Consider the following 54,391-nt stretch of genomic DNA (forward strand, 5'->3'; position numbering starts at 1 on the left):
AGAGGATGGACGATCTGATTAAGAGACTGTATATGAATTAGGTAGAGGGCAGGGAAGAAAGATGAGACAGAGGATGAGATGGAGGAAACAGAGGAGTGTTATATACGTACCAGCTTGCATCGACGATATCTGTGTCATTTCCAAACCACCCAGGAGGTAGACACAGCGGTTCGTTTTTTTTTATAGTGGTATCCCCAGTAGGCCTAATCCACTGCGTCCATTCTTTCTTCACAGTTCGTTTTTTAAATCACACTATCGTCATTTACGTTAGGTATATTTTTCGTATGCACGCAAAAATAGGAAAAGCTATATTAGTTACTATCTATCTATCTATATACCTAGGCTGCTTCCCCCAAGGAAAAATTCAAAAAATCTCTTTGAAGATACATTATATTCTCTAATTACATCAAGAAGGCAGCTTTACACTTGACGGCCACTTTATCGCAATTATCAAAGGGGAAAAATTAAGCACTACTTTCATCGTCTTCATGGCTGACTTCCTTAGGCTTGGAGGTGTAGGTGGTCCGATCCCTTTGTAACTCACCTGAGGGAGAAACACTGGCAGGATCAAATGAAAAACACAAGGGTCCCTATCATCGTCTGTAGGTAGGTAGGCAGGTAGGTAGGTAGGTAGGTAGATAGGGAGGTAGGTAGGTAGATAGGGAGGTAGGTAGGTAGGTAGGTAGGTAGATAGGGTGGTAGGTAGATAGATAGGGTGGTAGGTAGGTAGACAGGTAGGGTGGTAGGTAGGTAGGTAAATAGGGAGGTAGGTAGGGAGGTAGGTAGGTAGATAGGTAGGTAGTAAGATAGGTAGGTAGGGAGGGAGGGAGGTAGGTGGAGATGTAAGGGGTGAGGAGGTGAGGGAGAAAGGAATGAGGGGGTGTGGCAAAAGCAGGAGGTGTGGCAAAAGCAGGTGTGGCAAAAGCAGGTGTGGCAAAAGCAGGTGTGACAAAAGCAGAAGGTGTGGCAAAAGCAGAAGGTGTGGCAAAAGCAGGAGGTGTGGCAAAAGCAGGTGTGGCAAAAGCAGGTGTGACAAAAGCAGAAGGTGTGGCAAAAGCAGGAGGTGTGGCAAAAGCAGGTGTGGCAAAAGCAGGAGGTGTGGCAAAAGCAGGTGTGGCAAAAGCAGAAGGTGTGGCAAAAGCAGAAGGTGTGGCAAAAGCAGGTGTGGCAAAAGCAGAAGGTGTGGCAAAAGCAGGTGTGGCAAAAGCAGAAGGTGTGGCAAAAGCAGAAGGTGTGGCAAAAGCAGGTGTGGCAAAAGCAGGTGTGGCAAAAGCAGGTGTGGCAAAAGCAGAAGGTGTGGCAAAAGCAGGTGTGGCAAAAGCAGGTGTGGCAAAAGCAGGTGTGGCAAAAGCAGAAGGTGTGGCAAAAGCAGGTGTGGCAAAAGCAGGTGTGGCAAAAGCAGAAGGTGTGGCAAAAGCAGGGGGTGTGGCAAAAGCAGAAGGTGTGGCAAAAGCAGGGGGTGTGGCAAAAGCAGGAGGTGTGGCAAAAGCAGAAGGTGTGGCAAAAGCAGAAGGTGTGGCAAAAGCAGGGGGTGTGGCAAAGCAGGAGGTGTGGCAAAAGCAGGAGGTGTGGCAAAAGCAGGTGTGGCAAAAGCAGGTGTGGCAAAAGCAGGAGGTGTGACAAAAGCAGGTGTGGCAAAAGCAGGAGCTGTGGCAAAAGCAGGTGTAGCAAAAGCAGGAGCTGTGGCAAAAGCAGAAGGAGTGGCAAAAGCAGGAGCTGTGGCAAAAGCAGAAGGAGTGGCAAAAGCAGGTGTAGCAAAAGCAGGTGTGGCAAAAGCAGATGTGGCAAAAGCAGGAGGTGTGGCAAAAGCAGGTGTGGCAAAAGCAGGAGGTGTGGCAAAAGCAGGTGTGGCAAAAGCAGGTGTGGCAAAAGCAGGGGGTGTGGCAAAAGGAGGTGTGGCAAAAGCAGAAGGTGTGGCAAAAGAAGGGGGTGTGGGAGCAGCGTGAGGTGTGGCAGCAGTAGGGGGTGTGACAGCAGTAGGGGGTGTGGCTGCAGGATGGGGTGTGGCAGCAGTAGGGGGTGTGGCAGCAGTAGGGGGTGTGGCAGCAGTAGGGGGTGTGGCTGCAGGATGGGGTGTGGCAGCAGTAGGGGGTGTGGCTGCAGGATGGGGTGTGGCAGCAGTAGGGGGTGTGGCTGCAGGATGGGGTGTGGCAGCAGTAGGGGGTGTGGCAGCAGTAGGGGGTGTGACAGCAGTAGGGGGTGTGGCTGCAGGATGGGGTGTGGCAGCAGTAGGGGGTGTGGCAGCAGGATGGGGTGTGACAGCAGTAGGGGGTGTGGCAGCAGTAGGGGGTGTGGCTGCAGGATGGGGTGAGGCAGCAGTAGGGGGTGTGACAGCAGTAGGGGGTGTGGCAGCAGTAGGGGGTGTGGCAGCAGTAGGGGGTGTGGCTGCAGGATGGGGTGTGGCAGCAGGATGGGGTGTGGCAGCAGGATGGGGTGTGGCAGCAGTAGAGGATGTGGCAGCAGTAGGGGTGTGGCTGCAGGATGGGGTATGGCAGCAGGATGGGGTATGGCAGCAGGATGGGGTATGGCAGCAGGATGGGGTATGGCAGCAGGATGGGGTATGGCAGCAGGATGGGGTGTGGCTGCAGTAGGGGGTGTGGCTGCAGGATGGGGTATGGCAGCAGTAAGGGGTGTGGCAGCAGTAGGGGGTGTGGCTGCAGGATGGGGTGTGGCTGCAGTAGGGGGTGTGGCTGCAGTAGGGGGTGTGGCTGCAGTAGGGGGTGTGGCAGCAGTAAGGGGTATGGCAGCAGTAGGGGGTGTGGCTGCAGGATGGGGTGTGGCTGCAGTAGGGGGTGTGGCTGCAGGATGGGGTATGGCAGCAGTAGGGGGTGTGGCTGCAGTAGGGGGTGTGGCTGCAGGATGGGGTATGGCAGCAGTAGGGGGTGTGGCTGCAGTAGGGGGTGTGGCTGCAGTAGGGGGTGTGGCTGCAGTAGGGGGTGTGGCTGCAGTAGGGGGTGTGGCAGCAGTAGGGGGTGAGGGAGCAGGGGGTGAAGGGGTACGTGGCAGGAAGGAGGGGAGGTACTGTGGCAGGGGGGACTGGTTGCAGGGCTGGGGGGGTACGGGGACAGGGGGGAGGGGGGACAGGGGCCGGGTGGAGGGGGAGGGTGGTGCGGAGGTCAGGGGGGTTGGGGTGGGGGGGTACGGGGACCGGGGGGAGGGGGGACAGGGGCCGGGTGGAGGGGGAGGGTGGTGCGGGGGTCAGGGGGGTTGGGGTGGGGGGGGTGCGGGGACTGGAGGGAGTAGTAGTAGTAGTAGTAGTAGTAGTAGTAGTAGCAGTAGTAGCAGCAAAAAAAAAAAGGACTAGAAATACGAATAATATAAACTAACAATAAAAAAAAAAATAGATAAACAAGAACGCCATCCCAACCCATCCCACAGGCACGAATCCCCATCCATCCCCAAACAATATTGTCTATCTATCCCACCCAAACCCCACTGGGACAAGGGGGGCAAAAAAAAAATATATATATGCCAGCAGATATGTTAAAAAAAGAAAGAAAAAAAAAATACTATTGGCACGGTAGGAAAAAAAAAATAGTAAGGGTAATAATTAAAAAATAATAATAAATTATTTTATTAAACACTGGCAGATAAAAAAAGAAAGAGAGGAAAGTGGAGGGACCTAAAGAACTAGCTAAGGCATACACGAACAAACTAAAAAAGATTAACTGGATACGCGGGTGAAAGAGGGAGGTATGGATGATGGAGGGAGGTATGGATGAAAGAGGGAGGTATGGATGAAAGAGGGAGGTGTGGATGAAAGAGGGAGGTATGGATGAAAGAGGGAGGTGTGGATGAAAGAGGGAGGTATGGATGAAAGAGGGAGGTATGGATGAAAGAGGGAGGTATGGATGAAAGAGGGAGGTGTGGATGAAAGAGGGAGGTGTGGATGAAAGAGGGAGGTATGGATGAAAGAGGGAGGTATGGATGAAAGAGGGAGACAGGAGAGGTAGAATGCTAAAAATACAGGAAGGTAGCTTAAAATGAGAAGCAGGTAGATCAATAGGAGAAGACTGTAGATTAGGAAGAGAGAAAAGTAGATTAAGAACAGAGGAAGGTCAAGAGAAGAGATGAATGGGAAAAGGTAAAAAACAGATTAAGGTGTGGGATGGGCGAGACGAGGGAGAAGGATCAGTAAGGATGACAGGTTGTGGACAGGCGGAAAACGCAGGCTGAGATGCTCAACTGGGGGGAGCGCTTGTAGATGGAAGGGACTGGCCGACGAATCAGCCACCTGTTTTGGTCAAGACACAACGGAATGGACAACTGATGGGTCGACGCCACCTGATCGACGGACACTTCACCACGACACAGAGGTGCTGGACCAAGAGCTCCAGTCAATCGTGCAACAGACTGTACCGGTTTCGGTTCCAGTCAGTCACACGACCGACTCAAAGGGTCTGATCGCCTGAAGTGTCCGCCGTCAACTGGAGCCGATAACCGCGGCAGTACGCCCAGCGAAGGTCAAGCCAAAATTTCGGTGCCCAACCAGCTAAACTTGGCATTCCGAAGTCCCAGGACTCTCATTTCTGGCCGCTGCAGTGCACTGCCGTCAAAATCAGAGACAGAGGTGGTGCATACTTTGATTGGATGCGCTTGAGCCAACAAGACACGATTCAATCACTGATGCACCGCACTGCGTCCAGGGTTGGCGCTTGGGTATTGGGTGTGGGTAAGACTGTAGGATGACAGGTAGGCATTGGTGGGGAGAGAGAAAGAGAGACTGACAAATTGAGAGAGAGTGAGAATGAGTAAGTGTGTGAGTGAGTGACTGAGGGTGAGGGATAAAAGGGAGAGGAAGGATTGGTACGTTGGTAGGAAAGAGGGATGAGTGGTAGGTTAGTGGGTGGGAAGGTGTGGTGAGAAGGTGGGAGGGAGAGCTGTGGATGGGAGAGGGAGAGCTGTGGATGGGAGAGGGAAAGCTGCCAATGGGAGAGGGAAAGCTGCGGATGGGATAGGGAAAGCTGCGGATGGGATAGGGAGAGCAGCCGATGGGATAGGGAGAGCAGCCGATGGGATAGGGAGAGCAGCCGATGGGATAGGGAGAGCAGCCGATGGGATAGGGAGAGGTGCCGATGGGATAGGGAGAGCAGCCGATGGGATAGGGAGAGCAGCCGATGGGATAGGGAGAGCTGCCGGTGGGATAGGGAGAGCAGCCGATGGGAGAGGGAGAGCAGCCGATGGGATAGGGAGAGCAGCCGATGGGATAGGGAGAGCTGCCGATGGGATAGGGAGAGCTGCCAATGGGATAGGGAGAGCAGCCGATGGGATAGGGAGAGCAGCCGATGGGATAGGGAGAGCTGCCGATGGGAAAGGGAGAGCTGCCGATGGGAGAGGGAGAGCTGCCGATGGGAGAGGGAGAGCAGCGGATGAGGAGAAAGTGAAGTAGATCAAGAACTGAGGATGATAGATTAAGAATAAAGGAAGGTAAACAGAAGAAATGAATGGGAAAAGGTAAAAAACAGATTAAGGTGTGGGATGGGCGAGACGAGGCAGAAGGATCAGTAAGGATGACAGGTTGTGGACAGGCGGAAAACGCAGGCTGAGATGCTCAACTGGGGGGAGCGCTTGTAGATGGAAGGGACTGGCCGACGAATCAGCCACCTGTTTTGGTCAAGACACAACGGAATGGACAACTGATGGGTCGACGCCACCTGATCGACGGACACTTCACCACGACACAGAGGTGCTGGACCAAGAGCTCTAGTCAATCGTGCAACAGACTGTACCGGTTTCGGTTCCAGTCAGTCACACGACCGACTCAAAGGGTCTGATCGCCTGAAGTGTCCGCCGTCAACTGGAGCCGATAACCGCGGCAGTACGCCCAGCGAAGGTCAAGCCAAAATTTCGGTGCCCAACCAGCTAAACTTGGCATTCCGAAGTCCCAGGACTCTCATTTCTGGCCGCTGCAGTGCACTGCCGTCAAAATCAGAGACAGAGGTGGTGCATACTTTGATTGGATGCGCTTGAGCCAACAAGACACGATTCAATCACTGATGCACCGCACTGCGTCCAGGGTTGGCGCTTGGGTATTGGGTGTGGGTAAGACTGTAGGATGACAGGTAGGCATTGGTGGGGAGAGAGAAAGAGAGACTGACAAATTGAGAGAGAGTGAGAATGAGTAAGTGTGTGAGTGAGTGACTGAGGGTGAGGGATAAAAGGGAGAGGAAGGATTGGTACGTTGGTAGGAAAGAGGGATGAGTGGTAGGTTAGTGGGTGGGAAGGTGTGGTGAGAAGGTGGGAGGGAGAGCTGTGGATGGGAGAGGGAGAGCTGTGGATGGGAGAGGGAAAGCTGCCAATGGGAGAGGGAAAGCTGCCGATGGGATAGGGAGAGCAGCCGATGGGATAGGGAGACCAGCCAATGGGATAGGGAGAGCTGCCGATGGGATAGGGAGAGCTGCCGATGGGATAGGGAGAGCTGCCGATGGGATAGGGAGAGCAGCCGATGGGATAGGAAGAGCAGCCGATGGGATAGGGAGAGCAGCCGATGGGATAGGGAGAGCAGCCGATGGGATAGGGAGAGCAGCCGATGGGATAGGGAGAGCTGCCGATGGGATAGGGAGAGCAGCCAATGGGAGAGGGAGAGCTGCCGATGGGAGAGGGAGAGCTGCCGATGGGAGAGGGAGAGCAGCCGATGGGATAGGGAGAGCAGCCGATGGGATAGGGAGAGCTGCCGATGGGATAGGGAGAGCTGCCGATGGGATAGGGAGAGCTGCCGATGGGAGAGGGAGAGCAGCGGATGAGGAGAAAGTGAAGTAGATCAAGAACTGAGGATGATAGATTAAGAATAAAGGAAGGTAAAGAGAAGAAATGAATGGGAAAAGGTAAAAAACAGATTAAGGTGTGGGATGGGCGAGACGAGGCAGAAGGATCAGTAAGGATGACAGGTTGTGGACAGGCGGAAAACGCAGGCTGAGATGCTCTACTGGGGGGAGCGCTTGTAGATGGAAGGGACTGGCCGACGAATCAGCCACCTGTTTTGGTCAAGACACAACGGAATGGACAACTGATGGGTCGACGCCACCTGATCGACGGACACTTCACCACGACACAGAGGTGCTGGACCGAGGGCTCCAGTCAATCGTGCAACAGACTGTACCGGTTTCGGTTCCAGTCAGTCACACGACCGACTCAAAGGGTCTGATCGCCTGAAGTGTCCGCCGTCAACTGGAGCCGATGACCTCGGCAGTACGCCCAGCGAAGGTCAAGCCAAAATTTCGGTGCCCAACCAGCTAAACTTGGCATTCCGAAGTCCCAGGACTCTCATTTCTGGCCGCTGCAGTGCACTGCCATCAAAATGAGAGACAGAGGTGGTGCATACTTTGATTGGATGCGCTTGAGCCAACAAGACACGATTTAATCACTGATGCACCGCACTGCGTCCGGGGTTGGCGCTTGGGTATTGGGTGTGGGTAAGACTGTAGGACGACAGGTAGGCATTGGTGGGGAGAGAGAAAGAGAGACTGACAAATTGAGAGAGAGTGAGAATGAGTAAGTGTGTGAGTGAGTGACTGAGGGTGAGGGATAAAAGGGAGAGGAAGGATTGGTACGTTGGTAGGAAAGAGGGATGAGTGGTAGGTTAGTGGGTGGGAGGGTGTGGTGAGTAGGTGGAAGGGAGAGCTGTGGATGGGAGAGGAAGAGCAGCCGATGGGAGAGGGAAAGCTGCCAATGGGAGAGGGAAAGCTGCCGATGGGATAGGGAGAGCTGCCGATGGGATAGGGAGAGCTGCCAGTGGGATAGGGAGAGCTGCTGATGGGATAGGGAGAGCAGCCGATGGGAGAGAGAGAGCAGCCGATAGGATAGGGAGAGCTGCCGATGGGAGAGGGAGAGCAGCCGATGGGAGAGGGAGAGCTGCTGATGGGATAGGGAGAGCAGCCGATGGGATAGGGAGAGCAGCCGATGGGATAGGGAGAGCTGCCGATGGGATAGGGAGAGCTGCCGATGGGATAGGGAGAGCTGCCGATGGGAGAGGGAGAGCAGCGGATGAGGAGAAAGTGAAGTAGATCAAGAACTGAGGATGATAGATTAAGAATAAAGGAAGGTAAACAGAAGAAATGAATGGGAAAAGGTAAAAAACAGATTAAGGTGTGGGATGGGCGAGACGAGGCAGAAGGATCAGTAAGGATGACAGGTTGTGGACAGGCGGAAAACGCAGGCTGAGATGCTCTACTGGGGGGAGCGCTTGTAGATGGAAGGGACTGGCCGACGAATCAGCCACCTGTTTTGGTCAAGACACAACGGAATGGACAACTGATGGGTCGACGCCACCTGATCGACGGACACTTCACCATGACACAAAGGTGCTGGACTGAGGGCTCCAGTCAATCGTGCAACAGACTGTACCGGTTTCGGTTCCAGTCAGTCACACGACCGACTCAAAGGGTCTGATCGCCTGAAGTGTCCGCCGTCAACTGGAGCCGATGACCGCGGCAGTACGCCCAGCGAAGGTCAAGCCAAAATTTCGGTGCCCAACCAGCTAAACTTGGCATTCCGAAGTCCCAGGACTCTCATTTCTGGCCGCTGCAGTGCACTGCCGTCAAAATCAGAGACAGAGGTGGTGCATACTTTGATTGGATGCGCTTGAGCCAACAAGACACGATTCAATCACTGATGCACCGCACTGCGTCCGGGGTTGGCGCTTGGGTATTGGGTGTGGGTAAGACTGTAGGATGACAGGTAGGCATTGGTGGGGAGAGAGAAAGAGAGACTGACAAATTGAGAGAGAGTGAGAATGAGTAAGTGTGTGAGTGAGTGACTGAGGGTGAGGGATAAAAGGGAGAGGAAGGATTGGTACGTTGGTAGGAAAGAGGGATGAGTGGTAGGTTAGTGGGTGGGAGGGTGTGGTGAGAAGGTGGGAGGGAGAGCTGTGGATGGGAGAGGGATAGCTGCGGATGGGAGAAGGAGAGCTGCGGATGGGAGAGGGAGAGCTGCGGATGGGAGAGGGAGAGCTGCGGATGGGAGAGGGAGAGCTGCGGATGGGAGAGGGAGAGCTGCGGATGGGAGAGGGATAGCTGCGGATGGGAGAGGGATAGCTGCGGATGGGAGAGGGATAGTTGCGGATGGGAGAGGGATAGTTGCGGATGGGAGAGGGATAGTTGCGGATGGGAGAGGGATAGTTGCGGATGGGAGAGGGATAGCTGCGGATGGGAGAGGGATAGTTGCGGATGGGAGAGGGATAGCTGCGGATGGGAGAGGGATAGTTGCGGATGGGCTAGGGATAGCTGCGGATGGGAGAGGGATAGTTGCGGATGGGAGAGGGATAGCTGCGGATGGGCTAGGGAGAGCTGCGGATGGGAGAGGGATAGTTGCGGATGGGCTAGAGATAGCTGCGGATGGGAGAGGGATAGTTGTGGATGGGCTAGGGATAGCTGCGGATGGGAGAGGGATAGTTGTGGATGGGAGAGGGATAGCTGCGGATGGGAGAGGGATAGTTGTGGATGGGAGAGGGATAGCTGTGGATGGGAGAGGGATAGTTGCAGATGGGAGAGGGATAGCTGTGGATGGGAGAGGGAGAGCTGCGGATGGGAGAGGGATAGCTGCAGATGGGAGAGGGATAGCTGTGGATGGGAGAGGGATAGCTGCGGATGGGAGAGGGATAGCTGCGGATGGGAGAGGGATAGCTGCGGATGGGAGAGGGATAGCTGTGGATGGGAGAGGGAGAGCTGCGGATGGGCTAGGGAGAGCTGTGGATGGGAGAGGGATAGTTGCGGATGGGCTAGAGATAGCTGCGGATGGGAGAGGGATAGTTGCGGATGGGCTAGGGATAGCTGCGGATGGGAGAGGGATAGTTGTGGATGGGAGAGGGATAGCTGCGGATGGGAGAGGGATAGTTGTGGATGGGAGAGGGATAGCTGCGGATGGGAGAGGGATAGTTGCGGATGGGAGAGGGATAGCTGCAGATGGGAGAGGGATAGCTGCAGATGGGAGAGGGATAGCTGTGGATGGAAGAGGGATAGCTGCGGATGGGAGAGGGAGAGCTGCGGATGGGAGAGGGAGAGCTGTGGATGGGAGAGGGATAGCTGTGGATGGGAGAGGGAGAGCTGCGGATGGGAGAGGGATAGCTGCGGATGGGAGAGGGATAGCTGTGGATGGGAGAGGGATAGCTGCGGATGGGAGAGGGAGAGCTGCGGATGGGAGAGGGATAGCTGCGGATGGGAGAGGGAGAGCTGCGGATGGGAGAGGGAGAGCTGCGGATGGGAGAGAGAGAGCTGCTGATGGGACAGGGAGAGCTGTCGCTGGAAGAGAGTGAATGGCAGTTGGGAGTGGGAGAGCTGTAGATGGGAGAGGGAAAGCTGCTGATGAGAGAGAGCTGTGGATGGGAGAGAGAATGCTGTGGATGGGAGAGGGAGAGCTGTGGTTTGAAGAGGAAGACATGTGGATGGGAAAGGGAGAGCTGTGGTTGGAAGAGGAAGAGCTGCAGATGGAAGAGAGAGAGAGCTGCGGATGGGAGAGAGAGAGCTGTGGATGCAAGAGGGAGACATGTGGATGGGAGAGGGAGAGCTGCAGATGGAAGAGAGAGAGCTGTGGATGGGAGAGAGAGCTGTGGATGGGAGAGGGAGAGCTGTGGATGGGAGGAAGGGAGAGAGGGAGGGAAGAAGGGAGGGAGAGTGGTGAGGGGAGGGAGGGAGTGTAGGAAATGGAGAAGTGGAGGGAGTGGAGGAAGTGGGGGAAGTGGAGGCAGGTAGGTAGGTAGGTAAGTAAGTGGGTGGGTGGGTGGGTAGGTAGGCATTAGGTGCTGTTAGTTGGAAGGTAGGTGAGCGGGTAGGTAAGAGGGTGGGTAGGTAGGTATGCAGGTAAGTGAGGTGAGAAGTAGCTAGATATGTTTTTAAAGCAAGCAAACTTTCTTTAACATCAACTTTCTATATTGAACTTATTTGTAAATTTGTGAAAACGGGAAAGAACTTGGCTTTAGACTTGACAATTAAGCAACATGACTTTATTTTTGCATTATTTACTGAGAAATTGATAAATAAAGGAATGTTTCAAAAATCAGATTATACGAAAGACTTTAGTGTGCTGTGTACTTAAAACCTTCACGTTTACAGTACCCGATGACAGTAGCAAGGAAGAGGACACCAAAAACTGCATCTATGGACTGGACTGGTCTGGGCTGGGCTGGGCTGGGCTGGGCTGGGCTGGACTGGATTGGTCTGAGTAGGGCAGGGCACCTCATGGGTATCAAATTTGCTTAGTGTCTCCTTAGGTCTTAAAGGCTTGAAATGATGGCAAAATGTCTCAGATATTTTCAAAGTAATGGCCATACAATAATCAAGAAGTACACAGTTCCTCTCACTCACCATCTTCTCTCCTACTTTTCACCATCCTTTCCTCTTCCAGTCCTCCTCCGCGTCTTTCTTCTTCCTCCTTCCTCCTCAGCTTCTTGCTCCCGTGCGTGGGGGTCTGCCATTCTTCCTGCAAAATCAGTAATACTAAGCTCGTGTATTATGCGTCAGAATTACACTAAAATTTCTCTATAACGGACTAACAGGGAGGAAGCCTGATCTGTTGAAGGCGAAAATCCGTTATATCCACTCTCCCCTCCCAAGATAGAAGTTCAGCACTTGTTTGAAAATAATTGAGTACAACAGCTTATCCTAGTACCGAAAATAAAATAAGATGAGTACAACAGCATATTCTGGTACTAAAAATGAAATATAATAAATGAGTACAACAGCGTAGTACTAAAAATAAAAACGCGAGATACGAATAAATGCGCGCGTGTGTGTCGTCCTGTCTCAGCTGCCTTCCTTTCTTTGGGGGGAAGCAGCCTAGGTATATAGATAGATAGGAAAATAGTAGTTCTACCCATTTTACACAAACTTGGCCCATAATTTCCCCTCTTTGCAGTTTATATCACATCCTTGTCACCGTACTCCTTGATGAAACGCGCGTATTGTGTCCCACTGTTTCTCATTTGCAATAACGGACATTGTTTGCTTTGAAGATCTAAGTATGGTAGTTTTGTAGTGATCATTAAATTCAATATCCAGTGTATCGTTAAATCAAGTTTTTTTTGTACTGGTATTTTGTCCAATCCAAATCCTACCTTATTTCACCTCAGTCTGGCCAAATCCTACCTTATTTCACCTCAGTCTGGCCAAATCCTACCTTATTTCCCCTAAACCTGGCCAAATCCTACTTATTTCACCTCAGTCTGGCCAAATCCTACCTTATTTCCCCTAAACCTGGCCAAATCCTACTTATTTCACCTCAGTCTGGCCAAATCCTACCTTACTTCACCTCAGTCTGGCCAAATCCTACTTATTTCACCTCAGTCTGGCCAAATCCTACTTATTTCACCTCATTCTGGCCAAGTCCTACCTTATTTCACCTCATTCTGGCCAAATCCTACCTTATTTCACCTCAGTCTGGCCAAATCCTACTTATTTCACCTCATTCTGGCCAAATCCTACTTATTTCACCTCATTCTGGCCAAATCCTACTTATTTCGCCTCAGTCTGGCCAAATCCTACTTATTTCACCTCAGTCTGGCCAAATCCTACTTATTTCACCTCAGTCGGGCCAAATCCTACTTATTTCACCCCAGTCTGGCCAAATCCTACCTTATTTCCCTTCAGTCTGGCCAAATCCTACTTATTTCACCTCAGTCTGGCCAAATCCTACTTATTTCACCCCAGTCTGGCCAAATTCTACTTATTTCCCTTCAGTCTGGCCAAATCCTACCTTATTTCACCTCAGTCTGGCCAAATCCTACCTCATTTCACCTCAGTCTGGCCAAATCCTACTTATTTCACCTCAGCCTGGCCAAATCCTACTTATTTCACCTCAGTCTGGCCAAATCCTACCTTATTTCATCTCAGTCTGGCCAAATCCTACCTTATTTCACCCCAGCCTGGCCAAATCCTACCTTATTTCACCTCAGTCTGGCCAAATCCTACCTTATTTCCCCTGTGCCTGGCCAAATCCTACCTTATTTCCCTTCAGTCTGGCCAAATCCTACCTTATTTCCCCTAAACCTGGCCAAATCCTACTTATTTCACCTCAGACTGGTCAAATCCTACCTTATTTCCCCTGTGCCTGGCCAAATCCTACCTTATTTCACCCCAGCCTGGCCAAATCCCACATATTTCACCCCAGCCTGGCCAAATCCAACCTTATTTCCCTTCAGTCTGGCCAAATCCTACCTTATTTCACCTCAGCCTGGCCAAATCCTACTTATTTCACCTCAGTCTGGCCAAATCCTACCTTATTTCCCCTGTGCCTGGCCAAATCCTACCTTATTTCACCTCAGTCTGGCCAAATCCTACTTATTTCACCTCAGTCTGGCCAAATCCTACCTTATTTCACCTCAGTCTGGCCAAATCCTACTTATTTCACCTCAGTCTGTCCAAATCCTACCTTATTTCACCTCAGTCTGGCCAAATCCTACTTATTTCACCTCAGTCTGGCCAAATCCTACCTTACTTCACCTCAGTCTGGCCAAATCCTACTTATTTCACCTCAGTCTGGCCAAATCCTACCTTATTTCACCTCAGTCTGGCCAAATCCTACTTATTTCACCTCAGTCTGGCCAAATCCTACTTATTTCCCTTCAGTCTGGCCAAATCCTACCTTATTTCACCTCAGTCTGGCCAAATCCTACTTATTTCACCTCAGTCTGGCCAAATCCTACCTTATTTCACCTCAGTCTGGCCAAATCCTACTTATTCACCTCAGCCGGCCAAATCCCACCTTATTTCCCCTCTGCCTGGCCAAATCCTACTTATTTCACCTCAGTCTGGCCAAATCGTACCTTATTTCACCTCAGCCTGGCCAAATCCTACTTATTTTACCTCAGTCTGGCCAAATCCTACCTTATTTCACCTCAGTCTGGCCAAATCCTACTTATTTCACCTCAGTCTGGCCACATCCTACCTTATTTCACCTCAGTCTGGCCAAATCCTACTTATTTCACCTCAGTCTGGCCAAATCCTACTTATTTCACCCCAGTCTGGCCAAATCCTACTTATTTCCCTTTAGTCTGGCCAAATCCTACCTTATTTCACCTCAGTCTGGCCAAATCCTACCTCATTTCACCTCAGTCTGGCCAAATCCTACTTATTTCACCTCAGTCTGGCCAAATCCTACTTATTTCACCCCAGTCTGGCCAAATCCTACTTATTTCCCTTTAGTCTGGCCAAATCCTACCTTATTTCACCTCAGTCTGGCCAAATCCTACCTCATTTCACCTCAGTCTGGCCAAATCCTACTTATTTCACCTCAGTCTGGCCAAATCCTACCTTATTTCATCTCAGTCTGGCCAAATCCTACCTTATTTCACCCCAGCCTGGCCAAATCCTACCTTATTTCACCTCAGTCTGGCCAAATCCTACCTTATTTCCCCTGTGCCTGGCCAAATCCTACCTTATTTCCCTTCAGTCTGGCCAAATCCTACCTTATTTCCCCTAAACCTGGCCAAATCCTACTTATTTCACCTCAGTCTGGTCAAATCCTACCTTATTTCCCCTGTGCCTGGCCAAATCCTACCTTATTTCACCCCAGCCTGGCCAAATCCCACATATTTCACCCCAGCCTGGCCAAATCCAACCTTATTTCCCTTCAGTCTGGCCAAATCCTACCTTATTTCACCTCAGCCTGGCCAAATCCTACTTATTTCACCTCAGTCTGGCCAAATTCTACCTTATTTCCCCTGTGCCTGGCCAAATCCTACCTTATTTCACCTCAGTCTGGCCAAATCCTACTTATTTCACCTCAGTCTGGCCAAATCCTACCTTATTTCACCTCAGTCTGGCCAAATCCTACTTATTTCACCTCAGTCTGGCCAAATCCTACCTTATTTCACCTCAGTCTGGCCAAATCCTACTTATTTCACCTCAGTCTGGCCAAATCCTACCTTACTTCACCTCAGTCTGGCCAAATCCTACTTATTTCACCTCAGTCTGGCCAAATCCTACCTTATTTCACCTCAGTCTGGCCAAATCCTACTTATTTCACCTCAGTCTGGCCAAATCCTACTTATTTCCCTTCAGTCTGGCCAAATCCTACCTTATTTCACCTCGGTCTGGCCAAATCCTACTTATTTCACCTCAGTCTGGCCAAATCCTACCTTATTTCACCTCAGTCTGGCCAAATCCTACTTATTCACCTCAGCCGGCCAAATCCCACCTTATTTCCCCTCTGCCTGGCCAAATCCTACCTTATTTCACCTCAGTCTGGCCAAATCCTACATATTTCACCTCAGTCTGGCCAAATCGTACCTTATTTCACCTCAGCCTGGCCAAATCCTACTTATTTTACCTCAGTCTGGCCAAATCCTACCTTATTTCACCTCACTCTGGCCAAATCCTACTTATTTCACCTCAGTCTGGCCACATCCTACCTTATTTCACCTCAGTCTGGCCAAATCCTACCCATTTCAAATTTGACTCTGTGTTTTTTTTCTTTTGGCCAATATTTCACATAGCTCAATGGCGGAGTAACATGCACTGGCTTTACATTCTTGACACAGCACTTCTTAGTGACTAGCATCCTCCTCTAATGTATATCTGATAAAGCTGAACACTAAGAGAGAACGATGGCAATTTCGGGCCAACGCTGAGTGAAAGAAGTATTGCTTTATTTTTTTAAGAGAAAATGAACGAAGGAAAAACAAGGGAAATAATAATAATAATAATAATAATAATAATAATAATAATAATAATAAAAGAGCTTTATATTCTAGTGCTAATCCGGTGTTTAAAATAATCATTCAAGATGGATAGATGGCAATTTTGGATCAAGTTGAAGTGAAAAGCGTAATTATGTAGACCGAATGCGAGAACAGTGCACGAGACCAGAGTATTTCGATTTAAAAACTGCATTTCGTTTTAAAAATCTTTAGCGAGTGACTGACGGACACTAGAGACCCCTGGTAGATAAGGAAGGGTGAAACCAGGGATGAGAGGGAGGGATGGGGCGGTGTGACATTGCGGGAGTGTGGGTTGTAGAGTGGAGGAGAGGAAACATTGAGGATATTCGTTTATAGCCTCCCTCTTCAGGATTAAGGTGTCTGGCTATGAATGGACAGAGACAGAGACAGGGAGAGAGACAGACATGTACAGACAGAGACAGACAAAAAGACAGATAAATATATAGAAAGATAGACACAGAGAGACAGACATAGACATACAGAAAGAAAGACAGGGAGAGAGACAGACACAAACAGATAAGAAACAGACATAGAGACAGATAAACAAATTGAAAGTGTCAATATTTACCCGTTCACGCAGACGTTGGCATACTGCTCCGCTGATACTGCCTTGTGGCTTTCAGCCTCTCTCTGCATTCACGCCTTCTGTTTTTCTTCCACTTTGTCTTCTTTGCTTTCTAATTCCTCGCCATCGCTGTCTTCATCATCGTCCTCTTCGTCGTCATCCTCTTCATCTTCCTAATCGTCATCCTCTTCATCATCATCTTCTTAATCGTCATCATCTTCCTCGCCGTCATCTTCATCATCATCTCCCTCGTCGGTATCCTCTTCATCATCATCTTCTTCATCGTCGTCCTCTCCGTCGTCGTCGTCTTCTTCGTCGTCTATAGCCCAGCTTCCCAACCACAAAACAACCAACAGACGAACCAACCAGACGGGCCGAAGAGCCAACCACAACAACCAAACCAAGACGCAACCAACTACAACTACGGTAGCTAAACTCCCCCAGGTCCCTCCCTGTTCCTGTAATTCCTGAGCTGAACCCCGCCCACCCTTGATCCTACTCTATAACAGCCTATAAGAGCCTAAAACAGACTAGCCAACAACAGCGCTGGAGAGATGGAGGTTCAGCCACGCACACCTGGAAAGAAAAAAAAAAACTTGATTAGTACACACAGCACTGGGGAAAAGTACACACACACACACACACACACACACACACACACACACACACACACACACACACTCATGGAAAAACGACCTTTAGTACACAAATACATGAAAAATTAGCAGCATTCCACAAATATAAAAAAAACAATTGAAAATGCTATTATAAAATTTTTAAAAGGTATCCTCAAAAATAATAGAAATTGAAAAAAGAACCACAAATCATTATGTAAATGGGTATATAATATTTTGGCAGGGAAGGGCAGATGGTTATGGTGATGTGGGTGTGATGGTGACGTGGGTGGAATGTGGTGAATGTCGTGAGGGTGAATGGAAAGATTTTAGCAATGATAATATTGTTTGGTACACTCCTGATCTTCGTTATATCAGCGTATGCTCCACAGGCAGGCTTGGATGGTGGAGAGGACAGATGGTGGGATGAGGATAGGAATGGTTGATGGTATGGAGATAATGGGAGTTTAAATGGGAGGGGAGCTGAAATGGCCATGTGGGTGCAGCGGCTCACAGATAAGAATGGGTACATGGCAGATGCACATGTGGTACGAGGAATGTGTAAGGGGAAAGGATACTTGAATGTAGGGAGGCCATGACCATGATTGTGTGTGACTCGCATTTTAGGAAGAGAGAACTCATGATTGTGTGTGACTCGCATTTTAGGAAGAGAGAACAGGATAACTGCATAGGAATCTGGGATAAATAGTAGACAGATTTTAGGAAGAGAGAATAATGACTGCATAGGAGTCTGGAAGAAATAGTAGCCAGATTGCGTACTTCCTGATTAGATGGGCTGATAGGAGGTTGGGGAGGGGGTGAAGAGTGAGCACAGCGCCACAGATTACTGATACGTGACACGATGCTTCAGGAGCAAGTTGTGAAGAAGAGGATCTGTGCACCCTTCCCCTTGTACACATTTACAATCACACTCTTCAGCCAATCATCTGGGACAATACATTCATATACGATTGTATTTATCAAGTCAGTAACTATAACCCCGTTCCTATATCTACTGAGGCCTTCAGCATTTCAGCAGCCAACCTCCTGCCGCCATCCCCACCTGCATTCTGCCTATTGCCCTGCTCACAGTAGTAGCATCAATCAAAGGCCAAGGATCAAACATTGGATCTGCTGACTCCACACCCTCCCTATTCCAGTCAAACTCCTCATTCAGCAACCAGTTATAATGCTCTCTCCAGGCGTCTTTAATGTCCCCACTGTTTACCACCAAGTTTCCTTCATCACTCTTCACACACTGATCACCTAAGATATCCTTGTTCTCCCGCTTCATCTGATTTACTATCTCAAGTGTCATATTCTTCCCTTCCACATTATTTAGGTTATCAAGTAAAAGTTTGTGACTCAGACATCGCCCTGTAAACCTCTTTTCTATCCCTATGCTTGTCACCCAAGTATTCCTCTGTTACCACCCTTTCCCTATCCCGGAAAATCCTTCTTTTCTCCTTATCTGCAGCTTCTACAACCTCATCCCACCACCAAGTTACTTTATGTCTTGGTGGGCCTCTTGTCCATCCACACACTGAATCAGTAACTCTCAAGAATGTTGCTCTTGAGGGCTCTGTACTGTTCATTAACACTTCTGTCAACGTCACCCTGTTCAGCCACCACTCTACTCATTTCGCTATAGAAGGCATCCCTTACTGCTTGGTTCTTCAACTTCCATATTTTCCTCCTAGGTGCATAGGTCCTCCCTTTCATCACTTGTTCTTTAAGCACCATGTTACATATCAATAACTTGTGTTGCTGCACAAATTCCTCGCTCCCCATAACTTTAACATCCCCCACTAACCTCCCATCAGCCCTCCTAACCAGAAAATGAATTATCTGACCGCTATTTTCCCCAGACTCATATGTAATTAACCTACTCTCTCTTTTCCTAAAATGTGTGTTGCAAGAATCACGTTCATTGCCTCCCCAAACCCGAGTATCATTTCCCCTTCCTCATTTCTTGTACCATATGCACATCACCCATGTACTCCTTCATATCCTTGAGCTGCATCACCTACATGACCATTTAAGTCCTCTCCCAAAACTACAATCTCATCATCCCCCATACCACCTACTACACGTATTAAATCCCAGAATATATCTTTTTCTACCTCACCCAAGCCTGCCTGTGGGGCATACGCCGATATAGATGTAACAGTGGCCAGCCAAACATAATTATCACTACTGCTATTCCTTCCCTGACTCATTTCATTCCTGACCTATTCCATTCCACCCATTTCTCCACCACCATCACACCCACACCACCACATCCACCTGCCCCCGCCTGCCAAAATACCTTGAATGCTGGGGTGAACAGGTTAATGCTAGAATATGATGCTAGTCACGGGGAAGTGCTATAGAATGGATGCACACCCGTAGTATTCCGCCATTGAGGTATGTGATAAGCTGCTAAAGGATGAACATTTATGCCAAGTTAAAGTGAATGACGTGTAGGATTTTTTTTATGTTTTGTGCAATTGTGTGACGTGAACCAAAATAAAGAGTAACAGGGGGGGGGAGGACCGAGAGAGAGAGAGAGAGAGAGAGAGAGAGAGAGAGGGAGGGGGAGACAAAGACAGACAGAAGGAGACAGAGACAAGACAGAGGGAGACAGAGGAAGGAAAGAGAGGAAGACCAGAGAGAGAGGGAGACAAGAGAGACAGGGAGACAGAGAGAGACAAGACAGAGGAAGGCAAGAGAGAGAGAGAGAGAGAGAGAGAGAGAGAGAGAGAGATCGGTAGACAGAGCAGGTACAGGGTTAAAACGAACACATCATCTAACTTACCTTCGCCGGGGTTGTAGATTGGCGATGTGGTGGTGTAGATTGGCGATGTGGTGGTGTAGATTGGCGATGTGGTGGTGTAGATTGGCGATGTGGTGGTGTAGATTGGCGATGTGGTGGTGTAGATTGGCGATGTGGTGGTGTAGATTGGCGATGTGGTGGTGTAGATTGGCGATGTGGTGGTGTAGATTGGCGATGTGGTGGTGTAGATTGGCGATGTGGTGGCGTAGATTGGCGATGTGGTGGCGTAGATTGGCGATGTGGTGGCGTAGATTGGCGATGTGGTGGTGCAGATTGGCGATGTGGTGGTGTAGATTGGCGATGTGGTGGTGTAGATTGGCGATGTGGTGGTGTAGATTGGCGATGTGGAGGCGTAGATTGGCGATTTGGAGGCGTAAATTGAAGATTTGGCGGTGTAGATTGGCGATTTGGCGTTGTAGATTGGCGATTTGGCAGTGTAGCTTGAAGATTTGGCGGCGTGGAGTGGCGAAAAGGATTGGCGAATTGGCGAAGGGGGGCCTGATGCACCCCTGTTTCTCACCATCACTGTTCCCAAACCTGTCAACAAAGGTCAGGTCATTATTATTGAACGGCTTTGACCTTATTTCTCCTGTTTCAAGACAATTTCATTCAGTCTAACGAAGGGATTCTTGTACTGAAAGGGTTGATGGAAATTTATGTAATGTCTGAGGTTTAAAAATATTCTTCAAAGCCATCAATGAATAAAATAATAATAATAAAAAAAAAAAGGTGAGAGGAAGATTGGACTGATGAGGGTGATGAAGGCTGTAGGTACGTATGTGGGTAAGTAGGTAGGTACAGACAGGTGTGGGTAAGTACAGGCAGGTGTGGGTAGGTACAGACAGGTGTGGGTAGGTACAGCAGGTGTGGGTAAGTACAAGCAGGTATGGGTAGGTACAGGCAGGTATGGGTAAGTACAGACAGATGTGGGTATAGTACAGGCAGGTGTGGGTAAGTACAGGCAGGTGTGGATAGGTACAGGCAGGTATGGGTGGGTACAGACAGGTATGGGTGGGTACAGACAGGTATGGGTGGGTACAGACAGGTATGGGTGAGTACAGGCAGGTGTGGGTGGGTACAGACAGATATGGGTGGGTACAGACAGGTGTGGGTGGGTACAGGCAGATATGGGTGGGTACAGACAGGTATGGGTGGGTACAGGCAGGTGTGGGTATAGTACAGGCAGGTGTGGGTAGGTACAGACAGGTGTGGGTGGGTACAGACAGGTGTGGGTAGGTACAGACAGGTGTGGGTGGGTACAGACAGGTGTGGGTAGGTACAGACAGGTATGGGTGGGTACAGACAGGTGTGGGTGGGTACAGACAGGTGTGGGTGGGTACAGACAGGTATGGGTAGGTACAGACAGGTGAGGGCAGGTAAACAGGTGAGGGCAGGTAGGTAGGCAGGAAGGTGGGTAGATCTGGAGTGAGTTAGACAGCTTGTACGGCATAGCCTGGTGGTGGCCATTAGCAATTTCCCTTATAACATTTAATTCTATCTATCTATCTATTGCCAGACGCCTCAATCCCGTAAGAGGTGGCCACAAACAAATCGCCTCCATGTGGCCCTGTCCCTCGCCATTTCACTGCCCAGCTTCCAGCTCACACTCCTCTCCCATATACTCTCCACTCCATCCCACCATCTCATCCTTGGCCTCCCCTTCCCTCTCCCTCCCCTCCATTTCACTCACATACACACTCCTCGTCAGTCTCTCACTCTCCATCCTTTCCACATGGCTAAACCACCTCAGTGTGTTTCTCCTAATGCTTTCTATCACATCCATATACACACCACAACGCTCCTTCACTTCCTCATTTGTCAGTCTGTCTCTCCATGTGACTCCACATGCTCCTCTCAGATAACTCATTTCCACTGCTCTCACTCTTGACTTCTGTCCCCCCAACAAGGTCCAAGCTTCACTTCCATACGTTAGAGTTGGTATCATAATACTGTCATTTAGTAACTTTTTCACTTCCATGCTCACTTTCCTGTTTCTTATCACTGCTTTCAAGGAACCAGCAACCATTCTTCCCTGCTGTACCTTTTCAAGCACTTCATCCTCTAAACTTCCATCTTTACTCAACACACTACCCAAGTACTTAAACGCACTCACATTTTCCATTTCCTCCTCATCCAACCTCACTGTACATTCACTAACTTCATTTCTCTCGAAGACCATAACTTTATTTTTACCTACATTCACCTTTAGATTCCATTTCTTACACACTGTCCCAAACTCATCCAAGCCTTGCAGCTCCCCTTCGTCCTCACTTAACACAGTATCCTCTGCAAACAACAGTAAGGGAGTTTCCAAACACTGCCCTTTCTCATTAGGGCCACTCCAACATCCACTGCCCTAACTCGTATCTCTTTTATAACCCAATCCATATACAGACTGAACAACCATGGAGACATGACACATCCCTGTTTTAACTCAAATATTACAAATATTACAATCTTCCGGGACTCTACCTTCCTCCCAGGCCAATCTGCACATCTCCCACGTCCATTCTACTACTCTCTCTCTCCCATGCTTCAGCATTTCACCACACACTTCATCAATTCCTGGGGCTTTCCCCATTTTCACTTTCTTCAATGCGTCCACTACTTCCATCCTACTGATTTCTTCCTCTGTCCTCACATCCCTCCTTCTCCCAGCCATTCCCCAGCCACTTATACTTTCTATGTTCAATAGTTCCTTAAAGTGTTCTCTCCATCTGCTCACTTTTTCTTCCTTCTCAACTAGTAATCTACCATTTTTATCTTTCACTCCCCAACTAACTTCTTTGGCACCCTGTCAGACTCTCTTTACCTCTTTCCAAAACATTTTCTTACATTTCCCCCACGTTACACTCAGATTCCTTCCAAATTTCTCATCCACACTCTCCTTACTCTCTCTTACTAATCTTTTCACCTCTCTCTTCCTCTCTACATATAACTCTCTCTTCCGTCTCTCAACTTCTTCCATGCCCCTGTTTCTCGTCCACTAAATATATGCTTTCTTCTTTTGTGCCACAGCCTGCCTCACCTCTTCATTCCACCATGCTGTTCCTTGCATCCCCTTTCGTTTTCTCTTCGCCCCACACACCACCTCACATAATGCACAGATTTCCTCTGTGAATACGTTACACACCTTCCACGTCCCCCATCTGCTCCAGTTCATATTTACCCAATCGTTCTTTTACTTCTCTCCTATACTCTGCCTTTTTTCCATCCTCTTGTAACTTTTCACCCTCCTTGTATGAACCACATCCTCCTGTCCTTCCCTTCTTCTATTCCTCCATTTCATTTGGACCTTGATTCTCACCGCCACCAAATAGTGGTCAGAAAGGCCACTCCCCCAACCTCTATATACTCTTGCATCCATTACACACCTTCTCATTCTTTCATCCACACACACATAATCAACGATTGCCCTCCGTTCATTCAGTTCACCATCCATCCTTCTCATCACTCGCCACGTATTACCAGTCACAAATAATTAACATAAACAGGCTAATGTCCACATCAATTATGGGATGAAGCCTAAATAACACATACACATACCTATATACGATGGCGTAGGTAATTGGAAGTTGGGGGGTGGGGGGCAAGGTGACCCTATGGCCAACGTGAGGTCAAGCTTTGCTCTGAGGACGTCACTGTTACACCATGTTCACGTACCCAATTATATTTGTATTTTCACACAGGTAAATCAACTGGTGGTCAAGAGGCAGGTTGAAGGGAACTTAAACGCCCCGCATACCCACGTAACTAAAGATATAACTAACATTAAAAGGAAAATTACTCACGTATCAGCGGAGCCCTTCCGTGTCCTTGGCAAACGAGTGCGACAATGGCAGCAAACCGCGCAGTGTAGTCCCTAAACTGTGACATACTGCTTCGAAGAAAACTTGTCAGCGTCCATCACTCCGAACTCAACTGAAACTTTCTCGATAGGGACGCTGGAGAGTGTTAATTCATAAACTGTGAAAAGTTTATGGCAAGGGTTAATATTAATAGCAGCGTAGTTCACTTATAACACCCAAATAATGTGGAAATAACTAATGATATGAAGGTTAGGGCCAATGAAGAAAAGGTCCGATGACTTGGTCCCGCTCGGAACTACAGATTCGAGGCAAACAAATCTAGTTATCACCATATAGTGCATAGTTTAGGACAAAGGGTAGTTAAGGTTCTTCATAGTGTACTTTATTTAATTTCCAGATTTTGCGGAAATAGCTTATGCGATGGGGAATAAATTTTTTGGTACGGTATTTGAAATTAATATAAGTTATGTTGTTAAATAGCATAGAGGTATTCGCAAGGAGTATATATATATATATATATATATATATATATATATATAAAATCATCATCATCATCATCATCAGCCATTACAAGTCCACTGCTGAACAAAGGCCTCCCCCAACCTTCTCCACGAATTCCTTGACTGAGCCAATCTTTGCCACGTTTTCCCTGCAAATTTGTCTATCTCATTCCTCCACCTCCTGTCTGGTCTTTTTCTGCGACGCTTACAATCTCTTGGTGTCCAGTCAGTCAACCTTTTGATCCATCGATTATTCTTTATTCTTGCAACATGGCCTACCCACCTCCATTTCTGTTCTTTTATAACTTCTATAATATCTTTGACTTTAATCTGCTCTCTCACCCAAGGTGATCTTTTCCTGTCTCTTAAAGATAATCCCAACATTGACCTTTCCATTGCTCTCTGAGAACAAATTAATTTATTTTCCATCGATTTTGTCAGTTTCCAAGTCTCACAACCATACGTCATAGCTGGAATTATACATTCGTTATATACTTTTCGTTTCATACAAAACTGGCAAGCTACTTTTCATAATGTCTCTATGTTTACCGAAAGCTTTCCATCCAATTGTAATGCGTCTTTTTATTTCGCTATCATTATCTTTCGTTAATTTTAGTATTTGTCCCAGGTAATTGTACTCCTCTACTTCTTCAAGAATTTCTCCGCTTATTCTGATGACGCTCTGTGGTGTTTGAGGATTAAAGATTATTTTTACTCCGGTTCATCTTCAGCCCTACTTTGAGACTTTCTCTGTTCAGGTCATTTAACATTTCTTGCAACGTCTCTGCTGTTTCTGAGATTAGGACAATGTCATCTGCAAATCTTAAATGGTTTAGCTTTTCTCCATCAATGTTCACTCCTTTGTTTTCCCAGTCTAGCTCTCTGAAAATACTTTCTATGCATGCTGTAAATAACTTTGGTGAAATTGTATCTCCCTGACGCACGCCCTTCGCAATCTTAATTTTCTCAGAGTCCTTATGTAATTTAAATGTATCAGTTCCCTCTTTATCTATGTTTTCGAGCAGTTTTACGATGTTCTCATTCACTCCTTGTTCTCGCAATGAATTTATAATTGCTATGTGCTCCACTGAGTCGACAGCCTTTTCGTAATCAACAAAACCTAAGCACAGTGGTTTATTATATTCTGTAGTTTTCTCATTTAGCTGATTCATTGTGTGTAGATGACCAGTAGTCGAATACCCCCTTCGGAATCCTGCCTGTTCACGAGGTTGGTTTTCCTCCAAATTTGTAGTTATTCTGTTTGTAAGGACTTTAGTGAAGAGTTTGTAAATGACTGATAGCAAGCTAATGGGTCGATAGTTACTAAGGTCTTTTGAGGCACGTTTTTTGTAAAGTAAAATAATTATTGCATTACACCATGTTTTGGGAATTTTCTTCTTTTTTATACATTGAGTAAATAAGTGAGCAAGCCTATTCTGTATTTCTGCTCCTGCATCTAACAGTAAATCTGCTACTATTCCATCTTCTCCCGGAGCCTTCCCGCTTTTCATATTTTTGAGAGAAATATTTACTTCGTCTGGTGTTACCTCAGGTATTTCACTTGTGTCAACAGAAAAGTTAGCTGTTGGTACTACTGTCTTTGATGCAAACAGTTCTTTGTAAAATTCTTCAACTCTCTTCAGCATCATATCTCTGTATTTAATGGCTTCACTGTTTTTGTCTTTTAGTGATGTAATTTGTTGCTCTCCGAGTGCCATTTTACTTCGGACCTCTTTCAGACTCTTTCTTTTCTTTTTATGGTTTCTTTGATTTGATGCATGTTTCTCTTTCTTTTCTCTTCTCTTTGTCTTTTGTTGATAAGCTTATTTAATTCCGCTCGTTCTATTTCATCTTTGTTTTCACTTTCATTTCCTTTCTTTTTTTTCATAAGCCGAGTGTCTTTTCTGAATACTTCTTGGCTTTACTTGTATTAGGTTTTCCTACTACCTCCCGCTGATTCTCTTACCACTTTTGTTAGTCATTCAGTTCATCAGTGTCACATTCAGCATTACTGAGAGCTTGAAATCTGTTCTTTATTTCTAACTGAAAGGCTACTTTGTTTTCGTTTACTTTTATTGGCCATATTTTATTATCTTTAATCTTCTTTCTTTTATTTCTGAAACTGAATCTGGCTGTGCAACCCACGATTCTATGGTCACTACCGATATTTACTTTGTTGAGAACTGTGACATTTGTGATCGTGTTATTCTTATCTGCTATAATGAAGTCGATTTCGTTCTTTATTTCTCCATTTGGGCTTCTCCAGGTCCACTTTCTCCCTGTTCTTTTGTGGAAGAATGTGTTCATTATTCTCATGTTAAACATTTCTGCAAAGTTTACCAGCATGTCTCCTCTTTCGTTCCTTTCTCCCACTCCAAATTTTCCCATACATGCTTCTCCATTTTTGATTTTCCAACTTTTGCATTGAAGTCTCCCATGAGTATAGTATAGGTGATCTTTTCCTCCCATAATCTGGGAGATGTCATCATAGAATGTTTCAATTTCTTCATCTGAACTCTGAGAAGTTGGTGCATATACTTGTATTACTTTCAGGGTATATTTTTTGCACAGTCTGATTACAACCACTGCTGCTCTGTCAGATAAACTGCTGAATTTAACAATGTTGTCTGCAAGAATTTTGTTAATTAGAAATCCTACACCACTAACTCTTTCATTTTCCCTTCCTCTTTAGTAAAATAGGTGGCCACTCATCGAGCTGAATTACTTTTTCTTCTTTTCTGTGGGTCTCACTCAAACCCACAATATCCCAACTAGTGTTTTCCAGTTCAGCCATTAAGTTATCAAGCATGTAATCTTCAGCGAGGCTTCTTACAAAGTATGCATAGATCTTCATGGATTTCAGTTTGTTTGATATCCCAGTCTCTAATTTGCCAACACAGTTCCTACTCATTTTCGGTGGCACAGTGCCTATAAACACAGGAGGCAGTGCGGTTGGACCTTTAGTAGACGATGATATATATATGCCATTTATGCAGGAAATTTGTTCCGTTTCTATAATTTCCAAGACAATTCATACTATTTTCTTTTTTTTCCTATGGATGCCAAAACGTATGGCAACAAAGTGGACTATAAATTCCATAATAAGGGTTTATTGTCAGTGATGACGTACTCTAGTTGATGTACTGATACGCAGGTCCATAGAGTTTACTTTTGTTTTTCCACCCATGAGAAATAGGTATATGCATTTATTTACTAAGTCTACTTTATTTACAAACTGTCAAATCAGCAAAATGGAAGATTTACAGAGACCTTGTCCTTGGATACACAAATGCATGCCTCAGATAAAAGTTAACACTGCAATTTATTAAAACAGAAGAAGCAAAGACTCCAAATTTGGTAAAACGATATAAAAAATCTGATAATGTAAGACGGATTTAATAGGAGAGTCTGACGTAGAACGAGCCAGACAGTTGCAATATCGCCAATTTAGTATTATTTGTTCTGCTAGATCATGAACCATTCGTTCCCATTGATGACACTCTTCATCGTCTAGCAGCAAGAAATCAAACAACATTCTGGAGATTTTTGAAAAAGAATTAGGGATGGTCTAGTAATTATGGCACTTTTCTTGCCGTTTTTGGAGATAATTTGTATCTAGCACATTTCTAGCGGTTTATGATTAGGTTTAGCAGTACTAGTTTGGCAATTCTGGTCAGTCGATGTTTGGCGACAGTGAGAGGTGAATGTATTGTGCTCTTTCCTCCCGATGTGCTCATGTACACCCGTAAATATGTTCAGTATAAGAATACACGTCCACAAAATACTCTGCCTAGTCATGATCATATTATACATGGGAGAAATATCCTCGAGTCTACAGTTATCAGGGGAATGGCGGACAGATGACCAGTTCTTTCACTTCCTTACGAAATTCGGATTCCAAAAAACAACCCCCCATGAGAGGGAGCTAACAGAGGGATTTATCTTCGGGAATATCACCAGTGTGGGCAATAATTCCGGGGTCTACGGCACTCTGGCCCTCCTTCCTCGCCAGTTCTTCGTGGACTTGTACAGGAATCGCACCAAGGCGGCTGCAGACCCTGACCTTGCCTGTCACCTTATGTTCCAGGTCAGTGTGGCATCATTACGGTATTTATTAAGCTTTTCACCCCAGAGACGCAGTTTGAGCATCATTCTTTCCATGGAGAAAATCTTCAGATCAGATGACTGTCGTTGGTAATGCCTTTTCAACGGCATCTCCAGAACTCCTCGTTTTTCCTGCTTTCACTGTGTTGTACTTAGCTCCTTTAATTTCGTTTTTCGTAGTTCCCAGAGTTTATATAGGTTACTTTTTTTTGTTCAATGTTTGCATCACGAGATGGGAAATTTCCAGGTATTTTATTCAGTAAAGGGTTATTGTAGCTCCACAGTATTCATTGTTCATTGTACACTGTGTACGTGAGCATAAAATGTTCCAAATCTTTTTCTGCACCACGTAATCTGCACTCTATATTTCCATCTTCATGTCTCTCTCAGATAATGGCAGGCAGTTTGTTCTGTGGAGGATTGTTGAAGCTGGTCTGCTATCATATACGTACTCTTCTCTGATACCATATTCTTCCATTCTTTATATATCTTCAGCCTTGTTTTCCTAGATACCTCCTTCCATTTCTGTGTGTCCCAATTCATTATCTTCACTTTTAAACTGTCTTTCATTATAATCATTAATTCTCTGTCAGCTATTCCATTAATTTTTTGTACTCGTTTGTTTTCTTTCTCCAGTTCATATTTTGTATATCATTTCTAGTATACTTTTTAATAATTCATTTTTGCCTTGAAGGATACCCCTGGTGTACCATAATCTACTTGTGATTATTCTTCGTTGAACTAATGATGTGACGATCACTGCTCTAAGTGTACAGTTTGCCGCATACTTGAGTGCTCCTAATACTTGTCTGTATACCCCTTTGTAGCCTTTCATATTTGCCTGTATACCCCATTCTCTGTTCTTTGTAGCTTTTCAATTTCTGTTTCTGTGTAATTTATGACTATTTGGTCCATGAAGTATTGTAGGTACAGCTACGTTTTTCCAGTAGGTTTTACTTATCATGACTTTGTAACAGAGTCTTTGCCGTTACCAAGTGGCTTATGTAATATTTGCCATCTTTTGTGTTTTCTGTATCCAGAGTATCATACAGTATTTTTTTTTTTATCACAACCATACAGCATTACACTTCTGACACATGCTGCATAAAAGATCTTCGTATGCCGCATGTGTTGGGATTGTAATGCTGTATGGTAGTGAGACCTGGGCAGTAAAGGAAGAGAATATTTGCAGGCTCAAATGTACAGAAATGACAGTGATTACTGGTAGATGGATGTGCAGTGTGTCCTTCAATGCAAGGCCTGGGAGGGGCTAGGTTTGCAGTGGAAGAGTTGAGAGGTAGGATGAGACTGGGGTGTATTGTTGTTGTGATGAGGAGAGGTAGAGTGTGATGGTTTGGGTAAGTGGAGAGGATGGGGGATGACAATTGGGTGCAGAAAGTGAGAAGTGTTAATGTTAGGGGTGGGGTTGCAAGAGGTAGAGCAAAAAAAAACCTGGGACAAAGTCATTGAGTGTGACCACAGGAATAAGGGACTGCATAGGGAAGCTGCCAGGGATCGAGCAGCATGGAGAAGCGCCGTAAAGTGACCAAGGCTGACACACGCAAGCTTGTTGGAGCCTTTAAAAAATGAATGGAGGAATGATTATGTTATCGACTTTCGTGAAGTACGGTACCCGGTACTGGTATTTAATATGGTAAATAATCTAGGGTTTTCACGAAGTAGCTATTTAGGTTTTTTAAAGTGAAGTACCGGGTATCTAGGTTATTCATGGAGTACGGTATCCATGTTTTTTGTGAAGTACGGTATCTGTGTTTTTTGTGAAGTACCGTAAACTGGGGTGAATTCGGACGATTTTTTCATTTTTTTGTGCCATGTAATCTAGTTTTTAATTCAGTCCAAGATCTTAAGTACTGTATGTTGAGCTGGTCCACTAGGGTATCGAATCATAGCAGTACAAAATTTAAAATGTTTCATATATAATTATAGCAAATATAGTAATGGGTGTCCGAATTTGTACTCAAACTTTGGTGAATTCGGACACACTGTATAAATTCGTACATAAATAGAAAATGAATGCATATGACTACCCTGGGTTCCCAATTTATTCTCGGACCTATGTGGGGCCATTTCGGACGCTCTGGGGCTTTTAAAAAAATGTTCTTCCAGTACAAAAATAATGCCACTCCCTGACAAAATAAGCTAATGACCATAATGAGATATGAACACAACAGCAGTTTTATTTTTTTCCTTGGTTTAAATAAAACATATTAGAACACATGTACATAAGATAAATCTAGCTACAAACCTTAGTACTGTATATGGAACAATAATTTCTTGACTAATAATTTTGTTTTTGGAAGACTGATGGATTATAAGTTACAGGTGATATTTAACATGATTATTTGGCTTTACCAATTTTTTGCTTGCCTTTTTCACTACGATAAGGACCTTGATCTCCACCAGTTCTTTTCTTAAATGTTCGAGTCATTGGGTGACCTTGTTTAAACAGGTAGTACCATAAAAGCTCAAGAGTATACCTGTAAATGATACATATGAACCCAATTACACACAGTATCCACATCTGGCAAATTAATAAGCAATTGTACATTGTAAAAAGTGTTACTTTTTCGTTCATACTCCCCCTGTCCGAATTCACCTCATGTCCGAACTGACTCCAATTTGCATGAAAATTTTAAAAATTTCATTAAATGCCCAGTTAAGAGATTAATTGAGAAGATAACGCCAATTACTTACTTTGCACTTTCACACTACGCATGAAAGTACATCCGGGCACCGAAGATTTTCCTGCATCTATTCATTAACATTTCTGCCAAAGAAAGTTTGCCAATGTTACAAATTTTATTCTTTTTACATATGTTTGCTTTTTAGTATATACCTGGTATGTGTCACGTGATATATTAAGTATCTTTATACACGAAAGTACAGTAAAGAATTACAAACAATTGGGAGCAAACAGATTTCTAATATGTTTATTCATTAATTATTAATTAATTTAAACAACTTTTTATTGCAATATTATCCGAATTCGCCCCGAGTCCGAGTTCACCCCAGTTTACGGTATGGTACAGTATCCAGGTTATAGATTTGTGCTTGCTGTGGTGGTGTTAGTCATTTCCTTTATAGGCCACTTGCTTTGTGACCAAGAGATAACCATGCTGTGCAGAGCTTTGAAAAGAGAAATCATGATAATAATCATATCATCATTTTGTCTATATGTACAGTAGCCATTTTATTACCAAGAAATACCCCTGCAACATCATCATCACCACCACCACCACCCTGACTCATTTTTCATGTAAGGATGAAATAAGGTAGGGTCGTGAGTCAGGTTAAGAGACAGTACTTTACCATATTGGAATAAATATGGGAGAAATATCATTATTCCATTTCCCTTTTTACTCCCAAAAAATGGGGTGAGGTAATATCAAGTAAGCTAATAGGAAAAGAGGGAGGATGAACGTGGGCAAATAATCACCATCTTATCATTATCATCCCATGTATTTTTCACACTTACAGATGGGGTGAGTTAGGTGCCAAACCTCAAGGAAGATTACAAATATATGTAGTGTGGTAGAACTTAATAACAGCTTGCCCAGTGAAATAGGCCACAGACTTAGTCACCCACCATCAGAGCCCCTGGAATTCCGGCTCCACCTCACAGGCACTCTTTCATATTCACAGCTGTTACATTAAAAAAGGGATGCCAAGGCCCTGTTCTCCTCTACAGATACCCAACCAGCTCAATTCCTTATCATTCCCCTATCCTCCTCAGCCTCATTGTTATCTATTGACAGATAAACTGTTAACAGAATCAGTTAGGTAATAGTAGTAGTAGCTGTTATATTACCAGGTTCATGAGCATGTAAACCCAGTGGATTGCATGCTGAATTTGCCTCTCTCCTGCAGCCCACTTCTCTCCTTTCAGTATGATAGGGAGGGGGTTGAGAGATGTTTGTATGGCCATGCAGCTCCACCACTTGGCTACATTGGTGTCACCTTTAGAAGGCATCTTTCTTCAGCACCTGAATTTATGGTTGTTGTTGTTAAGTAGCTATTCCAAGTCTGTCTGGCAGAGTAGATGCATCTGTCTTCCAAACAGTTAACAAAATTTGTCGAGCGAGATGTACTATACACGTTGCAACAATGTGGGAGGAAGAAAAGTCAGAGAGAGAGAGACAGCAGGCTAGGCTGTTTTATTAGATATCATCCACTAATTTCTTTCTCATACACTTAAATAGGAGTTGTCAAGTGAGGCGTACGATGCACGTTGCAATGATGCAGGAGGGGAGGACTTCCTGCGCCGCGTACCATGTGCCCGAGGGAAACTGTGCCCTGATGAGGACAATCCCGATAATGTCATACCTGGAGCACAACTCACATATGCCATCCAGGACATTAACAATCCAAGGTAAGACAGGGTAGGGGACAGAAGATGAGCAGGATGGGCCAGAGTAAGGCAGGATAGGGAAGGACGAGGAAGGGTAGGGTAGGATAAGGAAGGCTGAGGCAGGGCAAAGTAGGGTAGAGTGAGGGCCAAGGTGGGATAAGATTGGTTAGGGAAAGGATAGTGTAGGGTAGAGCTGAGTATTACGTACAGTATTGGGTAAGATATGAGGGAATGGAGGGTTAGGGTAGAGATGGATGAAGTAGGGCATAGTAGAGTGGAGCAAGGACCAAGCTGAAGTAGGATAGGGTAGGGAATGATTGGTAGGGACAGGATAGGGTAGGGTAGAGCAGAGTATTACAGTATTATGTGTTTGGCCAGGGATGCTTTACCCCAGTGAGAACAGCCCCAATAATGTCACAATGGTGGCGCGGCTGATGTACCATACGCCATCGAGGACAACAATTTATGTTGCCGTAACAAAGTCACTCACACCTCTACCCATGCATGAACCAGTGGGTGTCAGTGGATTCCTTCTCCTGTTACAAAATGTGGTCCTCCTTTTCCATACATATCAATTAACACTGCTTAAATATGTAGACATTAATGCAACTGCCCACCCATATCAGGTTAGGTATAAGCCACATGATGAAGTGGATAGACCGACATAAATATGGGAGGCAGCCTAGAGTGAGGCAGAGTTGAGTAGGGTGGGAAAGGCAGGGTATGGCAAAGTGGAAAGGACAGGAGTGGGAGGGATAGGCAATGCACGGTAGGGACCAAGAATGTACAGTACAGGGCAAGTAGGAATTGATTTTAGGAAACAGGAGACATCTCAGCACCTTTCTTAAGTGATTTATTTTGCATATTACACTTTCATATTGTATTTTCTGTCATTACTTTATTTGCAGAATCGAAATCCAGTAGTTCACCTCAGTATTGATGAAGAGGAAAAAGTGTAAAGATTATTGTTTTATAGATGCAGTGTTGAAAAATTCACCTGGTGTGTGCGTGTGTGTGTGTGTGTGTGTGTTAGGTGTGGTATGGAAAATAGAAAATTAAATATGGAAAATGAATTGCTAAGGAAGAGTTGTTAGGATGCTTTACGCCACCAAGAATATGGCTAACAGTACAGCAGTGGTGACAGTGTAGGGTGTGGCATGTATTAATTAAGTAGAGTGGATGTGTGTGTGTGTGTGTGTGTGTGTGTGTGTGTGTGTGTGTGTGTGTGTGTGTGTGCGCAGTTCCATGATAGTTGAGATTTGGACACATGTTAATATAGAAATTAGTTCACAAAATTACCACATCAATTATTTCCTAAAGCTGTGCCTTTCCCCCAAGGACACTATATATATTTAGAGAGAATAAATTTGCTAGATTGAGAAAGAGAGAGAGAGAGAGAGGGAGAGGACAGTGTGTGCATGACGGAGTGAGACAGGAAATGTGTACACATACCTGTGTTGATATATTCAGTGTCATACTAGCATGAGAGAGGGAGAGAGAGAGAGAGAGAGAAACCTGTGTGTGGGAAGGAAAGAGAGAAAAATTAGAATGATTTTTAGTGTGTGCGTGTGTGTGTGAGAGAGAGAGAGATAAACCAGAGGGGACTGAAGTAACTGAGAGACAACTATTCAGATAACAGTTTGCTTTGAGACCTTCAGTGATGCACACACACACACACACACACACACACACACACACACACACACATGGCCTCTGCATGTTTATGGAAAAATTTATGTAGTATGTGGCCTTGATTTGATATTGTTTTTTTACTTTTACTGCTTTGTCATCTTTTCCTGCCATATATTTGGTGTGTGTGTGTGTGTGTGTGTGAGAGAGAGAGAGAGAGAGAGAGAGAGAGAGTCTAGGTATTTGTTGTGTACCGTATGTGTATTATTATTATTATTATTATTACTATGTCACTGTATTCCGTAACCATCCACTGTGTAATGCTTTTGTTGAGGTCTTTGCACAAGTACAGTGTTCGCAGAGACAGTACATCGTTTGCGGTCACACACACACACACACACACACACACAAACACCTATCTCATCTATCCATCTGTTTATATGTATCTGTATTTATTGTATTTGTCGCCCAGTGCCCCATTTCTTCGTATACAGTTGTTTCTCCACCATCTCTCTCTCTCTCCAGCGGTTACCAAAGAATGACTGGACAGAATATATTTTTTTCCCCACCCACTGTCGACTCGTTGCTTTTGTTATGGATTTTGGCGGATCCGTTTGAGCCGCCCGTGTTGTTTGTTATGGTTTTTACTGTATCCGTTTGAGCAGCCCCGTAGGTCAGTTTATTCAGTAGTATAAATGATGTGTATTTAATAATTTAATTGTTGACATCGTTTAACCCCATTTTAAAAATAGTTTGGCCTTGTGAATAGAAAATGAGATATTCTTCGGGAGTATTTGGGTGAGGTGGAAGTTTAGGTTAGAGATGATTAGTTAGGGTTGGAATACTAGTTACGCCAGGTTAGATAAGGTATAAGATTCGATGTTAGGTAGGCTGAATAGGGTGTTAGGTAAGTTGGGATGGGTTAGGTGGGTTAGGTAGGGCTGTGAGTGGTTCTTAGAATCACTTAGCGACACGGTTACCATCACTGATGATATTACCACGCACGCACCCTTACCTACACACACACATATACCAGTACATACGGTACAGACATACACATAGACGCAGCGCCGTGTGTGTGTGTGTGTGTGTGTGTGTGTGCAACCTCTGGCACTTCGCCCATATGACACTCATCAATGCCACACGACCATACATATGCATACATACGTACGTACATACACACGAATGCATATACCAATACTTATATTTATTAGCTGCATACGATACATATTTCGTTCATATATCACCACACATACATCGTATCATACTGTACATACACAAATGCACAACATGTCCGTTCACATGTGCACTTTTACTCATACACAAGCACACAAATAGTAGCGTTCATGTTAGTCTGATGAATGTAGCAGTGGATATGAGAGAGAGAGAGAGAGAGAGAGAGAGAGAGAGAGGGGCAAGCTCTTATATTGATAGGTGACCGAGAGAGAGAGAGAGAGAGAGAGATCTTTAAAGTGATGAAAAACTTATAAAGCTAGATAAAAACAAGTAACAGAGAGAGAGAGAGAGAGGGGGTGGGAGATAACCTTGTAGAGTAAATGTGAGCGTGTTCAGTCCAGTCATTCTATCTCTTCGTGAAATAAAAAGCGAGAGAGTTATTTTGTTTTTCATTTTCTTATTTCCAGGTCACACACACCCAAATATCACTGAGAATATGATGGTGGTGGTTGTGGTAGTGGTGGTGATTGTGGTGGTGGTGGTGATGATGGTGGGAGTGATGATGATGGTGGTGGTGGTGGTAGTGATGGTGGTGGTGGTGGTAGTTGTGGTGATGGTGGTGGGAGTGATGGTGGTGGTGGTGGTGATGGTGCGAGTGATGGTGGTGGTGTTAGTGGTATAACTGTGTACATACCCTTAAATAACACCCTTCCCTATCAGCTCACTTGTAGCTGCTTGATTACCCTTATAGATAACTCTCTGGAGCGTGTATTGCGTGTGTGTGTGTGTGTGTGTGTGTGTGTGTGTGTGTGTGTTTGTGTGTGGAATGGGTGTAGGTGCAGGTGTGGGTGTGTGTGTGGAATGGGTGTAGGTGCAGGTGTGGATGTTTGTGTATGTGTGGGAGGGATGTTTAGATGTGTGTGTGTGGGTGGGTCTGGGTGTGTGTTGGAGTGATTATATAGAGCATGTGAATATACTGATGTGGAAAAGAAAGAGAGAGAGAGAGAGAGATTGGTGTGGAAAAGAGAGATAGAGAGAATCTTACTTATACAAGTGTTTATGTCAGAACAGATGTGGTTTAGACATCAAATGGAGATAAAACACTCTCTCTCTCTCTCTCTCTCTCTCTTCTTTATTTTTTTTCCCCTATTATTGCCTTAAGATGGAGTGAGGAAGGAATCAGACTCAAGACCATTTTGTCCATCAAATATCTGTCTATTGCCTAACACCTTAATTTGTCAAGGGATAGCCACAAACAAAGTGCCACCACGTCACTCTGTCCTCTGCCATTTGGGTGCCCTTCCTTCAGTTCACACCATCCTCCTTCATGTATCTCTCCACTCTGTCCCTCCATCTCACCCTCGGTCTCCCCCTCCTCCTATCTCTGTTCGTTTCACATACATACAGGGTGAACCAAAAACATGTTACCAGTTCTGACTAAACACCATTTTATCCTGAGTGGTTACTTTTTGACCTGTTCTAGAAGCCTGTCACAGAGGCCTGAAAGGTTTGTTTGACGCCGTATGTCTTGAGTCACATCACAGTTTCTGAACACACACACACACACACACACACACACACACACATCTCTGAATCACAGCTCCTACACACACACTAAAGTTTGTGATAACCCCATCCAACATTTCATGTGGAACTCTCCTGATTTCCTAGCACTGTGGAAATGAGATGCTTAACTGTGAGTCTGCTATATAGGAGCATTTCTTCCTGGGAAGTCCCTCCTAAATAGCCATTGAGTGAGGATTGTTGATTTGGTTGCAAAATAGGCCTCGACAATTTTGACCTATTCCGGCACTGAATATTGAGTGTTTGGATCCATTGGTGCTGGTAGATTAAACTATGAGGCTCCAGCTATGGTTCACCCTGAAGTTTAAAGAAAAACATTAATATTCATGGAAATAACAACAGTTTAGAGTTGGGAACGTTTTCTTTTGGACTTCCCTGTACGCTGTTCTGGTCAGTCTCTCATTCTCCTTCCGCTCCACATAGCCAGACCATCTCAGAGCTAATACTGTGCAGCATCAGTTACCATACAAGGACCTCCAGAATCAGAGAACAAGGAAATATTTGAGTCTTTGTGTGTAGATAAAGTGGAAATGGTAGAGTTTAATATTGTGTTATCTTATCAGCCTTTAATCCGTACACCTGTTGAGTCAGCAGTCACGGGTAACTTGTATGGTGTTTGCTGGGGCTCTATGTTTATTTATTTATTTTTATTTTTTATTTTTTTAATGTTGAGTTTTCGTTGCGTTGGGGTTTAATTTGTAATTCGTATGCCAGTGGTGGTGGTGGTTGGTGGTGATGGGGATAGTGGTGGTGGTGGTTTGTGGTGATGATGATGAGGAGGAGGATAGTGGTGGTGGTGGTTGGTGGTGATGAGGATAGTGGTGGTGGTGGTTTGTGGTGATGATGATGATGATGAGGATAGTGGTGGTGGTGGTTGGTGGTGATGAGGATAGTGGTGGTGGTGGTTTGTGGTGATGATGATGATGATGAGGATAGTGGTGGTGGTGGTTTGTGGTGATGATGATGAGGATAGTGGTGGTGGTGGTTTGTGGTGATGATGAGGAGGAGGAGGATAGTGGCGGTGGTGGTTGGTGATGATGATGAGGAGGAGGATAGTGGTGGTGGTGGTTTGTGGTGATGATGATGGTGAGGATAGTGGTGGTGGTGGTTGGTGGTGATGATGATGATGATGAGGATAGTGGTGGTGGTGGTTGGTGGTGATGATGATGAGGATAGTGGTGGTTGGTGGTGATGATGATGAGGATAGTGGTGGTGGTGGTTGGTGGTGATGATGATGATGAGGATAGTGGTGGTGGTGGTTTGTGGTGATGATGATGATGATGAGGATAGTGGTGGTGGTGGTTGGTGGTGATGATGATGATGAGGATAGTGGTGGTGGTGGTTGGTGGTGATGATGATGATGAGGATAGTGGTGGTGGGGATGGTGATTATGTTGGTGGTTGGTGATGGTGGTGGTGCTGGTGTTTGGTGATAGTGGTGGTGTTGGTGTTGGTGAAGGTTATGGCAGTTGTGGTGATGATAATGATGCCAGTGATGATGATGATGATGCTGTCTCCAGGCCAAACTTAAGCCTGTTATTGCATCATCATACCAGCAATAAAGATTTCATGTTTATCTTTATATTTACACCCTGTACACCTGTTCGGCCATCATTCTCACGCAACTCATGTGTATTTATCTGATGTGGTGTTTTTAATGTCATGAGGGCGGAGTTTTTCGTGTGTGGAAGATCTGTGTTAGTCCTCTTTCCATCTCTCTCTCTCTCTTTTTTTTTTTTTTTTTTTTTTTTACATAGGGCATTTGTAATCTGGTGTTTGGAATTTTTTTTGTAATTAACTTTTCCTTTCTCTGTTCATCCTCTGTAAAAAAAAATAATAATAATGATAATAAAGATGATGGTAATTTAGTGTAGTGCTGCCTTTACCACTCCCACAGTCTCTCTCTCTCTCTCTCTCACACACACACACACACACACACACACACACACACACACACACACACACACACACACACACACACACACACACACACACACACACATTCACTTTTTTTTTTTTTAATAGATTTTGGTACCTGAGTCTGGTGGCATGTATGTGGGAGCGTTCGGGAAAAACCTGCAGGTGGCGCCACGTAACTCAGCCGGTCCACCTCCGCTACGACCTCACCATCGTTAATGGCAACCCCAACGCCGCTAACCACAACCCCTTTGAGTACCACTTCTCCTTTGATAAGCAGGTGAGAGAGAGGAAGAAAGGAGGGGAAGATGTGTGTAATGTGTAAGAGAGAATGTGCAATACAGTACAGTTGTAAGGTGGAATAAGAGAAAGAGAGAGAGAGTGAGTTCGATGATGGTGAAGAAGAAAGAGAGTACAGTATACCGTAGAGAGGGGGGAGGGGGGAATGTGTGCGATATGTATGAGAGAGTGTACATAGATACAATAGATAAATAGATAGATCAAGAAAGTAGTGCCATATGTCCTCCTGTGGCACTTATGACTTTTAATAAACCCCCAGGTCCAGATATCACACTGTAACTTCCTCCTTCTTCATGCCAACAGGACACAGTGGAGATCTTTCTGGTGTGTGTGGTGTACTATGGCTTCATCCTGGTCCCACTGCAGATTTATGCCGCGTGTAGACAGGTGGGTCATTGTTGTGGTGTCGTGCAGGGTCATGTTGTGGCGTGGTGTTTTTATTCTGGATTTGGCCGGTCCCTATCCCCTAAAAATGGGATGGTGAACTGTGTAAGAAGCACAAGTTTGGTCAGCAGTTCACTGGGTTTGTATTCAGCTTAGCCTGGTATTGCAACTGCTGCCTCTGTACTCTAACCCTGCCCAGTGTACAGGAGGCTGCAAGAAACCAGTCACCAAAGCTGCCCCAGGAGATTCATTGCTGAAGTGATGTTGGAGCTGCTGACATGGAAGTAAGGTGTATGGGATGGAAGGGTGTAATGATAGTGAGGGGGTTTTCGTTAATTTGTTTTAATGATCTTGAATAATAAGCACCTTTTCCCTCATAATGATGGCAGTGTTTGACTTAATGAAGTTCAGAGTGTTATTACATATCTTTAAGGGTGATTATAGTGTGTTTTGGTGTCTTATTAAATGAGAGAGAGAGAGAGAGAGAGAGAGAGAGAGCACTACTCTGAGATAGTGGATGATGGGAGGTGAGTGGGTTAATGCAGTGGTGTGATATGCTAATGTAATTCACCGTGTGTTTACCTCGGCCACCACCACATTAGTCTCCTAAGGTGACTCGGCTTGGGAATGAGAGGGTGAGTATTGGCGTGGGGTATTAGGCAGCGTTTACCCTCTTTAACCTCTTTAGGGGAATTGGAGAGGGTGCCTTCATGTGGTGGCACTGATATAATTGGGTGACTCCACTGCCCGGCTACACGAATATCCTCCAGTGTCCTCCCTATCCCCCAAAAGGTGGATGGTGGCCTGCAGGGAGTGGGGAATTTCAGCTTATAGTTCACTGGGTTTACGTATCAGATGAACCTGGAGCCACAACAACTACTACTACTGCTGCTTTACTGCTATACCACTATTAATATTGTGAGCTGGAGGGAGGGCAGTGAAATGGTGGGGGACAAGGTGACATGGAGGTGATTTATTTGTGGCCTCCTCTTACAGGATTAAGGCATCTGGCAGTAGGCTGATAGATAAAATATACCACCACCACTACTACTGCTCTTACAACTATAACAACTACTACTACTTCTGTTGCTGCTACTATTACTACTACTGCTACTACTAACCTCTTCAGGATTGGTTGGAGAGGGAAGCCTTCACGTGGTGGGGCTGATATTACGAGACAGGAGATCAGCCGAGTCATACAAAAGTTCCCTCACTTATCAGATGGCAAGAATTAAATGAAAAAATGAGGACAGTAAATAAATAAAGATGTATCCATGTTCTGAGTGTTGATGTAGTTTTGAGAGAGAGAGATAGAGGGTGGCAGCACTACATTGAGTGAGCGGATGATGGTCGCCCCCAAATACCACAGAGAAATTAAACAAAAAATTCCATCCCTGTGTTGTGTATTAATGCAGTCACAGGATATGCTAATGTAATCTAGTCTTTGTTTACATTTGTCGCCGCTAGATTTTCTCGTACGGTGACCTGGACACAGAATGAGAGGGAAATTTTAAAAGTGGTAAGAGCTGTTTGCCCTCATTAGCTGTGTTAGTAGCAGTGTGTTTCATATTTTGTGTGTGTGTGTGTGTGTGTTTGTGTGTCTATGTGCTTGGGTTTGTTTAATACTCTAACTGTATGAGTATGTGTTTGTTCATCTAGCTTTCCCAGTCTGTGTGTTTGAATTATGTACATCCATGAAGCAACGTTGGGTCTGGTTAGTACTTGGATGGGTGACCGCCTGGGAACACCAGATGCTGTTGGCATCCCTACGTGTCAAGTGGGGTTGGTGGAGGATTAGTGCCCCTCCCTGTAAAACAATTAACTCTAAGCCCTTGGCCACCCCGTTTGGGATACATGGCGTCTGGCAGTGAATGAATGTCTGTGCATCTGATTATGTGCATCTGAATTACATACGTCCAGGTGTGTGTGTGTGTGTGGTAATCGTGTATGTGTGGTAATCGCATGTGTGTAGCCTGCCCCCTCAGCTGTTCCGCATACCGGCCGTTTAAACATCTGTGGATTCTGTAATTACCACCCACACACTGGAATTGTGGATGCTGGTAATGGTGTACGCTTTTCACTTTAACTTGACCCTGGATTTTGTTCTCCTGCAGTTTATTTCACACAGCTCAGTAGTAGTAGTAGTAGTAGCCCCAGGTTCAACTGAAATGTGAACCCATTGGACTGCAGGCTGAAGGTACCCTCATCCTGCGGTCCACCATCCTCCTTTTGGGGGATAGGAAGGGAGCTGAAGGACATTTGTAAACCAGGCAGTGGAGCCACATAGTTGTATCAGTGTCACCACATGAAGGCATCCCTTGCCACCACCAACAGTGAGTATGTAGGGATAACTCCATGAATTACAGCCTCAGTTGATTACCGTACATCTCGTGATACCAAGACATCAGCTGCCTGTTCTGTCTACCTGTCTATCTATTGCCAGACACCGGAATCCTGTAAGAGGTGGCCTCGAGCAAATCACCTCCATGTCACCCTGTCCTCCACCATCACACTGCCCTATTTCCAACTCACCTTTTCTCTCACATACCTCAATCCCATAAAGGTGTTGCCTCCACGTTGCCCTGTCATCCACCATCATGCTACCCTTTCCCCAGCTTCCACCCATCTTGCTTATCTCTCCACCCCATCCCTCCATTTCATCCTCCATATCACTTCTCTCACTTTCGTCTCCACTCCATCCCTCTATTTCATCCTCCAAGTCACCTCTCTCACACATCTCTCCACTCCATCTTTCTCTGCCCCATCTCTCTCTCCACCCCATCTCTCTCTCTCCACCTCATCTCCATTTCATCCTCCAACTCACCTATCTCTCCACCCCATTCCTCCATTTCATCCTCGGTCTCCGTCTGCACCCTACACGCTCTCTTCCAGACAGTCGCCAATTAGCCAGGGTTTATGGCAGTCATCAGGTCCGGCGCCACCTCACCCACACAGTTTTATGGAGCTTAGGAGAAACTTTATTTATATTTATTTTTTTAACTTGAAGGATTAAATACAGCCTTTATTAATCTGACTTCATTTCTTTCAAAGACCATAACTTTACTCTTCCCTCTTTCACCTTTAGATTCTGTTTCTTACACACTCTCCCAAACTCATTCGCCAAGCCATGCAGTTCCCCATCATCTTCACTTAACAATACTGTCTATTCACATTCTTATATTAGTTGCCTAACATTTGCCAGCCAGCCTACTGCATTCTCGCCAGTTAAGGAAGCTCCCTAACACCTTTTCACAAGTGATTTATTTTAGGTATCACATCTCCCTATCAGACTCTGCGCTATACAAATCCTTCAAACATCATCATTCTCTGCATAAATAATGTACAGAAGGATATTAACCAGCCTTATAAAAAGTAAATGATGTTGATGATGATGATGATGATGATGAGACTGTTAATAGATGATGGTACTAATGCACTTATCCTCTTGTTCAGGTGCACGCCATTACACGGTTGTTCACGTGTACACTTGTAGTACAGATGGCGGGACTGCTGCTCAACACGCTACACCTCCTTGTGTTCTCCAGCGACGGTGTAGGATTCCAGCCCATCAGCATTGCCGGTGATCTCTTTAATATACTCGCACAGGTACACTTACTCTTTTTTGCATTAAGTTAAGTGTACTCTTTTTCACTTAATTTTTCCATGTACTCTTTTTCACCTAATATTTCAGTGTACTCTTTTTTCACCTAATATTTCAGTGTGCTCTTTTTTCACCTAATATCTCAGTACTGTACTCTTTTTTCACCTAACATCTCAGTACTGTACTCTTTTTTTCACCTAATATCTCAGTACTGTACTCTTTTTTTCACCTAATATCTCAGTACTGTACTCTTTTTCACCTAATATCTCAGTACTGTACTCTTTTTCACATAGTAGTTCAGTACTCTTTTTTACCCAATATTTCAGTCTACTAAGTGACTGTTGGGGATAGGGTTGTGAGAGGCAGACCGTAAAATACCTGGGACGAGGTCATGGAGTGTGACCTCAGGGGTAATCCATCTGCGGTATCTATCTATTGCCAGACGCCTTAATCCCTTAAGGGGTGGCCACAAACAAATTGCCTCCATGTCACCCTGTCCCCTATCATTTCACAGCCCTACCCCCCAGCTCACACCCCCCTCTCACATATACCTTTCCATTTCATCCCTCCATCTCATCCTCAGCCTCCCCCTCCTTCCTCTCCCCCCCTCCACCTCACTCACATACACTGTCAGGGATAAGAGTAGTTGAAATAAGATATAAATTATTTTGAAATGAAGTTTAGAAAATTGAAAATGTAAAATATGAAAAAGGAAATCAATATATAAAAAAGACCAACCAGTAAAATGAAAAAAATTACATAGAGACACAGGAATAATATAGAAATTAATTTAAAAGTTTGAAGTGCAAGAAAAAAGACGTTAAAATATAAAAACTGTTTGATGAGTGGATGGCGCAATGGATCATTCACATATTGTATATGACTCATATATTTATGAAGGTATAACATTCAGAGTGGAGAGTTTATGCGTGTGTGGTTTGTTTATGATGGTGATGGTGGTGGTGATGATGATGATGATGATAGTAGTGGTGGTGGTGGTGTTAATAATGATGGTAGTGGTGGTGGTGTTGATGATGATGATTGTAGTGGTGATGGTGGTGGTGGTGGTGATGATGATGATGATGGTAGTTGTGGTAGTGGTAATGATGATGTTATTGGTGATGGTGGTGGTGGTAGTGGTGATAAGAATGATGGTAGTGATGGTGGTGTTGATGATAATGATGTTGGTGGTTTTGGTGGTGATGATGGTAGTGATGATGAATACAGGTAGTTGGTTCAATTGCTACTTATTGCTGACGTTATGGTGGAGAACTGTGTGTGCAGCTGAGGGGCATTATTAACTGATGATGCTGATGATTGGCGATAAGTTGGGGTCGTTTGTGGTAATCGGTGGTGATAAAAGGTGCAGTCCAAGTGGAAGGCTGCCCACAGGTGTTGATGCAGTTGGATTTTACATGCAGAAGTGATAGACAGTGGATTGGCTAACACTTGAGCTGACACACACACACACACACACACACACACACACACACACACACACACACACCAGACCTAACATCTTCAATAAAATCAGACTTGAGCAGTGTATCTCCTTATATTCAGGTCATCATCATCATCATCAACATCATCAGCATCAACATCATCATCATCATCATCATCATCATCATCATCGTCATCATCATCATCATCATCATCATCATCATCATCCCCACCTAATGACGCAGAAGAGTAACCCTGGCTTCTTTCCCTGTTCCCTTCCAGTCGATATTCATGTTGGTGCTGCTGGTGCTGGCCAAGGGATGGGCCGTGACGCGACTCGTACTCACCAGCCGGCCCCTCATCATGGCCATTTGGGGTCTCTACTCCATCCTTATCCTGACCCTTTACTTCTGGAATATGGTCAGTGGTTGGTGCTTAAATGAGGCTGTGTATCTATCTATCTATCTATCCATCCATCCATCCATCCATCCATCTATGTATCTATAGCCCGACGCCCTAATCCCACAAATTGCTAAATGTGTACGCAGCATTACACGTGGAAGTTGGCATATTTTCAGGCTGTCTCAGTTGATTAATGTGTACTCAGCATTACATGTGGAAGTTGGCATAATTTAAGACTGTCACAATTGCAGAATGGGTACTCAGCATCATATGTGGAAGTTGGCATATTTTCAGACAGTCACAGTTGCTAAGTCTGTACAGTATTCAGTTCTGCGAATGGAAGTTGCCCAAGGTTTAGACTCACAATTGCTTCGTATCTACTCACCTTTGCAGATGGAGGTGGATGTAATCGAGGACATAGACGAGTACCAGACGTGGCCGGGCTGCGTTACGTTGGTGCTTCGTGTTGTCATCATGGTGTGGTTCCTGTGTGAGCTGCGAACCACCATGACGTATGAACACAACAGCAACAAATTGCACTTCTTCTTACACTTTGGTGCGGCGTCGTTGGTGTGGTTCATATACCTACCCGTCGTGGCACTGATAGCCCTGCAGGTGTCCCCACTGTGGAGATATAAACTGCTCTTAGGTAAGGATCTTGGTATGCAGTATTGGAGGTGTGTGCTGTTATACAAGCATCCATTATGGGAGAAACTGGTGATACAAGAATAGGCAGTATAGACACAAATTTGGTGATAAAAGGAGGGTCACTTAACCTAACCCTGTTTTTTTTCCATGAGTTATTTATTCCGATATGTGAGTTTCTCTTTTTTTTCTTTCTTTTTTTTTTCCTGATGTATTATATGTGTTTCCACCATCCAAGCAGTCTTCCATGGACACATCCCCCTTATGTAATGGAACCCACTTGTACATTTAACATAATTATTAGGCCTTATTATTATCTGAATTACCCACACATCATCACTCTTAGGCAGGAACCATTCGGCCATTAGTACAGTCACTCGTAATGTATTGTTTCATTTTGTTTCGTTTATAAAGGCTCCATCATCCTTACACGTTTCGGCCTTGGTTACCTAATTCATTCTTATGCTGCTTGATCTCTGGCAGCCTCCCTGTGCAGTCCCCTATCCTGAGGTCACACTCTATGGCCTCATCCCAGGTCTTTTTTGGTCTGCCTCTTGCAACCCTACCCTCGATGTTCACGCCTTTCACCTTCCGCACCCAATTGTCATCCTTCATCCTCTCACTGTGATCTTTCTTCTTAGTGACTGTACATAGAGTCAAAATCCACATTGCTACACATCTTACTAAACAACTCAACTTTCTTTTCTCACAGCGCAACTGTTTAGAAGTAATTAGCTGGTTTTGACGCTGGGTTTCATCTTCGTCATCATCATCATCATACTCATGGTCATCTTCTTAGTAATTTTCTTGCTCTTATCATCATCATCAGTGTCAGTTTCCTCATTGCAGTTATCATCATCATCATCTCCATCAGCATCATCATCTTATTCATCCAAATCACATCCATATTCTTCATCATCATTCTCTTCTTTTTCACCTTCTGTCATCTTATCTTACTCTGTTATTTTATTTATTTATTTTTTTAATAATCTGATGGAACTGGGCCACAACCCAAATACAGTACCTGAATTGTACTTGCATGAAAGTCAGGAAGCTTCAGTTATGAGGTGGGAATGAGTCTCCTTAGTTACCAGTGAAATTTTCCCTTTATTATGGCCACACTTGGCTATAAACTAAGCTAAAAGTGGTCTTGAATGTCTGTTATACCAATGCACCATGATAGTAGTAGTAGTAGTAGCCTGAGTGGTAGTAGTAGTAATAGTTGTAGTAGCAGTACAGTAGGAGTAGCAGCAGCAGTAGCAGTAGTAGTAATATGGAGGTAATAGTAGTAATAGTAGTAGCAGTAGTAGTAATATGGAGGTAGTAGCATTAGCAGCAGCATTAGCAATAGTAATAGTATGGAGGTAATAGTAGTAGCAGTAGTAGTAATATGGAGGTAATAGTAGTAGCAGTAGTAGTAATATGGAGGTGGTAGTAGTAGCAGCACATGTATCACACCCACTTTTGTCCACAGGATTCACGTACTCAGCAGACCTACTAGCACACTCCTTTATGACCTATTTACTATGGCCAGAGAGAGCCGAGCAGTACCTCCTTCTGGCGTACGAGGCAGACCTTTCCGCAGAGCTTGACGAGTTTGACGAGGCCCCACACGTCGTCAATAACCACTACGACAGCAACACCAGCGCTCCGGGTGCCAATAACCACTTTGATAGTAGCCAGGGCATCAACTACGACTTCTTCAATAACTTCACGAATCACACCACTTCAAACAATCACACCGGGACAAGCAATCACACCGGGAATAATCTCATTACGCATAACAATCACACCATCAGTAATCTCATCATGAACAACAATCATAACAGTTATACAGCGAACAACTTGAATAATCTCACCGCTAATAACTTTACTACTGCGAACAATGCAAATAGTCTGCTACTGAATAATCATGCGTTTAATAGTCACTTTGATAGTCATTTAGATACTGAGCCACTTAATTTGAATACCTGAGAGGAGGAGAGAGAGGGAAGAGTGAGGTATTAACACTAGTAAGATTAAGGTGAGGGAGAGATGATCCTGAGGGGATGCTATGGGTAGGAGAGATGGAAAGGTGAGAGAAAGAGACAGGCAGAGATGGTCATGTAAGAGGAAATTATGGGAAAGAGAGGAGAGATGGTAAAGTGAGAGAGAGAGAGATGATCATGAATGAAGAAATGATGGGTCTAAGAGATGATAAGGTGAGAGAGAGAGGATCATATATGAGGAAATGATGGGAAGGACAGGAAGGCTTATATGTGGATAAATATAGGATCTAGACATTTTAAAAGATGATACAAGTCCTGGAAAAGAGAGAGACAGTATTATATCAGTATTGAAAGGATTTAGAAATATTAGAAGATGATAATAGTGCTGAGAAGGAGAGAGAAAATTATATATGGACCATGAAAGATTTTGAAATTTTAAAAGATGGCAGAAGGTGTTTGGAAGGGAATAGAAAATTATATATGGAGGATTCTAAAAATTTAAAAGATAGTGGGAAGGAATGGGAGTGTAGTCTGCAGTTTATACATTTTTAAAAAGTGTGCGAATTGAAATTATGTGGATATATCAGGAAGGAAAAGGAAAATGGTGTGTAATGTTTTGAAAAGCTTTGGTTAAAAGATATGATATTCACGGAAAGAGTGAGAAGGAAGGGAAAAAAATTGAAAATCAGACAGAGAGTGAGAAGGAAGGATGAAATTATGTGCCAAAGAAGGACATACTGGAAAAAATTATGCAAGAGAAGTGATAAAGCTTGTGGAAATGATGTAATGAAAATGGTGTCTAGATTATAGGGAGAGGGAGCTGAAAAATATTAGAATTAATATATACAGTTTTAAGAAGTTGAAATTGATGATGGAAACTGGAAATAATGGAACGGAAAAAGGTATATGGATACTTATAGGTAGATGAAGAAGAGAAATTACTGGAACTGTACAGGTAGTAAGTTTAAATTTTGGAAACAGGAGTGAAGAATTATGGACAGCATGCCTTTGTGTGTGTGCGTGTGTGTGTGTGTGTGTGTGTGTGTGTGTGTGTGTGTGTGTGTGTGTTTGTGTGTGTGTAATAACAAGCTATATAATCAGACGAAGAAAATGCAAGTATTGTGATTATCGGATTTGTGTGTGTGTGTGTGTGTGTGTGGAAGATGGCACCAAAGGCCAGCAGGCAGCAAGATTGTTCCCTTCAAGAAGAAAGAAGAACAACAGAGAGCCAAATTCAAGATCTGTTCATTGGTTGCTCTTCTCCTGCAGTCCACCATCTTGCCTTTGAGGGCTGGAGAAGTAGATGAGGGACGTTTGTATAACCTGGCAGTTGAGCCGCCTGGTTATATCAGTGCCACCACATAAAGGCATCTGTCTCCACAACCATGGGAGGAGGAAAATCAGGGAAGTAGAATTGAACTTTTGGAAATTGTGAGAAGTAGAAGAGAAACTTCAGATGGTTAAGGCAAGGTTTTGTGGAAATGTGTCAACTGTGAGGATATGGGAAGGGATGTGGAAATGTGTTAACTGTGAGGATAGAGGGAGAGATGTGGAAATGTGTTAACTGTGAGGATATAGAAAAAGATGTGGAAATGTGTTAACTGTGAGGATATAGGAAGAGTTATGAAAATTTTTGAAGAATAGTGAAATACTGTGCTGATTATGGAAGGAAAATTGATGTTTGGATAATAGAAGACTTGGAACAGGGAAAGAAGTGATGTTCAGAGCAAAGGGAGGTGTACTGTAGTTGCAGTAGAGATGAGGTGGAGGAAAAAGATAGAATGAGAAGAGAGAGGGAGGGATTAGAATAGTAGTAGTTAGGAAAGACCAGTATTAGTAGAATGTAGTTATATAAATCCAGGCCTATTGTTTAGATACTGTAGTTTATGTACAGGTAGATAGCTTGTGCCAGTTACTGAGAAACTTGTGATGCTCAAATGTAGAGATTAATTAGGATCTCATTCTGTCATTATTATTATTATTATACACCAGGAAGCTATTTACAATGCTGGGTGGTAACCATATAACCAAACTATGACGCCAGGTGGTTTAGTGGGTAATTAAGGCACTCCAACTGGATTGAGCCAGTGTAGGTTTATATCCAAGGGATGGTTGGGGTCTCTTGCTCACATAATGCCACACAGGGGTGTGTGAGGCTGGTTACTCATCTAAAATGTCAAGACCAACTTGCCTAGTCTAGGGCTCCTACTCTTCTCATGGGGCGATACAGGATTAGATGATGTATGTATGTATGCTTTATTTTCAAACCTTGCTTCTCCCCACCCTAGCATGGGAAAGAAGGTCTGGATGATGAGGAGGAGAAGGCTTAGGATATTGATGATGATGAAGAGGAGGATTAGGATATTGATGATGATGATGAGGAGGAGGAGGAGGATATTGATGATGATGGAAATAGCATAGGCAGCAGTTGATCAGGAAGGGTGGAAACACTGTGTCATATTTATGTATATGTAGGATTAAAACAAATAACTCAAAGTCAAATGGCCACCCCATACGGGATTATGGCGTCTGGCAATAGATAGATAGATAGATAGGATGAAAAGTATAGCTGATCATCATCATCATTATCATCATTATTGTCAGCACCACCATCACCATCACCACCACCACCACCACCATCATCATCATCATCATCATCATCATCATCATCATCATCATCACATCAATCCCCACTGTAGGCTGTGGTGAGGCAGTGTCCAGAGAACAAGAAAAAAAAAGAATAAAGATTATATTAATATGTAAATATAAAGATACCACAAATAAAACTACAAATTATCATAAATTCTAGTTATTAATTTTTTCTTTACAAAACTTAACCTAAAATTTAAAGTATACAAATTGAGAATAATGACCTCAGGGATAAGAGACTGAATAGGGAGGCTGCCAGAGATCAAGCAGCGTGGACATCTGCCATTAGGTGACCAAGGGCTGACACATGCAGACATTTTGGAGCCTTTATAAATGATACAAAATAGCAGTGATGATGATGATAATGATGGTGATATAATTATCTGGTAATTTGTTTCTGAAATAAGTGTTCTTTCTAAGGAATTCGCCAGCACTTTAATGATAATGATCTTTTTATCTGTATCTGTCTATCTATTGCCAGACACCTCAGTCCCGTAAGGGGTGGCCACAAACAAATTTCCTCCATGTCGCCCTGTCCAACACCATTTCACTGCCCTGCTCACAGCTCAAACCCCCCTTTTTCATATACCTATCCATTTCATACCTCCATCTCATCCTCAGCCTCCCCTTCCTTCTCCCCCCCTCCACCTCACTCGCATACACTCTTCTCATCATTTTCTCACTGTCCGTCCTCTCCACGTGGCCAAATACTACTGATGATGATGATAAAAATGTGGTGTTTTGTGTCAAGGAATGTGGCAGTACTTGAAAGAAATGTATTCTGTCTCTTTATTCCATCATATTTTTCCTCTATTCAGTCAAATTTGTTCTGTTTAAGAGGCTTTTGAAGGGGGTAATGGAGTCACTTTCCCCTCTTGTAGTAAGTTGTAATAAGCAAAATGAATCAATTAGGAAAAGGTGTTTGGGAGCTTCCTCAATTGACAAGTGTGGAGGCAGCAAGGGTAGGGTAAAGAATAAATTAATAACACACTTAGCTAATTCATCAAGGGTGCGATTATCAAACATGTATGATCCAGGTGGAGAGATGGCAATTTTAGGCCTAGTTAGAGTGAATGGAGTATAGTTAAGAGGGAACAGAGTATAGATGTATGAAGAACCCAGTTATAAATGCTACGAATGTTGGATTGAAAGGGTTAAAGCTTGTGTAGACCTGTATCTCTTATTTCCCAGCACAAATATCTTAGAGGGAACAGAGTATAGATGATTTAAGAACCCAGTTATAAGTGTTACGAATGTGGGATGGAAAGGGTTAAAACTCCCTGTGTATACTTTTGTATCTCATATATCCCAGCACAAACATCTTGCTCACTACTGTATAAGAAGCATTGTACATACACCTCTCTAAAGTCTGTCTGTTTTCATCCGAGGGAACTGGGTCACCTTGAATACTAAGTTGTATGAAATTTGAGGAGTTTTTGCTAAATTAGAACTGAGTCTCCTTGGTTACTAGACAGATTTACAAGTTGCATAAAATTTGAGGAGTTTTAGCTGATGTAGAACTGGGTCTCCTTGGTTACTGGTCAGATTTTCGAAGTTGTATGAAAATTTGAGGAGTCTTGGCTGAGGTAGAATTGAATCTCCTTGGTTACTAGTCAGATTTATCACAGTCTGACTACACTTGGCTATCATGTGAGCTGAAAGGGGCTTAGGATCTTGATGAGGTGAAAGCAGACTGACTATATGCCATCCTTTCATTAAAATATATAGATGAACAGACTGACTACCTGTATATACTATTCTCTCACTACTCAGACACATATATATACTCCTTGTGCCAAATTATAGAAGCATACAGTATTATTATAGATATTAGGCTGCCTTGTTTACATCAGCAGGCGTTGTTAGAATTCTGTGCTTCCCTCCAGGATTTGAAATATAACTCAAAACTTTACTTCAGTATTCCCTCATCCTAAATTATATATATTCCTTCATCACTAAAGCTATATATAGGTGCTTTCATAATGCTGTAGTCCTGTTATTTTTATTTTATTTTATTCATTTTTTTGTGTGTGCCCCTCCAAAATTTGAAATCTAACTTGAAACATCACCTAAATATTCATCACTAAAATCTGTATACGCCTTCATCACTAAAATTATACATATATGATAAGTGCTTTCATGATGTTGTAGTTCCGTTATATTTTTGTCAATAAACCGATTTTCAAAGATTATTCAAATGAGCTGTCAGTAGCCTATTTCCGTAAGAGTATTTTCCCTCTCTGCTGTGACTGATGATGATAGTAATAATGATGGTGTTGGTGACTGTGATGATGATGATGAGTTATGATGCTGGTGATGATAGTGATAAATGGTGGTGATGCTGCTGCTGTTGATGAGGGTAGTAATGATGATCGTGGTGATTGTGATTATGATGATGGTTGTGGTGGTGATGACGATGATAAATGGTGTTGCTGCCACTGCTGTTGATGGTGATTGTGATGATGGTAGTAGTTATGATTATGATGATGGTGGTGGTGGTAATGATAGTCTTGATGATAAGTGGTGCAGCTGCTACTGGTGATAGGTATAATGATGATGGTGGTGATGGTAATAGTTATGATTATGATAATGATGATGGTAATGATGATGATGATGTATGTAGTGTTGGTAAAAGCATCTTCATTTTACTTAATATTCAGAAATCTTAGCCTTGCTGCCAGATTTTTTATTTAAGTTCTCAATACAATAATTTCCATTTCTGCCATTCTGTATTGCCACGTATAAGTTTCTGGTGTGTGTGTGTGTGTGTGTGTGTGTGTGTGTGTGTGTGTGTGTGTGTGTGTGTGCGTGTTTAATTAGTGAGATGGGGGATAATTACTCTATAATTAAAGTAATCTAAGCGCAGTTAATGGGCCATTATCGGCAGTTTTGAGATTTGATTGCGTAACATTAGCGCAATATAAACGCTCCCGGGCACCCATATACCCCTTTCAGCTAAATCAAGTCAGCTGGTGTATGGATAAAGGTATAAAATGCGTCCTGGGATTGAAGAGTAGTAGTAGTAGTAGTAGTAATAGCGGTAGCCTAGTGGTAGTAGTAGTAGTAGCCCAGTGTTCATCTGAATGTGAATCTATAATCACTGATGGTGCCAGACCCGATGAAATGGATTAATACTCGACTGCAGGCTGAAGTTGCCCCTCCGCTCCAGCCCTCCATACTCATTTCGGGGGATAGGGTGTTCAGGGACGTTTCTGTAACCGGTAGTTCCACCACCAGTTATGCAGGTGTCACCACAAAAAGGCACCCCGCTCCATATCCATGAAAATATATAAAAACTGAATTGGCGTCATCAGAAATCCGAAATTCCCGCCAAGACATGCGATATTCTGCAAGTTGATTATTAAATGAAATAAATGATTAAACAAGATTTAACTTCAGAAATATTTAACATTTTGCAGCCTTATGTAAGCTAGCCCAGTGATTAAAATTTTTGGCGCTAAAATACGGAGAAAGTAGCACATTCACACCACTTAGTCAAATCAATGTTTAAACGTTTTTGCGTGGTGTGTGGGTCTGTTAATGGTGCTCCAAATTTAACAATGATTTCACGATGTTTTAGGGCGTTCTCGGCTGTGAAGGTAGGTTGGTTGTGTGTCTAATATGCTTATCTTTCCCGTGATGCATTTGAGATAGGAATTTTGATAATAATGTGTGCAGATATCGAGGTTTAATGATGTGTGTTTGCATGTGGCGTTGAACTGACCATGTTGATACTTCTACTTTTTCAATTAATAGTTTCTCTTTGTCAGTTTCCTATTGATTTATCATATACCCAGACGCCATGGTCTGAGATGGAGTGGCCACAGACGAATCACCTCCATACAGTTCTTTCCTTTGCCATCAGGCTGCCCTTTCTCCAGCTCACCCTTTCACCTTCGTATCTCATCCTCGATTTCTCACTCCGTATTTCTGCATCCAATTTCACCACATTTACAATTGAAAATAAGGATCAGAGAATAATTCTTGAGGTAGTGTCATTTTATATTTCCCGCGAAAAATTGTAACTCGAGGCTAGAGTATTTTTTTCAGTAAGGGTCTAGTTTACGTGTGTATGTGCATATTTGCCAGCGATTATACAGTATTAACAACGTATCGGTATATGATAACTACAGTACACATAAGCATTGTTAAACGTTATCTCTTATCGTCCATATCCATTGCTCAATGTCACGAACTGTACTCCTTTCACTCTAGCTTGGCCCAAATTTTCGTCCTTTTACAGCTTATTTCA

General features: G+C 44.4%; 1 protein-coding gene across 1 annotated transcript; it reads left to right on the top strand.

The window, feature by feature from the left end:
- Positions 1 to 27,703: 27,703 nt before the first annotated feature.
- LOC145397552 (uncharacterized) lies at positions 27,704 to 47,480 on the top strand. Its single transcript, XM_080270623.1, has 8 exons — positions 27,704 to 28,039; positions 32,277 to 32,446; positions 38,839 to 39,010; positions 39,334 to 39,417; positions 42,868 to 43,020; positions 44,738 to 44,875; positions 45,251 to 45,506; positions 46,977 to 47,480. Exons 1-8 carry the CDS (start codon positions 27,704 to 27,706, stop codon positions 47,474 to 47,476), a joined length of 1,809 nt encoding a protein of 602 aa, XP_080126749.1. The 3' UTR covers positions 47,477 to 47,480.
- The last annotated feature ends 6,911 nt before the right edge of the window (positions 47,481 to 54,391 follow it).

This window comes from Coenobita brevimanus, chromosome 41, assembly GCF_032717465.1.
Source record: "Coenobita brevimanus isolate Jiangsu-jjx chromosome 41, ASM3271746v2, whole genome shotgun sequence".
NCBI classification, from domain to species: domain Eukaryota; kingdom Metazoa; phylum Arthropoda; class Malacostraca; order Decapoda; family Coenobitidae; genus Coenobita; species Coenobita brevimanus.

What these genes read in the sequence shown, in the direction of transcription:
- LOC145397552 (XM_080270623.1), top strand. Translation starts at nt 27,704, where the DNA reads ATGTTCAGTATAAGAATACACGTCCACAAAATACTCTGCCTAGTCATG. An exon ending in TCTTTAATATACTCGCACAG is followed by an intron (nt 43,021 to 44,737) that starts GTACACTTACTC and finishes GTTCCCTTCCAG; the next exon opens with TCGATATTCATGTTGGTGCT. An exon ending in GAGATATAAACTGCTCTTAG is followed by an intron (nt 45,507 to 46,976) that starts GTAAGGATCTTG and finishes TTTTGTCCACAG; the next exon opens with GATTCACGTACTCAGCAGAC.